General features: G+C 41.3%; 1 long non-coding RNA gene across 2 annotated transcripts; it reads right to left on the bottom strand.

Annotated features, from left to right (window-relative positions):
• Nucleotides 1-48,028: 48,028 nt before the first annotated feature.
• Nucleotides 48,029-62,221, bottom strand: LOC106022702. 2 transcript variants are annotated; one of them, XR_002381665.2, is made up of 4 exons: nt 61,711-62,221; nt 60,300-60,390; nt 50,405-50,575; nt 48,029-49,261 (listed from the first exon to the last, which is right to left on the bottom strand). It is a non-coding gene; the product is annotated as an uncharacterized LOC106022702 (long non-coding RNA). The 2 variants fall into 2 exon arrangements; XR_002381664.2 differs by lacking the exons at nt 48,029-49,261; nt 50,405-50,575 and adding an exon at nt 59,959-60,186 and having other exon boundaries at nt 61,711-62,219.
• Between the last annotated feature and the right edge of the window lie 9,868 nt (nt 62,222-72,089).

The following is a 72,089-nucleotide window of genomic DNA, read 5'->3' as shown; positions in this document are numbered from 1 at the left end:
GACAATAGTATACTTCTGACTTAGAAAGTCAATGGGTCCCAATCTAGAGGGCAGAAGTAATTCTGAGAAAATAGATATAGTACCTACGTACTGATTCAAAGCAATCTCCACAAAAATTCCAAAGATATTTCTCTCTCTCTCTCTCTCTCTCTCTCTCTCTCTCTCTCTCTCCACACACACACACACACACACACACACACACACGAATAAAAATACAAGTATGAAAGATGCTAGATATCAGTAGTAATTAATGGGATGAAAACTAAATAATGTATAAGAAAGAAATACACGGGTAACTACAAACTATTTAACTGGCTAAAAATTTAAAGCTGATCATGTCCGGGGTTGGTAAGGATGGGTCATAACTGAAACTGGATGTTGGGAATGTAATGTAGTACAGATTTTTTGAAATGTAGTTTGAGAGGCATATTATATATGTTATATATGAGCATATTATATATGTTCAGTGTGCAGCTAATACACAATGCAATGATTTCATGCTTACCTATTGACCAGGAGAATTGAAGACCTTTGTCTTTGTAAAGGTTTATACAACCTAGGATCCTCTGGTGAAATAGTCTCAATGAGGTTGTTTACAACAAGTTATCCCGTGGGCATCTATGAGGGAGGGTTTTGATGTGGTTAGTTAACTGAGGAAGAAGTCCTGCCCACTGGGGTGGGACCATTCTCTAGGTAGGTAATTCAGGACTCTATAAGAGTAGATAAAGATACTACCCATACTTCTACTCCAGAAAAACATGGAGTCTGACCTAAAACCTCAAGTGTGGACTCCCAGATGCAACCCATCCACCTGCCTGTTAGGCACTCCACCTACTGTGCTGCTCGGAGACCACATGGAATCTGACAACCCAGCACCCCAAGATAAAGTGGGAGGCTATGACCAACAACCTCCACACAGAGACACTCAGAACCAGTTAACTCCCCCATACCTACCACACCACTGACAATTCAGGCCAGGGACTACTTGGTGGCTTTCTGTGACCATGATCACAGTTAGAAATCCCCATTGTCAGCTCACCCTGACACATATCAAGATGCCCTAGGACTGTAGGGCATCAGATTCACATGATCCCAGATAATGACCCCCAGGCTGGTCTCCACCCCACACACTCTACCTAAAAATAGTGTGATGTTCCGTACCCTGCACCCACGAAGCACCACTGATTTACGCTGTGACACAACCCCCTGCTATCCAAGGTCACATGTAGAATTCAGAGAGAAACCTCCACAGATTTCTGAAGATTGGTAACAATAATTTTCTAAATCAACAGACAGTTTGCTCCATGGCTTATGTCTTAGGGTTTCTATTGCTACAAGGGAACACTACGACCAAAACCAAATTGAGAAGGAAAGGGTTTATTTGGCGTATACTTCCCCACTATAATCCAACACTGAAGAAAGTCAGGACAGGAAGTGAACAGGGCAGGAACCTGGAGGCAGGAGCTGATGCAGAAGCCATGGAGGAGTGTTGCTTATTAACTTGCTCTTCATGGCTTGCTCAGCCTTATTTCTAATACAACCCAGAACCACTAGGCCAGAGGTGAAACTACCCACAATGGACTGGGCCCTCCTTCATCAATTATTAAGAAAATGCCTTACAGCTAGGTCTTATGGAGATATTTTCTCAACTGAGGTTTCCTCTTTTCAGATAACTCAAGCTTGTGTCTAGTTGACATAAAACTATCCAGCACCACTCAGAAGTTGCATCTATCCTTTCCTAACGCCTCATTTGCAGCAGCAATCAGTTTGTAGCAATGTCTCATTGTTTATTTCCTTATTGCACACTATTTAATTTTCATTCCATTAATTATTAGTTCAATTTCTTAGAATTTTGTTTAAGTGAAATCATGCAGATTGCACTATTTAAAAACGCATTTGGCTTCTTTCACTCAAGTATAAGATTCAAAAATATTGTAGCATATATCAATTATTCATTAGTTTTAATTATGGAGCAATAGTTTGGCTGTGGATTGGTCATAGTTACTTATTATCCATTCTCCTCTTGCTTACTGGGATTGTTAGTTCTAATTGTCAGTGTGATACAGCTAATATATAGTAATGGAGGGAGAAAGAAGGAGGCAACAAAGGGGATGAAAATTTTGGGAGCAATGGATTTGTTATTTTAATTACAGTGTTGATTTCATGGGCATATACATATGTCAAAATTTATCAATCTATATGTTTACATATGTGCAATTTATCGTGTGTCCATTATGCTTCAGTAAAGGTCTTGCATAAAAACTAAATGCAAGATAATTAATGTCAAACAAAACAAGCAAAGAGTCCTGAGAGCTACAGTTGCATGCTTAAAGTTGCCTGGCAATTCTTGAGTGGTATGTGGAGTCAATTTCTGACTCTGCCACTTTTTGCTTCTCTGAGTTTAAAGTTTATCCTTCTTATAATGGGAGTAGTAATCTTTTTCATTCAGCTACTAACTCAGGGGGGTTGTTGTGCAGATCTGAAAGGCCAGTGCTTTACAGACTCCACAAACCACACCAGTGTGAACTACTGTGTGTGTGATTACACACCATATGACCTATGCACACATGTCACGCCAGCTCAAGCCCTAATAGACCGCATATAAAATGTAATTAAGTGTACAAGTTACTGGAATAGCACTAAAGCCCGGTATTCAGGGCATGACACACCCTAAATACATAACAGATTTTGGAATAAATCAGTTTCAGCCCAAACCAGAATGCAGGGAACTGACAGATGCCTTCACACTTGTGCCAACTAAGTGAGACCCACCCAAATACGGAAGGAGTCCAGGGCTTGGGAATGAAGCCAGGATTCAGCTCTCTTGTATTTACTGCTAGTGGCTGTTAGAGGGGATGTGAGCCCTCAAGATGGCCAGTCCTTGGGTGCAGAGAGGCTTTCTTCATTTAGAGTCCAGCTTACTTGGAAATCAAGTGCTTTCCTATCTGCCTCATGCAGTGGTAAGGCAGGATAAATCATTTAACTACAGTTACAGGCGACAAATGGAGAAATAGGTGAATATGTTTCATATTGCTCTATTTCCTCCTCACCTTTGACAGTTTGATCGTAACCATGAGGTGTTATTAATATCATCATTTGGATTCATTTTAAATGATTGAATCTTGCCCCTACCCCCAAATTTTCCAGGGTCCCTGAACACGGGGTGCCCATTGTTTGAGTCTAACCAAGAAGGACCCCAGTGGGATTGGGATATGACTAGGCAAGGCTGTAATTCATGTTGCAGAGAGACAGCCAACATTCCCTGGATGGGCCAGGCTTGAGAGGAACATTTGCAAAACAAAGCTGTGGCTTTGAGAAACAGCTGAGATCTGGGAAAGGAAGGGATGAGGAGGTATTTGTATTAGATGAGGAGAGAAGCAGAGTAGAACTTGATAAAAATGTGGGATAAAATCAGAATGGGGGATCCTATGCTGTTGATAGTCCATAATATGTTAGAGAACTCAACAAGACACACAGATGTCACATGGGGATAGACCTTCTTTTTAAATCCAGTGGCGAGGCTCAGAAGCATATGTGTCACAGTGTGTATGGAGGTATGAGGGTCAGAGAACAATCGCCAGTGTTGTTCCTCACTTCCTACTGTATTTGTCATTGCGAATTCCAGGCTGTCTGGCCTTTGAACTTCCAGGGATTCTCCTGTCTCTGCCTCCTGTCTCAATGTACAAGCACTAGGATTGCTAATGCATGCTCCTGTACCTGACCGTGTGTGTGTGTGTGTGTGTGTGTGTGTGTGTGTGTGAACAAACCAGTAATCAGCATTCCTCCATGGCCTCTTCCTCAACTCCTGAATCTGTGTTCCTGCCCCACTTGAGTTACTACCTTGACTTCCTCGGTAAGGTAAAAGATCTGATCCCACTTAAGGGTTTGAAAACCTATTAAAACCCACCAATCCCTCAGCATGAAAAACCACCAACCCTTGAGCACAAAATCTCACCAACCCTTGAGCTCAAAATCCCAGCAATCGATGGGCTTGGCTTGAAATCTAACCAATCCCTACCTTGGAAATTCCCACCTTGGACACCTCCTCTCCTAAGAAATCCTATACAACCCTGTCTCTTGCTCAGTTCCCTGCTGCTTCTTGAAGCCTGAGAGGAGGCAGCCACCTTCTTGTGTCTTTAGCAATAAATTTCTTGTGTGAAGTTTGTTGTACAGTGTGACTTTGTGGTATTCCTTGGCTCCTGACTGCCAGGATGCCTTCTTCTCAGAGCTGTAACACCTCCACTGGGGAAGCCTTTCCCCTCAGAGCTGTAGCACTCCAACTCCCTCTCATGATGAACTATCTATCAGCTGTAAGCTGAAACAAACCCTTTTCTTCTCAAGTTGCTTTGGGGCATCATATTTTATCACAGCAGTAGGAAACAAACTAGAACAGAGGTGAAACAACAGGAAATTTTAAGGGGAGGTGAAATACATCATCCCGCAGGGAAGTTTGTTAAAGTCGTAAAACAAACAACTCAATAGCTTCAGGAAAACCCTAAAACTGACCAGATTCACCAGACTCTTTCCTCCCCAAATGGTTATAGGCAGTAACCACTGTTGTGAGATACTCCCTGATAAGCTGAGCTACCTCAAAAATGTCTCAGACCAGCTGAGTTGTCTGCAAGAGGATCAGACTAACTGGGGGCCAGAAAAGGCACGTTCCAACCTGTTGGGCTACCTGAAGGCTGTGCAGGGCACTTTAGGGTTCCGTCTTTCACTAACTGGCACCCACACTGCGGCTTTCTTGTTGCAGCTGTGTTTGAGTCGTTTCTGCTCCAATGGGAAACAATTCGCCCGTACTTCTGTAAGTAGCACCAATAAAACTTATGGTTCACCAAACTGGGTTTTGGTGATGTGCTTACTTTAGTCTGTTATCACTTCCCTAACTGGACAGAGCAGACACGTGTTCATGTCTCCCGAGGGAGAGTGTCACACAACAACTCTGTGGGACACATGGAAGATATAAAATGTCATGGGAGACGCTGCTTGATCGCCTTGCTCTTTCCTACACAGTCAAGTTCACTTAGTAAGAAAAAAAGATGAAAATATTTCCTGTGTGGAATGGAAACGGCACATGATATTTCAAAGTTATTTTGAACCTTTAGTAATGGCGTTGGATGAAACCTCTCCAGGTCTTAACAGAAGTCACACCTGTTTCAACAGCCTGCCATAGCTTTATGTGGTCCACTAGACACTTCCTCACTAGTTCTGAAAAAAATATCTACTAGAATACAATTCTTTAGTGTTAATGCGTTGTATCCCAACAATATGAAAATACAGAAATGCCAAGATACATTTGAGGAGACTAACTACTTAGCTGTAAATGGGACATCTTCAGCAGCATCCCTTGCCCCAACCAAACATCATGGAAAAAGACTGTAAAAGCCAGAGGGTGGGGAGGAGTGCTATGGAATGTTGCCCTCTAGACATAGCTATCACACTCATGAACTTATAGCAGGTGTGGTCACCTATATAAGACCCGCACAAGATCAAACCATCCAGAATTCCTGGAAGGGAAAGTTCTACCCAGGTCCCAGCCCTACTGAGGAGTTAATGGCACTTGATAGCTATGGAAGGAAGACTCACTCTCCTTTTAGCCTGTGGCCTACATCCACTCATGTACATGTAGGCAGCACTAACTGGGCTTAATGGGTTATTAAAATTTTTTGAAAGGACATGAAATTAGATGGGAAACATGTTGTGAGATTTGGAGGGTAAATTGGGAGGTGAATATGATTATTTCATTGTATACGCACATGAAATTCTCAAGAATAAACAAAAACAAAAATAAATCTTATCTCTCACATACTTCCAACTGGTAAACTATTGTTAATTAATTTCCACTAAATTGCATGAACACTTGAAGTTTCTTTTTTCATAAATAAACATTAAAGACAATTCAGTAAGTAGATCATGACAACATCAATTTTGTGTTTTACTCTGTTACCAGTAGGGAAAACTAGGTGAAACTCATGGCATATGTTTGTAGTTTCTTATACTTCTACAAAAATGCAAATAAACTTAAGATAAATTGAAAAATTAAGTGAATTTCATGTATACATATCTTTGGCAATGTTGTCCTCTATGTATGTTTTGGCATAACTAGAATCCACTTGGTTCAATGGAAAATGGAACAGTGTGGTGGTGTTAGAACTTATTTCCTGGAGTCCACAATTTTACTAAGGGACAGTTTTAGAGTCACATGATTCAGTGTGACTGTACTTGAACTTAGTGTCCATATCCTTACATCATGACTTAAGAAGACTTGAGCCTAAGTTTCTATGTTCAGGCTAAAGGGATTCTTCCAACAGTCTCAAAGTGCTGGAAATCAAGGGTGTGTTTAACAGAGAAGCCCAAGGACAGTTACTGATTGCCATTTCAGTCTGCTTAGAGGGCACATGAAGTTTACACAATGTGTGTGGGTGAGGTGGGGGAACCTTCTTTGACAAAAAGAATTTAAAACATTGCTTACCTACACACATTTATAAAATCATATAAAGATGCTCTCCCATGGGCTTTGGAGGTGCTGGCATTGAAGCTGCCTTTGCTTGGCAGTGATCTGTCTAAGTGTCTATACTTCCTTGTATTTATATATCTGGTAGTGCGGGTGGCATGAAGGGGTTGGTAGTGACACATTGTTTTCTTTGCCAGATGTGTAATCCAAGCTGCATCTTATTTAAAGCGTCCTGCCCAAATTTTCCACTCTTTGGGCCAGTATCTACTTCTTTCTGGTTGGATTTTAGAACAGCTCCCTGGGAGATATCCTGGGGCATTCAAACAATGGGCTTGACTCAGGACATGGGATTTTCTGAGACAACAGGCGTCTTTGGTAGGATGTTGGGGTGGATTGACCAACAGTCCCCCACACTGGAGATGAGCTGTACTAGTCTGTGCCAAAAATTTCTCATAAACAGCTCATGTGGAAACCATCAGTTCTGGTCTCACTCATTAGCTTACTTGAAGGCAGCCAAATCTGGGGAGCCAAGCTTTGGAGCTTCTAGAGCCAAGAACAGAGGCACCACATGCTCCAAGCCAACCAGGAGTAGAGATGCGGAACCCCACTCACTTAAAGATTTTTCATGGTGTCTTAGTTAGGGTTTCTATTGCTGCAATGAAACACCATGACCAAAAGGTAACCGGGGAGGGAAGGGTTTACTTGGCTTACACTTCAGCATTGCTGTTCATCAATGAAGGAAGTCAGGACAGGAACTCAAACAGGGCAGGAGCCATGATTTCAGTGCAATTATATCATTTGGTGCCTGTAATGGTGTCCTTAGGATTCAGCATGGAATCCCACACTAGTGCTGGGGCTCTTTGAAGGGATCTAGTTCCTGATGCCTTGAACTTGACTTCTGTATTAGTCAGGGGTCTCTAGAGGAACATAACTGAAAGAATGTATGACTCTCTCTCTCTCTCTCTCTCTCTGTGTGTGTGTGTGTGTGTGTGTGTGTGTGTGTGTGTGATTTATCAGAATGGTTTACAAGCTGTGGTCTGAGTAGTCCAACAATGGCTGTTTGTTGACGGAAAGGACAAGAATCCAGTAGCTGTATGAGACTGGATGTCTTAGCAGTCCCAGTGTGGTCCTAGAGTTCCAGGGGATCTCAGAGAGCTGCTGCTCTTCAGCCTACTCTGGAATCTGAATTGGGTTCTAGCACCAGCGAGGGGATGCCTCAGCAACAGAATAGATGAACTTGACAACAAGAGTGAGGGCAAGCAAAAACTTTTTTCTTCTATGTCGTCTTATGAGAGCTGCTACCAGAAGATGTGGTCCAGATTTGGGGTGTGTCTTCCTGTCTCAAATGATCCAATCAAGAAAATCTCTCACAGATGTGGCCAGCTGCTTTGGTTTTAGTCTACTCCAGATGTAGTGAAGATGACAACCAAGATTAGCCAGAGAAGCTTCTCTTACCTATTCCCAGCATCCTTGCCTGTTCTGATAAAGGCTATACTCTTCTCTCTTGGTCCCTATGATCACTTCCTACCAGACCACACCAGCTGCTCTACTCAGGAGTCTCCATAGAAGCCAGTCCTGCAGCAATAATCTTTACTCAGGAGAAATAATTGTAATGCCAAGAGCATTTGGCAGTGCACATGCGGGGCACTGTACTTCCTCAGTGTGTTGTATAAGTGCTGAAAAATGCAAGTAAATGTTGGGTGAAATCCCTTCTATACAGAATATATTTTATAATAGTTTTATTGATGTGTAATTGACCAACAAAAAGCTATATGTACTCTGTGTAGACAATTTGGTGTGTCATCTTCCCTCCCCAACATACATACACAGACACATACATACACCAACACACACTAACATACATCAACACAATCACAAGGAAAGTTTTCGAGGTAGTAGATGCCAATTGAAGGTGTTTGCACAAGTGAATGCATAGATCTAACTAACACTTTTTTCTTTTTTGTGTCATGATCCCCAGTAGCCCACACTTACCTTGAACCTGATACAGAGTAGAGGATGACCTTGAATATCAACTTTCAGGTACTGGGATTGCAGGTGTGTACCTAGGCTCAGTTCCGAGAAGTTCTAAATATCAAGTCCAGGCAAGGCTTTGCACATGCTAACAGGCATTCTACCAGCTGAGTGACATCTCAAGCTCCACCTCCTGTTTTTATAAACACAACAGAGCACTAAGAATGACAAAGCTCTAGAACTCTCCTTACTGGGTTAATGTTATGGTGACACCCAGTTCCCATTAAAGCACATTTCATTTCCTCACATGTCTTCATCTGACAAGCTCATAGTTAGACATTCTTTACTCTTGATACTCTCAAGAGAGCTCTTTTAGCGGCAGACATGGGATGGGTGATGAGGAGGCTGTTGCTGCATTTGCCTCTTGTCTCTCACACTCCTGCCACTGCACAGTTTGTGACCCAGAGCAAGACATTCAAAACCTTCTCCTAAGATCTCAGGCATGTAAGGTAAATCCAAAACTGCTTCAATTCCCTGACTCCTACATTATGAGGCCAAAAGTCATCACCACCATGATTTGGACTCAACCCTCGCCATCTTATACTGGCTAATTCTGCTCCACTTCCAAAGATTCACATTCACCAAACTTAGCCATCATTAAATCTATAGCCACAGCATCACTTACCGAGATCCACCTCCTACTATAAAAACTATACACTAGGATTCCTTTAATGGCATCTAACTGTTCATGGAATAAAGAATAGATTGTTTAACTTGGCCTTCAGTGTCTCCTCATCTTACCCTCACCACCGTCATTTCTCATCACTCATACCTTCGTCTCAGAGTACAATAACATTATTTCAGTTTCCCTACTTCGTGATTTTTGCATATGTTGTTCCCCAGTCTGGAATTTGCTCCCCTCACATCTTTTTGCCTAGTCATTTGCTCACCGACTTCTACCTTTTATCCACTGACATGGTTCTTCCTGTAGGGAAACTGTCTCTAAATGCTGTTTGCCACTCTTCCCATTACATGCCCTCATGGACATCTATACTTTTATTTCCCTGAAGTGTTTGATGCCACTTTTTTTTTTAATCATTTTTTATTTTAATTTTAAATAGCTTGTTTCGCATGTCAATCCCAGTTCCCTCTCCCTCCCCTCCTCCCGCACTCCCCTTCCACCCTCCCTCCCACCCTATTGCCAAATCCCTCCACATAGGGGATGTCTAGAGTCTATCATTTCACTCTTGGTAGGGTCAAGGCACTCCCCTAAGAGTCCAGGCTGAGAGAGCATCTCTCTTTGTGCCATAGGCACATGAAGACAGATTGTATACCAGGGATAGACACTGATCCACAGCTCAGAGCCCCATAGGTTGCCCAGGCCTTCTCACTGACACTCACATTTGGGGGGACCAGATCAGTCCCATTCTGGCCTCCCCACTGTCGGTCTGGGGTCCAAGAGCACTCCCTGTTCAGATCAGCCGTCTCTGCTGGTTTTGCCAGCCCATTCCTTGCCAATTTGCTCATCACTCCTCTCTCTCTGTCACTGGGTTCCTTGGGTTCAGTTCAGTGCTTAGTTGTGTGTTTGCCTCTGCTTCCATCAGTCCCAGGATGAAGGCTCCCGGATAGTTATAGACATCAAGTTCATTATCAGGAATGGGCATTCGAGGTGGTCCTTCCACTATTGCTTAGCTTGCCAATTGATGTTATACCTTTAGATCACTCGAGGTCACTCTGGTGCCTGATCTGTCTTCGATCCTATGATTCCCTCTTCCCCCTATTTTACCCCCACCCCCTCAACTTCCTGTTCCCCCATGACCCACTCCCTTCCTCTTTACCCCCTCTACTCTTCCCAGGTCCCACTACCCCCCTCGCCCTGTTCCCCATCCATTCAGAGGATCTTGTCTCCATCCTCTTCTCTTGGGTACTATGCATATATGCATATCTTTTAGGTTCTTTCCTGTTTCCCAGACTCTCTATCTGTGGAAGTGCAGACTGGCACTATCCTGATCCATATTTAAAATCCATATATGAGTGAGTACATACCATGTTTGTCTTTTTGCGACTGGGTTACCTCACTCAGGATGGTTTCTTCCAGTGCTATCCATTTCCCTGCGAATTTCAAGATTCCATTGTTTTTTTCTGCTGAGTAATACTCCATTGTGTAAATGTACCACATTTTCTCTATCCACTCTTCAGTTGAGGGGCATCTAGGTTGCTTCCAGGTTCTGGCTATTACAAACAATGCTGCTATGAACATAGTGGAGCAGATGCCCTTGTTGTATGAACCTGCCTCATTTGGATAAATGCCTAAGAGTGGAATTGCTGGGTCTAGTGGTAGATTAATTCCCATTTTCCTGAGGAATCTCCATACTGATTTCCAAAGAGGCTGTATGAGTCGGCATTCCCACCAGCAATGGAGGAGTGATCCTCTCTCTCCACATCCTCTCCAGCATAAATTGTCTTCGGTGTTTTTGATTCTAGCCATTCTGACAGGAGTAAGATGGTATCTCAGAGTTGTTTTGATTTGCATTTCCCTGATGGCTAAGGATGTTGAGCACTTTCTTAAGTGTCTCTTGGCCATTTTAGCCTCCTCTACTGAGAATTCTCTATTTAGCTCTGTACCCCACCTTTCAAGTGGATCCTTTGGTGTTTTGGAGACTTGTTTCTTGAGTTCTTTGTAAATTTTGGAGATTAGCCCTCTGTCAGATGTAGGGTTAGTGAATATCTTTTCCCATTCTGTGGCCTGCCTTTTTGTCTTTTTGATTGTGTCCTTTGCCTTACAAAAGCTTTTTAGTTTCAGAAGGTCCCATTTGTTAATTGTTGATCTCAGTGCCTGTGCCACTGGTGTTATGTTTAGGAAGTGGTCTCCTGTACCAACTCGTTGAAGAGTATCTCCCACTTTCTCTTCTAAAAGTTTCAGTGTGGCTGGATGTATGTTGAGATCTTTGATCCATTTGGACTTAAGTTTTGTACAAGGCGATAAACATGGATCTATCTGCAGTCTTCTGCATACCATTACCCAGTTATGCCAGCACCATTTGTTGAAGATGCTTTCTTTTTTCCACTGTACAGTTTTAGCTTCTTTGTCAAAAATCAGGTGTTCATAGGTGTGTGGGTTAAAATTAGGGCTTTCGATTCGGTTCCATTGGTCTACCTGCCTATTTTTGTGCCAATACCAAGCTGTTTTCAGGACTATAGCTCTATAATAGAGCTTGAAATCAGGTATGGTGATGCCTCCTGAAGTTCCTTTATTGTATAGGGATGTTTTGGCTATCCTGGGCCTTTTGTTTTTCCATATAAAGTTGATTAATGATCTTTCCAGGTCCTTGAAGAATTGTGATGGAATTTTGATAGGGATTGCATTGAATCTATAGACTGCTTTTGGCAAGATTGCCATTTTTATTATGTTGATCCTACCAATCCAAGAGCATGGGAGAGCTTTCCATTTTCTGGTATCTTCTTTGATTTCTTTCTTCAAAGACACAAAGTTTTTGATATACAGGTCTTTCACTTCCTTGGTTAACATTATCCCCAGATATTTGATGCTGTTTTTGGCTATTGTAAAAGGTGATGTTTCTCTGATTTCTTTCTCAGTCACTTCATCATCTGTATATAATAGGGCCACTGATTTTTTGAGTTTACCTTGTATCCTGCCACTTTGCTGAAGCTGTTTATCAGCTCTAGGAGTAACCTTGCGGAGTTTTTGGGTCACATATGTAAACTATCATATCATCTGCAAATAATGAAAGCTTGACTTCTTCTTTTCCTATTTGTATCCCCTTTATCTCCTTTTGTTGTCTTATTGCTGTAGCTAGAACTTCAAGTACAATATTGAAGAGATATGGAGAGAGTGGACAGCCTTGTCTTGTTCCTGATTTTAGAGGAATTGCTTTGAGTTTCTCTCCATTTAGTTTGATGTTAGCTGTTGGTTTACTGTATATTGCTTTTATTATGTTCAGGTACGTTCCTGTTATCCCTGATCTCTCTAGGACCTTTATCATGAAGGGGTGCTGGATTTTGTCAAAGGCTTTTTCAGCATCTAGTGAGATGATCATGTGGTTTTTCTTTCGCAGATTGTTAATATGGTGGATTACATTGATAGATTTTCTAATGTTGAACCATCCCTGCATTCCTGGAATGAAGCCTACTTGATCATGGTGGATGATTTTTCTGATGTGTTCTTGAATCCGGTTTGCAAGTATTTTATTGAGTATTTTTGCATCAATGTTCATGAGGGAAATTGGTCTATAGTTCTCTTTCTTAGTTGTGTCTTTGTGTGGCTTGGGTATCAAGGTAATTGTAGCCTCGTAGAAAGAGTTTGGCAGTGAGCCTCCTGCTTCTATAGTGTGGAATACTTTGACGAGTATTGGAATGAGCTCTTCTTTGAATTTCTGGTAGAATTCTGCACTGAAGCCATCTGGGCCTGGGCTTTTTTTGTTTGGGAGACTTTTGATGACTGCTTCTATTTCATTAGGGGTTATAGGTCTGTTTAGATTATTTATCTGTTCTTGATTTAGTTTTGGCAAGTGATATCTATCCAGGAAATTGTCCATTTCCTTTAAATTTTCAAATTTTGTGGAGTACAGATTTTCAAAGTATGCCCTGATGATTCTCTTGATTTCCTCAGAGTCCGTTGTTATGTCCCCTTTCTCATCCCTGATTTTGTTAATTAGCATGTTCTCTCTCTGTCTTTTGGTTAGTTTGGACAGAGGTTTGTCTATTTTGTTGATTTTCTCAAAGAACCAACTCTTTGTTTCATTGATTCTTCTCAATGTTTTCCTGGTTTCTACTTGATTGATTTCAGCCCTCAATTTGATTATTTCCTGGCGTCTGCTCCTCCTGGGGGAGTTTGCTTCTTTTTGTTCTAGAACATTCAGCTGTGCTATTAATTCTCTAGTATGACTGTTCTCCAGTTTTTTCATGTGGGCACTTAGTGCTATAAACTTTCCTCTCAGCACTGCTTTCAAAGTGTCCCATAAGTTTGTGTATGTTGTGTCTTCATTCTCATTGAAATCGAGGAAGTCTTTAATTTCTTTTTTTATTTGTTCCTTTACCCAGGGATGGTGCAATTGTGCATTGTTCAATCTCCATGAGTTTGTAGGGTTTCTGCGATTTGTGTTATTGTTGAATTCTAATGTTAATGCATGGTGGTCTGATAAGATGCAGGGGTTATTCCAATTTTTTTGTATCTGTGGAGATTTGCTATGTTTCCTATTATGTGGTCAATTTTAGAGAAGGTTCCATGTGGTGCCGAGAAGAAGGTATATCCCTTTGTATTTGGGTGGAATGTTCTATAGATGTCTGTTAAACCCAGTTGGGTCATAACTTCTATTAATTCTTTTGTTTCTTTGTTAAGTTTCTGTCTGGAGGTCCTATCTAGCGGTGAGAGCGGAGTGTTGAAGTCTCCTACTATTAGTGTGTGAGATTTTATGTGCATTTTGAGCTTTAGTAATGTTTCTTTCACGAATGTAGGTGCCTTTGTATTTGGGGCGTAGATATTTAAAATCGAGACTTCGTCTTGATGTATTTTTCCTTTGATGAATATGAAGTGCCCTTCTTCATCTCTTTTGATTGATTTTAATTTGAAGTCTAATTTGTTAGATATTAGGATTGCTACGCCCGCTTGTTTCTTGGGGCCGTTTGATTGGAAGATCTTTTCCCAGCCCTTTACTCTGAGATAACGTCTGTCTTTGGTGTTGAGATGTGTTTCTTGTATGCAGCAGAAGGAAGGGTTCTGTCTTCGTATCCATTCTGCTAGTCTGTGTCTTTTTATAGGTGAGTTGAGGCCATTGACATTGAGGGATATTAATGACCATTGATTGGTGATCCTTGTTTGCGCTTGATTTATTGTTAGTGAAGTTATTTTGTGTAGTTTCTCCTCCCTTTTTCTTTTAGTGTTTTGTAAAGTATGATTCTATATTGCCTGTGTCTTTGTGAATGTAGTTATCTTCCTTGGCTCTAGGTTTTCCTTCTAGCATTTTCTGTAGAGCTGGATTCATGGATACGTATTGTTTAAATCTGGCTTTGTCATGGAATATTTTGTTTTCTCCATCTATGGTAATTGAGAGCTTTGCTGGATATAGTAGTCTGGGCTGGCATCCTTGTTCCCTTAGCGTTTGTAGGACATCTGACCAGGATCTTCTGGCTTTCATCGTTTCCATTGAGAAGTCAGGTGTAATTCGGATAGGTCTGCCTTTGTATGTTACTTGGCCTTTTTCTTTAGCTGCTCTTAATATTTTCTCTTTGCTCTGTAGGTTTGATGTTTTGATTATTATATGGCGAGGTGACTTCTTCTTCTGGTCAAGCCTATTTGGTGTTCTGTAAGATTCTTGTACTTTCATAGGCATATCTTTCTTTAGGTTAGGGAAGTTTTCTTCTATGATTTTGTTGAATATGTTTTCTGTACCTTTAAGTTGAAGTTCTTCACCTTCTTCTATACCTATTATTCTCAGGTTTGGCTTCTTCACGGTGTCCCATATTTCCTGGATATTTTGTGTTAAGGATTTGTTGGTTTTGAGATTTTCTTTGGTTGACGATGCTATGTCCTCTAATGAGTCTTCAACACCTGAGATTCTCTCTTCTATCTCTTGTATTCTATTGGTGATGCTTGCATCTGTGATTCCAGACCGTTTACCGAGCTTTTCTATTTCCAGCATCCCTTCATTCTGTGTTTTCTTTATCGTTTCTATTTCAGCTTTCAATCCTTCAACTGTTTGAGCTGTTTCCTTAATTTTCTTGGTTGTTTTTTCTTGGTGCTCTTTAGATTCTTTGAGAGATTTGTTTATTTCTTGAATTTTTCCCCCATTTCATGGATTTTTTTGTTTGTTTTTCTTCTATTTCTTTAAGGGATTTCCTCGTTTCTTCCTTGAGGCTCTCCATCATCTTCATGAAATAATTTTTAAGGTCTGTCTCCTCTTCTTCATCTATGTAGTGCTTTTCAGGTCTTGCTGGTGTTGGATCCCTGGATTCTGGTGGGGTCGTGTTGGTGTTTCTATTGCTGAGTGATCTCTTATTCTGTCTTCTTCCCATCTCTTCTTCCAGTGGGTGCTGGTGGGGGCTTTCTGTCTCCACTGGTCTCCTTCTTTACTGCAGCTGAAGCTGAAGCTGGCCTCGCTGGGGTTGGGGTCTTGGAGGGGCTGATCTCTTTCCTGTGTGGGTGGCTCTTCTGAAGCTGGGCTCGCTGGGTTGGGGTCTTGGAGGAGCTGATCTCTTTCCTGTGTGGGCGGCTCTTCTGGAAGCCGGGAGCGGCCCCGAAGATGGAGGGGGATGGGTGATGGGCAGGTGGTCCCAGCCAGAGACCCAATCTCACCTGAAGCTGGGCTCGCTGGGTTGGGGTCTTGGAGGAGCTGATCTCTTTCCTGTGTGGGCGGCTCTTCTGGAAGCCGGGAGCGGCCCCGAAGATGGAGGGGGATGGGTGATGGGCGGGTGGTCCCAGCCAGAGACCCAATCTCACCTGAAGCTGGGCTCGCTGGGTTGGGGTCTTGGAGGAGCTGATCTCTTTCCTGTGTGGGCGGCTCTTCTGGAAGCCGGGAGCGGCCCCGAAGATGGAGGGGGATGGGTGGTGGGCGGGTGGTCCCAGCCAGAGACCCAATCTCACCTGAAGCTGGACTCGCTGGGTTGGGGTCTTGGGGAGCTGATCTCTTTCCTGTGTGGGCGGCTCTTCTGGAAGCCGGGAGCGGCCCCGAAGATGGAGGGGGATGGGTGGTGGGCGGGTGGTCCCAGCCAGAGACCCAATCTCACCTGAAGCTGGACTCGCTGGGTTGGGGTCTTGGGGAGCTGATCTCTTTCCTGTGTGGGCGGCTCTTCTGGAAGCCGGGAGCGGCCCCGAAGATGGAGGGGATGGGTGATGGGCGGGTGGTCCCAGCCGGGGACCCAATCTCACCTGAAGCTGGGCTCGCTGGGTTGGGGTCTTGGAGGAGCTGATCTCTTTCCTGTGTGGGCGGCTCTTCTGGAAGCCAGGAGCGGCCCCGAAGATGGAGGGGGATGGGTGATGGGCGGGTGGTCCCAGCCAGAGACCCAATCTCACCTGAAGCTGGGCTCGCTGGGTTGGGGTCTTGGAGGAGCTGATCTCTTTCCTGTGTGGGCGGCTCTTCTGGAAGCCGGGAGCGGCCCCGAAGATGGAGGGGATGGGTGGTGGGCGGGTGGTCCCAGCCAGAGACCCAATCTCACCTGAAGCTGGACTCGCTGGGTTGGGGTCTTGGGGAGCTGATCTCTTTCCTGTGTGGGCGGCTCTTCTGGAAGCCGGGAGCGGCCCCGAAGATGGAGGGGGATGGGTGGTGGGCGGGTGGTCCCAGCCAGAGACCCAATCTCACCTGAAGCTGGACTCGCTGGGTTGGGGTCTTGGGGAGCTGATCTCTTTCCTGTGTGGGCGGCTCTTCTGGAAGCCGGGAGCGGCCCCGAAGATGGAGGGGGATGGGTGATGGGCGGGTGGTCCCAGCCGGGGACCCAATCTCACCTGAAGCTGGGCTCGCTGGGTTGGGGTCTTGGAGGAGCTGATCTCTTTCCTGTGTGGGCGGCTCTTCTGGAAGCCGGGAGCGGCCCCGAAGATGGAGGGGGATGGGTGGTGGGCGGGTGGTCCCAGCCAGAGACCCAATCTCACCTGAAGCTGGACTCGCTGGGTTGGGGTCTTGGGGAGCTGATCTCTTTCCTGTGTGGGCGGCTCTTCTGGAAGCCGGGAGCGGCCCCGAAGATGGAGGGGGATGGGTGGTGGGCGGGTGGTCCCAGCCAGAGACCCAATCTCACCTGAAGCTGGACTCGCTGGGTTGGGGTCTTGGGGAGCTGATCTCTTTCCTGTGTGGGCGGCTCTTCTGGAAGCCGGGAGTGGCCCCGAAGATGGAGGGGGATGGGTGATGGGCGGGTGGTCCCAGCCGGGGACCCAATCTCACCTGAAGCTGGGCTCGCTGGGTTGGGGTCTTGGAGGAGCTGATCTCTTTCCTGTGTGGGCGGCTCTTCTGGAAGCCAGGAGCGGCCCCGAAGATGGAGGGGATGGGTGATGGGCGGGTGGTCCCAGCCAGAGACCCAATCTCACCTGAAGCTGGGCTCGCTGGGTTGGGGTCTTGGAGGAGCTGATCTCTTTCCTGTGTGGGCGGCTCTTCTGGAAGCCGGGAGCGGCCCCGAAGATGGAGGGGGATGGGTGGTGGGCGGGTGGTCCCAGCCAGAGACCCAATCTCACCTGAAGCTGGACTCGCTGGGTTGGGGTCTTGGGGAGCTGATCTCTTTCCTGTGTGGGCGGCTCTTCTGGAAGCCGGGAGCGGCCCCGAAGATGGAGGGGGATGGGTGGTGGGCGGGTGGTCCCAGCCAGAGACCCAATCTCACCTGAAGCTGGACTCGCTGGGTTGGGGTCTTGGGGAGCTGATCTCTTTCCTGTGTGGGCGGCTCTTCTGGAAGCCGGGAGCGGCCCCGAAGATGGAGGGGGATGGGTGATGGGCGGGTGGTCCCAGCCGGGGACCCAATCTCACCTGAAGCTGGGCTCGCTGGGTTGGGGTCTTGGAGGAGCTGATCTCTTTCCTGTGTGGGCGGCTCTTCTGGAAGCCGGGAGCGGCCCCGAAGATGGAGGGGATGGGTGGTGGGCGGGTGGTCCCAGCCAGAGACCCAATCTCACCTGAAGCTGGACTCGCTGGGTTGGGGTCTTGGGGAGCTGATCTCTTTCCTGTGTGGGCGGCTCTTCTGGAAGCCCGGAGCGGCCTGATGCCACTTTTATATGCCTTGATTGATTAGTAATTTTTTCTTCTCTAGAATATATGCTGCTTAAAGCCAATGGCAGTATGTATTTTGTTTGTTATTTCTTTGTTGGGTTGAGTAATTTGCCCATTTCCACAGCAAATACATATTGATGGAATCAAAGGAAAGATGGATGGATAATGAGTGAATAATAGGGGACTTTGTGAGCTTTCTAGTGTTTTCCGGTTCATTTTCTGATGTCTAGTTTTCATTTTCTTGCCTTCCCGTCCTCCCTTTCCTCCCCTCCATGCCCCTGGCATTCTGATCACATAAAGCAACACAGGATTTAGTACTTCTGCTGCTGCCTCGATGAAAAAGTTTTGTTAAGTTCTTCAGTTGGTGAAGATGATCCCAGTGCCACAATGAAAAAATTATAGTGTGTTTCAGATGATTAGCAATAAATGAAGAGGTTTGGGTTTAGAAAATTGGGCATCCAGGGAATGCATTAGCTCTTTGCAAATAATTTCATACCATCATGAGGAGGGTTGGCCTCATTCTTTACAACAGCAGACCAGAGCTAGAAAAAAAAAGAGTAGATGAGATGGTGATTCAAGCTTTGGCTAGGGGTAATGGAAGAATTCTGTGATTGACATATGAGGCAGAAAAGGAAACTGGTTTGGCAAGTGTTCATAAGGTCTTTATCATTGATGACTTTGAGATGTTAGTATTTAGTGATGTAAAATTTAAAATTACTTGTCCCCTCCTACATTCATCCTCATTCCTCCTGTGAAGCAACATCCCTATAAACTAGTATCTGATACCCCAAAAACTGAGGATGTGAATATCAAGACAAATCAGTCACACTTAACTGTTGAAGTAAATGGGGGGGGGGGGCTTTCTCCTCCTATATTTCCTGATGTGCTTAGGTGGACTCAAGAGGTGGTTTCTGAGGAGTCAGAAGCCAGCAGATAGTCAACATCTTCCAATGCTCTCCTTCTCATTCTTTTGCCAATTAAATAAGATGTTTATTGTTGTATATTCATTTTGCGTAGTGGTGGGTCTCAGGAAGACATTTCATTCGAGCATATTGTGGGCTTTGACCATGTTTGCTGCTAGCCCTCCACTTCCCCTCCCTTCTTTCCTTATTCCAGATAGCCTTGCTTCTCTTTTCATTTCATATATGTGGATACACTATGTGTATATAAATATATTTGTCTGTTATATATAAAATCTAGGATTCACCCTTGAGAAAACATGCAGTATTTGTCTTAGAGTGAGACTACAGAATGGGAGGCAATCTTTGCTAGCTATACATATGACAGAGGATTGACTTCTAGAATACATAAAGAACTCAAAAAAATTTCTTCAAATTCCAAACAATTCAATCCCGTTTCCTTTTAATCTATGAAGGAACTGCATTCTCCAAGAGAGCCTGTGTCTCCTAAGACCTTTGACTCTGTTTGTTAAGATCTTGGTGCCACCTAGTGGTCTTTTGCAACGTTTTGCTTCTAATGAATGATTTGGACCGAAGTTGGGGTGTGGGAACCTCCTGTTAGAACAGCTTTCTATGTTCCTTGGCTTATCTTGCCCTAAAGACTGAGATCTAGCTGGCTTGTCCTGGTTAATACCATTCCATTTTGAACCTTCAAGAAGTCTGACCTCCTGGTGCCTTTATTAACCCACAAGATGTTGGCAAAGAAGGTACTTTAGAGATGGTTCCTTCTACCTTCTGAAACTATGAACCCTGAAACTCAAGAGGTTCCCCAGAGACATTTTGTGGCTGACTACAGAGGTGGAGATTTCAGGGATCTGTTCTCCTTCACTGCCCTCCTAAAAAATCCTTAACACTTATCTCTTGTATGTACTGGGTATCCACCTTAAATTGTTGTGTAGAGAAAAGTTATGCTGAAAAAAATAATGTGAGAGTCTAATCGTTTCTCATCTCCTCTCATTTTTAAAGTGAAGACTAATAGCTCACTGACTGTCTTAGAGAACCATAACATGTATCTTCTGGTGGTTCCAATGGGACTCCATCCATCTTTCCAAAAGAGGCTAGCCTTCACCCACAGGCATCCAAGCATTCACTCCAAAAGTTTCCAGCCTCATTTCCACTTTACACGTAGAGAAAATGACTCTAGAAGTGGCATTCATATTTCTGTGTCATTCTTTTAAGACTTTTCAGTAAATAAGACAGTGAAATTTTGGTAAAAGCAAGTGTCTTAGTGAGGAAGCTATAACAAGTACCATAGACTTTTTTACTTAAGCCACAAACATTGATTTCCCACAGTTTTGTAGGCTGGGAAGTCCAAGATCAGGTTGCGTTGATTCTCATAACTCTCTGGGGTGGTTAACTTTAATTGTTAACTTGACTTGGTTTAGAATCACCATGGAGACACACACACCTCCAGGTGTATTTGTGAAGACATTTCTAGAAAGGTTTTTTGAGAAGGGAAGATGAAGATCCATCCTGAATGTAGGCAGTGCCACCTCTTGGCCTGGGCTCCCAGATTGAATGAAGGGAAAGAGTAAGCAAAGCCCGCACATTTACCTCTTTGTTTCCTGACTGCAGACAAAATGTGGACCCACTGTTGAGTGGGCTTGCATTTCCCAGTGCTGCGGACTGAACCCTTAAACTGTTGCCTTTGTCAAGGATTTCAGTGCAGAGATGAGAAAACTAACTAAAAGCATGCAGCAATACCACCCTCATGACCTAACCACCTCCTAAGCCTTCTTCCACACCTTCTCAAGTACCCTGGGGTTTGTCAAGCTATGTATCTTTTTAATGAACCAACTTTGTGTTTGATCCTTAGTCTGTTTCATTAACTTCTGCCCTGATCTTCATGACTTTTCACAGCATAATGCTTTGGTGTGTAACTTGTTATTTTCTAAGACTAGGGGTGGATTGTTAAGCTGTGTGGGTTATATCTCTCTGATTATCCATCAAGGAAATGCAAATCAAAACTACTCTGAGGTACATCTTACACCAATGACAGTTTATGCTGGAGAAAATGTGGAGAAAGGGGAACACTCTTCCATTGCTGGTGGGAACGCAAACTTGTACAGTCACTTTAGAAATCAGTACGGCAGTTTCTCAGGAAAATGGGAATCAGTCTACCTCAAGATCCAGTAATTCCACTTTTAGGCATATACTCAAAGAGTACACATTCATACCACAAGGACAGTGTTCAACTATGTTCATAGAATCATTATTTGTAATAGCCAGAACTTGGAAGCAACCTAGATGCCCCTAAACCAAAGAATGGATAAAGATTTATTACTCTTTAATTATTTTTAATTTTGTGTATGTGTGAGGCTTTGGGAGCCCATTTCTTAGGCCTTGTCCCAGATGATTCGACAGACTTTGATGATTCCCCTATGGGAGGCCTCACTCTCCCTGAGAAGTGGATAGGGGGGTGGGATGAGGAGATATTGGGGGAATGGGAGGACAGGATGGGAGGGAGAGGGAACTGGGATTGGTATATAAAATAAGATTGGTTTTTAATTTAAATAAAATTAATTTTAAAAGAGTAATAAATCTAAATAATTTTAAGTCTTGCTGTATAGCCTAAAATGTGATCTATTTTAGAGAAAGTTTCTTGGTCACCAAGAGGAATGAGCATTCCACAGCTGTTGTATGGAAAGAACTGTAATGTGTGCTAAGTCTCTTTGACTTACCATGCAGATTAACTCTAAAATTTCTGTGTTGAACTGTAGTCTGTATGATTACTATCTTGATTACAGTAATATATTCAGGTAATCCACAGTTATATCAGTGTTTCCTCTTGTTTCAATTAGTATTTGTTTCTTGAAGTTGAGAGTGCCAATGTTCAGTCTACATATGTTTACTTAAGTGGCATAGTGAAGGCTGGAGACATGACCCAGAAGGTAAAAGCACTTGTTGCACAAGCCTGATGACCTGAGTTCAGTTCCTGGAACCAACAAATGTAGAAGCCCACAGAGTTGTCATCTGATCTCTACCTGTAGTCTTAGGTCTCCTTTGAATAGTTCTAGCTTAAAATCTACTTGGTATATGTAAGAATAGCCATAGATAGAAAAACCATCTTGTTTTCAGCTTCTATCTGCTTTTATTCTCCTTTTTTTTTTTTTTTTTGGTCTGTGAGTGTGAGTATCTTTTCCTGGAGGTGTATTACTTGGAAACAACTAATAGTTGAGTCTTATTTTTAATTCACTCATCTAATCTTTGCCTTTTAATTGGAGAATTACTATTATTTACACTTGGAGTTATGACTCAAGGAGGTTTACTGATTCCTGTAATCTTGATGGCTGGTTTTTTTTTTTTTTTGGCTGCCTGGGTTGTTGTTTGTTCTTTTCTTTCTTCTCTATTTATGTTAGGGATTTGCTTGTTTACTGTGTTGAAGGTGATAGATTTGTTCTTTATCTATTCCTTAATCTTAATCTATCCCTTTTGTGACATCTATTCTTTTCCTGTGCTCTTGTGATTGAGACTGCCTTTCTTCCTCTTCCATGTTTAAGATTCCATGAGGCATACATTTTGCAACCATCTTGGTGGCCATGAATTGCTTCAGTGTGAGCCTGTCTTAGAATTTCTTCATTTCTCTGCTGATTTTAAATGATGACTATGCTGGGTAAAGCATCCTTTTAGTGATGGAAGTATAACATTCCGTGCTTTCCTGGCATTTCATTTCTATGAGATGTTTAATGTTATTCTGAATCATTTGTCTTTGTCAGTTGGTCTTTTTCACTTAGAGATTTATTTATTTTTTTCAGATAGCACCTCACTTTTTTTCAGGCTGGTCTGAAACTAGCAGCAACCCTCCTATCTTAGCTCCCTAAGTGCTGCTATTATAGGAATGCACCAGCACCATGTGCCTGCTTCCTTTTGTAGCTTTCGGTTCTCTTCCTCTTCCTCCTCCTCCTTCTCCTCCTCCTCTTCCTTCTCCTTCTTCTCCCTTTTTTTTCTTTTTTCTACTTTTGGCATTTAACCATGATGTGTTTGGTGTTCTAAATGCATCCAGATTTGGTACTGTTTCTGCTATGCTTCATTGATCAGATTTTCTGTGTTTAATTTGATTCTCAGTTTCCTTCTTCTACCAAATGGATTCTGAATTTTAGTCTTCTGGTCACCCCCCCCAAAACTTCTTAAAAGCTATACTTTATAATCACCTCTTTTCTTTATTAATGTCTTCAGGAAATGTTTCTTTAACCTTGTTGTTTTGATTCACTGAGTTTTTTTCTACCATATTATCAGCATGCTTGTTGACTGTCCCATTCATGCCGATGACTTTTTAACTATAATTGCTGTCTTTCTTTTCCAGATTCTCCAGATCCTGAGTGGATTTTCAAATTTCAATCCCCTGCTTCAAAGTCACTGATTATTTTAACAAGTAATCTTTTGAATTCTTCATCTAGAATTTTGAGAAATTCAGTGTCTTTGGATTAGTCATTAAAGTTTCTCTTACATTGGAAGAGTTGTGCTGTCTTGTTTTTGTGGGTTTTCTTTTTCTTTCTTCTATGCTGCAATTTTCTCTCCTGATGGGTTTTGCTTGGATGTCTCATATGGAGTCCTCAACTAAGGGCCCAAATTCTAGACTGAGGGAAGCATTAGCCACCGTCACGGCAGCAGCAGAACTGTTAACACAGAAATTCAGGGACAAAAATTCATTGTAATGAATTAGGGCCAGTCACATACCACTAGTGACAACAGAAAAGTGGAAAGCGGCCAGTCTTCAGTACAAGTTGTAAAATTCAACAGAATTTGGGGTAAAAGTGGGGTGAATGTTGAAATTAAAATGTTAAGAAGTTCCACAAAAAGACCAAGCTACACAACTGTCACATATATGGAGAGCCTAGGTTGATCCCATGCAGGCTTCCTAGGTGTTGGTTCAGAGTCTGGGAACTCCTATAATCCCAGGTTAGTTGTTTCTGTGAGTTGCCTTGTGATAACCTTGGCCCTGCTATCTTGTACAATCCTGCTTTTCCCTCTTCAACAGGATTCCCTGAGCTCAGCCCAGTGCTTAGGTATAGATCCCTACATCTGCTTCCATTAGTCACTGGATGAATTGGGGTAGCTGTCTATCTGCTAACAGGTGATGACCAGTTCAGGCTACCTATCCACTTGTGAGACTCCTAGTGGTAGGAGCAAGGCCTGTTCCTTAATGCTTTGGATGGCTTCCAGGAACCTATTCCTCATACTGGGTTGCCTAGCCCAGCCTTAATACAAGGGGAAGAGCTTAGTCCTACCTCAGCTAGACAGATATGTCATGCTTTGTTGACACCCATGGGAGGCCTGTCCCTTTCTGGACAGAAGCAGAGGAGGAGTGTAGGAGGAAGCAAGGGGATGTCGAGGAAGAGAGTGGGAGGGGAGGAGAGAGGGGCAACTGTGGTTAGGATGTAAAACAAATAAATAAATTTAATTAGTAAAAAAAGGTAAGAATTCAAGAATGTGAGAAGACAAGAGGAACAGAAAGAAAAATCTGGATTGAGTGAAAATGGAAAGCAAAAAGAGACAGGAGGGGTGTTAGGAAGAGGGAAAAGGAATGAGCGATAAAAATAGTCATCATAACTTAAATAAGAGGAGAAACACAAAATTACAAACTTCTAAAAAATAATTGTAAGACTCTACAAAAATGATAATGGATAAAAGAATACCACCATTAGCAAAGACCGAGAAGGATGGAGCATCCCTTTCCTGGTAAGCCAGGAGTCACTTCAGACAACCTTCCCTTTCATTGCTTATGAGTCAGGCAGGTACTCCCTCCCTCCAGAAACTCTCCAGTTTGCACACCTTGAGGTGAATGTGGTTTAAGCCTCATTGAGTAAGCTGGAGTATAGAGGAGGCAGGTAGATCCCTGAAATCTGTTGCAGTGGTTCTCAACCTTCCTAATGCTGTGACCATATAATATAGTTCCACATGTTGTGGTGACCCACAACCATAAGATTATTTTCATTGCTACTTCATAACTGTAATTTTACTACTGTTATGAATCATAATGTAATTATCTGTTTTCTGATGGTCTTAGGCCATCCCTTTGAAAGGTGGTTCAACCATCAAAGGGATTTTGACACTGTTACTGGATGATTGAACTCAGTGCTTTCTCATCCTGCTTAGCACTAAGCATTCTGGAAGTAGGAGGCTTCATGGAGGGTCCATTCAACTTAAGCTTTATAGGATGCATGGCAGGGATGAAGTTGTGGCGTTCAAGCAGCCCACTGACTTCGGATTTGTAGCTCTCCATCTCTGGAGTTACCCTATGCCCCACCAGTTACTCCAAGCCCATCTCTTTCTGAGCCTCCTTGCAGCTGAGCTTCTTAGAATGTCCACACTCGATGCAACCCCAGTTCATGACTAACTTGTCTCTTACCCAAGCGAGTACTCTTTATTGACCATGCTAATTGCTCTAAAAGTATTTCCATTGCTACGCTGAATAAGAGTAATGAGAGTGGATTTCGGATCACGAAGAGAATTTGCACTTCCATGTTTTCAGTAGTACTAGAATCCAGACATGGGATCAGTTGTCAACCAGAAGAGCAACAGATGAGCATATGTGGGGGAGCAGGTGAAGTCCTGAATGAATGTATATTGTTGACACATTCGTTCCCTTTTCCAAGTACAGATGTTAAGATGCTACCAATGACTGACCCTTAGCTAAAACGAGGGTGTACAGAAACTATCAGCTGTGTACAGCTTCCTCTTCCCCATGATGATGACAGCCTGAGATATCTCCCCGCAGAGATGTCCGGCAGAGGTTAGCGGCCCTGCCTCCACCTCCAACTGAGTACAATAAACCTGCTCTCTCAAAGATATATTAATAAACAAGTAAGAGTTTCTGGGCTGTGAGTGTCTCCATCAGAGTACATGGCCAACCCGATCCCAGCTTTTCTGAACATCTGTCTGTCCTCCCCTCGTTGTCCCAGTCTGGGTAACTCCAAAGCCATACAGATTGTGCCAACAATATTGTACATAAGGGTTTCATTATGTCCTTAAGATGACCTTGAGCTTGTGATCCTTCTGTCTGTGCCTTCTAAGTCTTGGAGTCTAAGTCCTGGGGTTGCAGGTATGAACTACCCTGCCAAACCATAGTGGCATATGCTGCAGCTGTAAGAAAGGCTAAAACCACTTGTAACAGCGTAGATAAGCCTGGAGGATGTTATGTCAAATGAGATGAGTCAAGCACAAAATGAAAAACATCATGGGCTTTCGCATATGGAAACTTAGGAAGTAGACCTCATAGAACCAGATACTAGAGTAATTGCTCCCAGAGTCTGGGAAGGGTAGGGGTGGGGAAAAGATGGTTTATGGCTACAGGGATGTGTTTACAAGAAATAATTTACAGTGCTTTATAGTGTGATAGTGCAGCAGTGGCTAGTGGCAATTATATTTTTCAAAATAATTAGTTCAACCGATTTTGAATGTTACCAAGATAAAGAAATCATAGCTATTTGATATAAAGAATATGTGACTAAACCAGATCTTTCCACATTATATACATGTATAGAAATGTCATACTGCATCTAGAAAATATGTACAATATTAATATATCAAAAATAGTTGGTTTGTGGCCTAGCTTGACCCATATAAAAACTAGTTTACTATCCAACTTAAGAACTGAGTAAAACTCACAGTATTCTGAGTGTTTTGTTTGGTCTGGTAGCTGAATGTCACTGAAATTTCAGTAAGCCTGCATTGATATGCTATGAAGGTACTCCATCTCAAATATTAATATAAAAATATCGATAGTCTCTTAGGGGTCAATTCCTTTTCTAGATTAATTGCACTGGAGAAAGAGAGGAAGAGAGAAGCAAAGAGAAGAGAATTTTTAAATGCTTATATAAATTCTTATGTTTCAAAGTAACAGGCATGGCAGTATTGTCCCCTCCTTACCAACCTACCTTGGATACTCTCATGCATACTATAGTCTATGGAATAGAGAGGGTTTTTTTTTTACCATTTTATCTTATTCCTTAGTGCACATAGAATAGCTAATGTTCATCCAAACTCAACAAATTCCTGCTACCATTGGAGGTGAAGCTTCTGGATAATCTCAAGCTGGTCAACATACCTGATGAGTCTTTGAATCCCACAAGAGAAATGTGTTCCGATGTTCACACTGCACTCAGACTTCCTAAATAAAGATGCATCTCTCTGCAGAGAATACTTTGCTAGCTTGGGCAGCTTGAGTCAGGGTGAGGTCTGTTGCTGGTGACCTGGGCTGAGCAAGGTGTTTCTTCTGCACGGGGGGGTTGGAAGGTCTTGGGCTGGACTCTGTAGAGCTATACAGCTTGTGTAATGTAGAGAAAGGTGGACAGGTCCTGGCATAAAAGAATGAACAGACAATAGGGACAGAGGGAAAAGAGGAAAGGGAGGAATAGAAGTTTGGGGAGGGAGGGGAAGAGAGAAAGATTTTAAAAGAAGCAGTACAGGAACTAGATAAATCTAAGGAAGGGAAGTCTACTGTTCAATTCCCAAAATAACCTAGCAGTCTGGAGTTCTCGCTGTCTGAGGTCTAAATTGACTCAAAGACAAGAGAATCAGCTAGCAGTGAAATGTTCATCTTTCCATGATTCTTCATAGTAACTAAGTCTCAGTGTTTAAAAAAAGTTATAGTAGCTCCTCTTATGGTTTTAAAACAGCTATAATACTTCTCTCTTAGGGACATTGTATGTATTAAGGTACATGATGTAACAAGGCAGTAGTGGCCCACGCCTTTAATTCCAGCACTCAGGAGGCAGAGGCAGGAGGATCTCTGTGAGTTCAAGACCAGCCTGGTCTACAAGAGCTAATTCCAGGACAGCCTCCAAAGCCACATAGAAACCCTGTCTTCAAAAAAAAAAACCAAAACAAAAAACAAAAAAAAAACAAAAACAGGTACATGATGTACATGAAATGTGGAATATTCTACAACTATGTTGTGAACACTGTGTGATCTAAAACTATATCTTCAAAAACATTCTACTATAGTGATGGAGATATGGCTTAGCTTCGAAAGGCCAGGCTCACAACCAAAATGTCAAAAATATTCAAAACTGTGGCTGGGAAAAAATGGTTTAGCAAGTCCAAGGACTAGATGTTAAAACTCCAGCATTCACCCAGGTCCCAGAAGAGCAAGGTGACCTGCCTATAAGACCAACTCTTGGGGTGATGGGGTGATAAGGGATCCCTAGAGAAAGCTGGCTAACTTGAACTTCGGAATCAGTGAGCTCTAGGTTCAACAGAGAGATCCTGACTTGATATATAAAGGTGGAGAGTGATATAAGGTAGTTGATGTCAACCTCTGGGCCACACACACACACACACATGCACGCACGCATGCACGCACGCATGCACGCACGCATGCATACATGCACACACGCACTCACGCACGTACACGAAAATATGCATATGCACAAGCATGCATACACAATCAAAAACAAATAATATATTCTAGTTTGTGACTATGTAGATGATGGGTACAAATAACTAAAGTTCAGTGCTGACTTCAGTTTGTTGGGAGTTGCTACCTGAGCATAGTACTGAGAAGCCTATTGGTAAATCTTAGGACCATGGTGCAAGCTTGTGATTATAATGCACAGTTCATGAAGCATTCAGTAAGGCTTGGTAAGTGACTACTAGAGATGCCTGTACTGAGCATAGAAGAGGTTAGGTGTATTTCTCACTTAGAATTTAGATACATCAATTAAATGGGTAATGTGAAAGTTCTAACCCTTCTGGAACTGACATTTTCATTTATAGTAAGCATGACTCTGTTATCATGGCAAGCACATAGTATAGGAATTGTGTTTTTCAATAAACCAAAGGTATTAGTGATCACTACAATTTGCAAATGTATTACTATGGGAATCTTGAAATTAGTATTCTTTAAGACTTCATTCTCAGACTTTGGGTGCACATTCCCCATGGAGAGATAGTCTCTCAGACAAGATACATGGCCTAGGCCCTCCCCCAAATGATGAGACAGACTTTGATGATCCCCCATGGAAGGCCTCACCCTCCCTGGGGAGTGGATGGGGGGCAAAGGGGGGCAAGGGAGGAAGAGGGAACTGGGATTGGTATGTAAAATAAGATTATTTCTAATTTATATAAAAAATTACTCCATTCTCCCTTTTTTAAAAGTTGTGTGTATTCATTGTGCCGAGTTTCATGAGGACGTTTTCATACAAGTGTGAAGTGTACTTTGGGCATATTGCCCACATGCCTGTTTCTCTTCCTTCCTTGCCACTCAGCTCCTGGTATTCTCTTCCATTCTTCATGTGGTTTTGTTTCCACTCCCATATCATACGTGATTATATGAGTTGGAATCCAAATAGGAAAAAAAACATAAATATTTGTCTTCTGGATAGTGACATAGCCCAGTTAATCTGATAATCTCCAATTACACCCATTTTCCTTCAAAGACATAAACTCGTTCTTCTATTGTGCATGTTTGCTGCATTTTCTTTGTTGATCACTGCCTATAGGTTGGAGCCATAACTCGGCTGTTATGGATAATGCTGCAGCTACTATGGGTAAAGTAAGCACTAACATACAAGTATCTGTGACTTCTAGAATCATTTAGGTAAATGCCCAAGAATGATATAGCTAATAAATATGGTAGACTTATTTTTAGTTTAAAAGATAATTGAACTACAACAACGATAAGACAAAACCTTTGTGCTGATTTCTACAGTGGTTAGACTAATCTCCGTTTCGTCAAGGAGTGTGTAAGGGTTCCCATTTCTTCTCATCCTCATCAATATTTTTGTTTTATTTTTAAAGATTTATTTTATGTATGTGTATGTTCCCTGTATATATATCTATGCCCCGTGTGCATGCTTAGTGCCTGTGGCCCAAAAAGGCATCAGATCCCCTGAACTGGAGTTATAAATGGTTGTGACCCGTCATGTGGGTGATGCAAGCCAAACCCAGGTCTGAAAAGGCAGCCAGTGCTCTTAGCTACTGAGTCATCTCTCCTGCTCCTTTCATTTGCTTTCCTAATGACTGCTGTTCTAATCTAAGTGAGATGGAATCTCCGTGTGATTTTAATTTGCACTTTTCTGTTGTTCTCCATGTTTGCTTCCATGTTGGATAGCTGTTTTTCACTTTACCATTCCCACCAGATATTTATTAAGTTATTCTATTTCTTGGTGTTTAATATTTGAGTTCTTTGTATATTCTAGATGTTAATACTTTGTCATATGTGAAGTTAGCAACTATTTTCTTCCTCTCTGTAGGCTGTCTCTTTACTGCTGTTCACTTTGCTGTAGAAACCATTTGTGAAATTCCATTTGTCAATTGTTGGCATTATGTCCTGAGTGACTGAAGTCCTACTTAGAAAATGCTTGTTATGGCTGTAATCTTCAAGTGTTTTCTTTATTTATACCTCTAAAAGCTTTGGACTTTCAGGTTTTGTGTTAAGACCTTGGAGTTTATTCCTGTACAGGGCCTGAGACAGGCATATAGCTTCAACCTTTTACATGTGGAGAAGCAGCAGTTTCCACTGCACCATTGTGGAAGAAGGTGTCTTTTGTCTAATGTGTATTTTCAGCATTTTATCAACACTCAGATGGCTGTTGCTGTGTGTGTTTATACCTGAGTCCGGTTCTATTTCAGTGATCTGCTTGTCTGTTTTTCTGCCAGCACTATGATATCTTTATTACTATTGTTTTGTGGTAGAACTTGAAATAAGGTATGATGTTAACTCCAACACTGGTCTGTAGTCAGAGCCCCATCCCAGAAGCCTCTTCCAAATTACCACACAGAGGCTGATATTAATTGTAAGTGCTCAGCTAATAACTCATGTTTATGACTAAGTAGTTCTTAAATTTTGAGTTAGCTCATATTCCTTATTTATGTTCTGTCACGCCTTTATTAGCATGGCACATTCATCTCCTACCCCTTTGCACCTACTGGTGACTCCTCTGACTTGCCCCTTCCTCAACCCATCATTCTTGGCTTTTCCACCTAACTGTACCCTGTTTGGCTATTGTCCAGTCAGCTTGTTATTGCAGCAATCATAGTGACATACATTCACAAAGTGTACAGAAGGCTTATTCCACAGCACTGCTCTTTCTGTTTATTTTTGTGTGTGTGTGATCTAGGGTCTTTTGTGCTTTCACATAAATCCTAAAGATTTTTCTATGAAATTAGTAATTTAAAAAAAAACAAGCTCTCCCTCTGAAAGTCAGACTGGCCTCATGATTCTGTTGCCTGTGTGTGAGTGCTAGGTTTGCAAGTATGTACTGTTATACTTGACTTACTAAAGTTATCTTTTTGACACAAATCATGCATAATAATGTCTACAGACCCACTTAAGACTGAATTTCATTATATCTTCCTTTTAGTGGGGTCTTTTGGATGATACCCACCATAACTAGATCATATTTTATGGCAATTTGACACATATTACAACATGGGTGACAAGAGGCCTAGAAGAATACTCCATCACTAGGTGGGTATGGATATTCCTTTACTACATCTGATGAAGACAAAATGATTTCCTGCTTTGAATATTACTTTTGTGCATTCACAGTTTCAGGCCCACTTAAGTAGATTCTTCAGTGGCAGCATCAAGACTTTTGGTAATTCTTCCACTATCACAAGTATTTACATGCATCTGAGACTTTCCATAGTATCTGACCCCCAATGGGTTAGGGTTAATAGCCCTAACCATTAAATAATTGTCAGAAATAAACACAGTGTGATCATTGGAAGATTTGGATGGACATAATTTGGAATCAATAAGGTCAGTTATATAATGCAAATATAAGACAAAGGATATAGTATTTTTTAAAAATAGGTGACTCCCACATCCCAGTTATAATCATCTTGGAAGCATCATTCAAATTCTTCCTTTCCCAAGAAGTCACCCTTGAACTCCTTTCATCAAACACATCAAACATTATTTTATGTCTTTAATCCCCTATTTTGGTTCTTTTATCATTTCCTGTTTTTCTTTATATATGACAACGAACATGACACATTAGCATTCAGTAGGATTTGGTGAGTGAGAAGGCAAGCCAACATCTATCAACAAAAAAAGTGTTGAAGACATCTACATTGTACAGAACCTTTAGAATATGATAATGAACTGGGCATCTGAGGTTCATGCCTTCAACAAGTTCACAGTCAAAGAAAGGAGGGAGCCCAAGAACTCGACAAACAATGCTCTAATGTGATGTATACCGCGAAATGGTCATATAACTATGAAAAGGGGAAAAAAAACAGTCTGTTGAAAGCCCTGTCTAAGTCTCTTAGCATTTAGTATTAAAACTCAGTTTACTCAGAAGAATGACAAATCCAAACTGTTGTGTGTGTCAGATAGGCACCGGGAGGACTGGGGACTGTGATAACCTATAGAATCTTTGCTCTACCTCCAGTGGGAGGGACAAATTACCATTAGCCAATTATCAGACAGGCCTGAACCCTAACCCTGCAGTAATAATAGTTTCCTGGGAAGCAAACTATTTTGGAAAGTTTATGTGTAAAATATTCTGTTTTTAAATGTTGGCAAGCAATTTTCTATTTGGTGGTTCAGGTACGACACACCCAAAGAGTTACAAGTTTGCTGCCTCTGACTGAGGACGTCCTTTAAAGGGGTATCCCTTATAAAGGACCTCTCTGAATCTCGATTCCAGCCTACTATCCCTCAATTTTAATCAGAACTAGCTGAGGAGGAGTTGATGCCTAAGGCACATGGGAAAATGGGCGAACCTTTGAGAAAAGTCAGAGGTACAGAGCTCCTGGGAAGAGAGGTGAGTGAGGTGAAGAGCCTGATGGGAACTCTTTCAGAGTTTAGCATAATGGGCAATGCTGTCCTTTAGAAAGCATTAACCAGGGTCAGATTAACAAGTCAACACTGAAACCGAATCCAAACAAGTCTACCTAATAGTGGGAGAAAGCAGAGAAGAGGCCAGAGGAGAGAGTCCAGAGGTCCGTCCAAAGCTCCCGGCTCCACACATTGGCAGGCTCCTGGCTCATTTGATAAGGTGAAGGGGAACTGCAAAATTAGAACAGGCAAGGAGTTCTAAGAGGCCCCATACAAGACGGAGGCCTGAGGCAGGCCCAGCGCTGAAGCTCTGTGGGGGAAAGAGGGTTTGGCAGCCTGACTTCCTGCGGCTGTATCCAAGGCTAATTAGTTTGCAGTGTTCTGTGTGTGCCTGAATGGAAATGATCCTAGGACCGAGAGGCACGGGTGGAGGGAGGGGGTAGGGAAATCAAAAACACATGCACAAAGAAAGCTGGGGAAGGGGTTGGTGGGAGAGGAAGGCGAGGGGGAAACCTGTCCTTTGGCTACATTTTCTTTCTTTTTTCTTTTTTCTTTTTTTTTAGGAGAGGGCTCTCATCATTCTGTTTCATGACCAGTAAATCACCACCACAGCCTGTCCGTCACATCTCACATCTGCTGCAGAACTCATTAAACATCAAAAGACCAGCCTATCAGTTCTGCTTAGTTAGAAGGCTGACTTACTAGAGGTCTAACCAGGGAGGAGTTTGCATGTTTTTAATAATAGCTTAAGGAACTTCTTAGCACCCCATAAATTACTTAATGCTACAAACTCTTCCTGAAGGTCCAGCCGGCATTTGAGAGTTGTTGAACCAACCCAGACCTGCCCCTGTGGCAATGGCTTTTTGACGGTCACATTCCAGGAGACCACAGGGTGTTAGTTAATGCTTTAATTCATAATTTCTGAGCCTGTTATTATTACCTTGCTGAGTATGTCTTCCTGGGAATGCGTAGCCTGAAATGCCTGTCTTTGTCTGTGTAATTTCTGACTCACTCTGTAGAGGGGTAACCTGCCTGGCTACTGCATGTGTGGGTTGTGGAGTCACTTTGAGGGCACTGAGAAATGGCTTAGCTGAGAGATAGGTTAACAACCTGGGGCAATAAAAGCAGAACCCTTTCTCAGTCTTAGGTTCACGCTGGGCAGATGTATAAATCAATGAATATTTGTCGAGTGCCTACTCTGCTAAGCAGACATACTGAAAGGAGTTTTGCTATTCACTCCCTGTAAAGAGGCTCTGATAGTTCAGGCACATATAAACATTTTGAGCTTTGAAAACAAAAAAGTCCAGGCTGAAATTTTCCCTATCTGCAGCCATTAGAAGATTTTTGGAAATTAAATGCCTTTTCTTCTGTCATTATTGATACAACGTCCAACCCTGTGGCCAACACAGCCTAAGGGAGTGCCTTGCTCTGGAAGCTGAGAAGTGGCATAACTATGGAAATCATGTCATTTCTAAGAAAATCAGGGTCAAAACCTCAACCCATACCTCCTAACTCCACACTACTATCCGTTTAATAAGTCACAGAAGAAATATCTCAGCACCTTATAGTCTATTTGTCATGTGGCTAAGAGGACAATAATTTTAAGAGAGACAGGCACTGTGTTATTAATATATTACTTGTGGAATGCTTTAGTTATGCTGGAAATTGATTACTGGAGCACAATCCTTCATGTCAAGAGACAAAGTCTATGAGAATAAGAGAAATGATCATGTATGAAGGGGTTTCTGTAATAACAGAAAGAGAAGCTCAAATAGCAGGATGAGCCCAGGAGGCTTTCTTAGCTAAATGATGCATCTACTGAGTCCAAAAGACAGTTAAGCAGAAGCAGGGCGTGGGGAACTTCAGGGTACGCTAGCCCTCCTGGTGTTGTTTTTAATTGTTCACCTCCCCAAGCCTCAGATGATCTCATTGTTATTGTGCCCACTGGGCAACTAGTTGGCACTTACTACATGCAGAAAACTAGATTCGTACATGGCTTCCATTTTTCAGCAACAAACTTTAGATGTGCATAGATGAATATGGGTTGATGAATGGACAGATGGAAAGAAAGACAAAGACAGACAAATTATAGCAGCATCCAACCTATACTTTCACGTGACAATACCAGTTTTAAGAACTTCCCACAGTGCTGCACCCTGCCCTCACTGTACTGCAAGGGAAGTTGGGAAGCTGTTACTTAATCTATGTTGAAAAGGAAGAAGAAATTTGTATGCTAATAAAGAGTGCACATGACCAGTGCAACCTGATTGATGCCTTGGAAGGAAGTCAAGGATAAATATAAGTAGGGGGAATGGAAAAAATATCCAGAGAGGGATTTATATCTCTAAGGAGAGCAGACAGGCCAAACTGAGACTGGAAGAGAAAACCATGCTCTAAACATCCTCACCTCTGCCTAATATATCGTCTTTTTGTTTTGCTTGTTTTTAAGAAGTGAGCTTTTTAGTTATATTAATTTTATTTATTTCTGAAGATTTCATGGACATACACAGTCAAGTATGATTATATACACTCCTATTTCTCTCCTGCAATTCCTGTTTCTCCCCCAAAAATCCCTCTCAACTTTATGTGTCTTCTTTTGATAACCACTAAGTCCAAGTAGTTCTGCCCATATGGAAATAGGTGTGGAGCCAACCAGTGACCAAGCCTCAAAATCTAACAATTCTTCTTCCTAGAAGTAGCTAGCAACTGCAAAGCTCCTCAGTAAGGGGTGGTCATCTTACCAGAACTTTGCCTGGCTTGATCTTTCCCGAGTTGTGTTCAGGCAACTGCAGCTGTTGAGTCATATCATGCCCAGAAGACAGTGACCTTACCTTAGCCCTTCCCTCAAACTACAGGTCATATCGCACAAACTCGACACCTAGACTCTGCTTAAGTTCTTCCAGAAAACCCATGTTCATTTCACAAAGTAGGGTTAGAGGCCCCATCTGAACTGTCATTGCACACTTACCATAGTGTGCTGAAACTTACTCTCAGTCTCTCCCACCAATCTGTGACCCTCTTGAGGTCACAGGTAATTTTTTCCGGCATGTACTACAGAGACTGTCAAATATTAGGTTTTTATTGAAATTTGTTGAAGGACCAAGTCATTGGTTTATAGTTATAAAAATAATATCATTTGACACACCCCTCCAGTTAATGACATCTGTACTTTGTACAGTGTCCAGTTCTGGGAGGGACATGCAGGATCCCTTTCTGTGTTATGTTTTAACCCAAAAGTGTTTTTTTCCCTTTTAAATTGAGAAGAGTCTTATTTAAAAAATACTTGTGTGGGTTTTACATGCCTACTATGCTAAGTTATAGTCCCATTATCCAACTGAACATGAAGCTAGTTGCTGTTATGAAGGCATTTAATTAATATAATTCACATTTATAATCAACAGACTTTTCGATAAGAAAACCTATTCATTGATTTTTTGTTTGTAAGATTGTAAGGATATATCTGACAGGAAGCAACTTGAAGAAGTTTATTTTTGCCATGTTTTAGGAAGGTACAGTTCACTGTGGCTCTGAAGGCATGGCATGACTCAGGGTGCTGAGAGAATAGAGCTGTCCTCTCACTTCTCAGTGAACCCCAAAGTAAGGAAAAAGAGGAATGGAAACTTTAGTGGTTTTTTTTATTTCCCCCCTTTTTAATCACTCTGGGTCCTCAGTCCACAAAACAGTGCCAACCACATTCACGGTGGCCTTCCCTATAAGTTATAACTCTCTGGAAACAACCTCACAGATACAGTCAAAGGTATGCCTAAGTGTTCTTCAATCCAATCAACCTGACATCTGATTAATCATCGTAGATGAATACTCTAAAAAACAAAACAAACCAACAAACAGATAAGCCTGACTTAATTAGTTTAATGCATTTAGAGACCTTAAAAACAGGTCTCAGACTATTCTTTAAACAGAAATTCCATCTTTGAATGGCAGCATCCACTCAAGAATGCCAGCGAGTCCTCACAATCACATAAGCCAATCAGTTCTCCAAGTACATATTTTCTATGTGTCTATGTCTTTGATTTGATTTTAAAAGATGTGGGACAGATATAAAACCTTAGAGGGGAATTAGGTTTTATTCAATAGAAGAAAGTGTCAGTCAGACTTCTACAGTTTTGAATTCAGCATATTCCTCTTGTTCTGACTGATGTATTCTTTCAAATATCTTTCACTAGCCTGGACCAGTTTTAACCTTTGTTAAACCTATTGATTCAATTCATCCCTGATGTGGGATGTCCTTCTGTATGTTGTGAATATGTGTTGCTTTTATTGGTTGATGAATGAAACTGAGTTGGCCAATGGCCAAGCAGAATAGAGCCAGGCAGGAAATCATAATAAAGATATGGAGAAAAGAAGATGGAGTCAGGGAGATGCCATGTAGCTGCCAAAGGAGTAACATGCTGGAGCATTCCAAGTAAGCCACAGTCTAGTGGCAATACATAAATTAATTGAAATGGGTTAATTTATAAGAGAGAGAGCTAGCTAGTAATATGTCTGAGCCATTGACCAAACAATTGTAATTGATATCAAGTCTCAAAGTGTTATTTCATAACCAGCTGTGGGACCTGACTGGCAGGACAGAAAACTTCAAACATATCCCTATCATTTTATGGTTGTAACAGAAATGAATAGACCTTCTTGTCAGTTATGACTAGTTTTAGATAAGTTGCATTGTTCTCTTGAAATGGCATAGATTTTAGAGTATAGACTTGGCTTTGAGATTATAGAACTGTCCATGTTGCTGCTCTTGACAATTCAGAACCATACTTGGCTCCAGATTCTAGGTTGCCCCCAGCCTTCTCTGGAATTAAATAATTCTAGTTGGTACGGTTTAGTTTTGGTTGACCAGATGATGATGAAGGAAAAGCAAATACTCTCTGATTGGGTTAAAGGTGAAGCATACACTGGGCACTGTGGTTCTCTGGCCAGGCACTGCACACCTTTCTGTTCTTACACCTTGGAATCTTGACTGTTACCATGTTGCCATTTGTCCCCATGTACAGACTTTTTTCAGGTCTCACGATTAACTCTGCCTTTTGTAATTCCTCCTGTTGCTTAAAAATTAGCTCCCCATGCATATACAAAGATGCATTCCCTCAGCCCTTTGGACTTTTTAAATAATATGGTTTAAGTTTTGACATAAATGTGCTCCTTTCTGAACACTTTTGTATTTGTTAAATGTGCAGAGTCAGAGGTATGTGTACGACACTTCAAAGTCATGCACAAATGCAACAAATTTATCAAACACTAAAGATAAAGTGGCCGACAGAGACTTAAAAGGCCAGGCTTTGGCCAATACCACCATCTGTTAGTTTTAAGCAGAGTTGGCTTCTTCCTTCCTTCTTTCCTTCCTTCCTTCCTTCCTTTTTTTCTCTTTCTTCCTTTTAATTTTTATCCTTATTTTGTGTCTAAGTGTTTTGCCTGCATGTACAGATGTATACCACATTCATACCAATGCTCATGAAGGGTGATATATCTCTTAGAATTATAGTTGTGAATGCCATGTGGCTGCTGGGAACTGAACCCAGGTCCTCTATAAGAGCAGCAAGTAGTCAATAGTTAGATAGGAGTTGGTTTATTTATTATCTAAGAATTATTTCTATTATAATTTCTAGGGGATAGAACTTCTCTGTCTTCTCCCTTGAAGTTCCTTCCTTTTGTAGATATTAAAGTCTATAATAGCAAAGGCCACTTTGGTCTCTGAGTGATCAGAGTTGGGTCTTTTGGAAGACTGGGAGGGGAGAAGAGCTGTGTGGCTCTCTTGTAGACCTCACACCAGTGCTGCTGTTGTTTTACAGTGAACACAGAGTAAGAGCCACAATCTGAATCAGAGGTTCTCTACTCTACTCTACTGACTGCCTGTCAGAGCCATGGTAACAGGGCACAGGCATCAAAAGGTTTTCACAGTAGCAAATGTATAGCCAAGGCCGAGAAATAGTCTCTCACAGCAATAAGGGAGGGAGGACATGGAAGAGTTAGCATTCACACATTCAAGATCCTTTCTTTCTTTCTTTCTTTCTTTCTTTCTTTCTTTCTTTCTGTCTGTCTGTCTGTCTGTCTGTCTGTCTTTCTTTCTTTTTGAGTCAGGGTTTCTCTGTGTAGCTTTGTAGACCATCACAGGGGAGAGGAACTGACTCCACCCTTGTGACAGCACTACCCTAGGGCCTGGCAAGGTATTGAGCTGGCCTCTGCTTCCAGAGACTATCATAGGTTATTGGCCTCTCAACATCTCAGAAATGCTGATGGTCTGGGTTTAGGAGCCCCAAGTATCCCCAGTTCTCATATTCTCCTAGAGTTAGAAGAGAAATCTCACAAATGGCAGCTCAAGAAGGATGAATAGCTTCATCAGTAACTCGAAGCCAGAATATTTGAGCATGGGCTCTGCTGTTATCTCACACCAAAGTCCCTTAAAAGGAAAGAATACAGCAATATAGGGATATAGCGATGAAGGCCAAGAATGCTGAAAATGCACATAGTGTCATGTGCTGAGCCATTACATCTTGAAAGGACAGCTGGTGAAGCATCACACTCCCAGATGTAGTGACAGGTCATGTCTCATTAACAGCAAGCTTTCCAAGGTCTGACTGCTGCTCCACAGTCCACACTGTCTCATCTCCATCATTCCCCTTGTTTTCCTTTGCTTGTCTCCCTCTGAGCTACATGTCTAAGTGCTGAACAACTGGTAAGTGTCAGAAATGTACTTCACACTCCTGCATTTCCCAGTACCATTTCCTTTTAGTAATTGTCCTTGAAAACACATTGCAAGTTAGTGATAGAAGGTAAGTCTGTACAGTATTGGTTATTTGAGAAAGGTAAACTAGAAAAAAAAGGCGATGTGTTGTATGCAAGTAAATCCAGGGGCATATCTATGTTATAATGGAACTTCATTTAGGAAGTAGGCCGAGAACCGCTTTGAGACCATACCCCGCGGTTCACATGTGAAGGTTAGGCAGTTAATTTTACCCCAGGAGTGACAGGTAAAGTCAGCCCTAGGGTACTGCACTGATCCTTCAATGGAAACAGACACCACTGAAGGGGGAATGTGACCAAGCAATAGCAGATAACCAGTAATCACAGGTCTGGTGGAGGATGTAGCTGTCAGTGTTTCCCAAATTGTCTTTTGAACTTGTCAAGGTTTTTTTTCTTATCTAATTTTTAAGTTAGCTTGCTATGTAGCAGGTTTCCTTATGGTATCTTTGTCAACCTAGTTTTGGTTGATGCTCTTACAATCTGTTTCTCTCCCCCGTGTTTTTGCTTCCCATTCTGCTTATACTCTTATTACCCACCTTCCTCTTCACATCATACATGCCCTTTTACCCTGTCTCCTTTAAAGTTTCTTTCTTCCTCCTATCATGGGCCCCTTTATGGTTTCTTCATATACTCCCACATTAATGCATGTACATAAATTAGAAGCTAGGATATGCATGTAAGAGCTAGCAAGCTGTATGTGTGTCTTTCAATGTCTCGGGTACTTCTCTTAATACATTTTCGGCTCTATACATATTCTTGCAAATTTCATACTATATTTTTAGAGCTGAATAACATTCCACTGTGTTATGTACCACGTTTTCATTAAGAATTCATCAGTTAATGGACATCTAGGCTGATTCCACTTCCTAGCCATTGTGAGCAGTGCAGCAGTAAACATGGATGAACAACTATCTCTGTTACAGAATATACAGTCCTTTGGGAATATGCCCAGGAGTGGTACAGCTGGGCATATGGTGGTTCTGTGTTCAGATTTGTGAGAAATCCTCACACTTGTTTCCATAGTGACTGCACCAGTTCCATAGCTGTCAATAAGGGACTTCCTTCCCTGAAACTTCACCAGCATTTGTTGTCAAGTGTTTTATTGAGAGATAACATTATAATACTGTGTTTAATTATGTGTGTGCACATACATCTATATACCTATAAACAGAAAAACTTGCCATGCCCCATCTGAAGCATATAATTCAGTGACACTGAGTATGCTTACAGTGTGCTGTGAATGCTACCATATTCCACTTTAGAACTCTTTTTCATCTCAAACAGAAGCTCCACATCCATTTGTTAGTGATTCCTCATTCCAAAAATCCATCACACCCTGAGTCTCTAGTAAGTTCTTTGGCTTTATTTCTGAATTAGCCTATTCTAAGTTCCTCAGGAAAAATTGAATAATAATTGTTCTTTCTGATAAGGTTTATTTCACTTATCACACTGTTACTTTTAGTTTATGTAACAGCATATATTAGAATTACATTTTTACCCACATTTTGATTGTGCATTCATCTATTGATAGACACTTGGTTGTTTTAAGATAATGCTGCACATATATCATGATATATAGGAAATGACAGGGAGTGTGATAGTTGGTTTTATTTGTTAGAGAACAAATCCATTTTTGTGGATGTCACCTTTTTGTCCAAATCCTGTAAATATTCAGCACCGAAATCAATTTCACAAAAACATGCTATGGTCAGTGTAGTTGTCAGTGGTTTCACTTTCTAACATTTACAAACCATAGCACAAAATGTATAAACTGACATTTCTCTTGTCTATTTGTTTATGTCTAGTCACCTTTTCTTCATAATCTATTTTTAAACATAATTTTAACGCAAGTAGCTAATATTAGTTAGTTTTTGTGTTGCTGTGAGGAAATACTCTGACAAAAGCAACCTAGGAGAGAAAGGGTTGGTTTTAGCTGAAAGCTCCAGAGAGGCACACTCTATCATGGGGGTGAAAGCATGGCAGTAGGAGCACGAGGCTGTGTACTGGCCGTCTAGCGACAAAGAAAGATCAGGAAGTGGGGCGGGGCCATAAATCCTCAAAGCCCACCCCAAGCCATACACTTCCGCCAGCAAGGCTCCACCTCCTAAAGGTTAGTAACCTCCCCAAATATCACTACCAGCTGGAGACGAGATGCTCAATACACGAGCCTACGGGGGATATTTCACATTTAAACCATAGCATAAATTATACACATTTAGTCAGCTTTCTTCTTGTTGTATCAGAATACCCCCAAAATAACTTAAGGATGGAATAGTTTATTTAGACTCACAGGTTGAGAGTACAGTCCATCACAGAGGGGAAGTCATGGCAACAGGGACTTTAGGTAATAGTCATATTGCAATCACACTTAGAGATGGATGCTGGTGCCAGCTTGCTTTTTCCTTTTCATTTAGCCCAGGACCCCAACTGATGGAATAAATGATGCTACCCAAACTTTGGGGAGTCTTCAGCCTGTATCATTCCTATGCTGCAGGGGCCATCTATTCTGGACTGATGTCTTTAGGACTGTGATCGGAGCCAGCCAAACAGCCCTGAGTCCAACCCTGAGCTGGGGAGTGTGGATGAGGAAAGTCCTAGCTACTCAACTGTGTCAAGGATGAGACAGAGCCATCAGGTCATCTCAGGAGGACTCTCAGTCCATACTGGAGGCCACAGTTTATTCAAGCATCCTCTTAAATAGCTTTCCAAAAGTGGGAGTATTGGCAGAAGTCATCTATTATCATGTATATAGCTGATACCAAATATGTCCTTTAATCCTAGAGACACTCCTGAAACTGCACATATTCACTAGCCTTCAGGATGGGCATTAAGTTTACCCAGGCCTAGGTCTTTTGTTATATAAACTAGGAGCCATTCCCCATCATGGCCAGGCCATCTGGAGGTAACCAGCGGACATCTAAAAGACAATAGGAGAACTGAGCTCTTAGAATTCTGTGGCTAAGCTGAGGCATTTCTGAAGTATTACATTTGGGCCCGACATCTTCCCATCTCAGTTAACCTACTATAGAAACTTCCAACATAAATAATACTTAGAAGTTTGTTTCTAAGTTGCTTCTTAATCCAGTAAAATTGAAAAGTATGATTAACCATCACAAGTCCATCCCTTCTGAGCTTGTCACTCAAGTACATCACTTTGAATAATAGCATTATAACCCTGATCCTAAAGTCACAGGCAAAATGTTTCCAGCCCAACCCAACTTCACATTTTTTATAGTCTTTTACAAGTTTTAACACTCTTCAAAAGTTTAAGTGTAGAGTAACTTCTGAGAGTTGGTTTCTTTGCTATAAAAATGTACATGACCAAAAAAAAAATGTCCATCCCTCCAACACGTGATGATGCAGAATAAACAAATGCTTCCATCCCAAAGGGTAAATACATAGACAGAAGAAAAGACATCACCAAAGGAAGATCAGAGCCTAAAAAGGAAAACACAGAGTCCATATTTGGCATCTGGGTCTCATGATAGAATCATCTGTTTTCCAATGGATTTGAATAGTTCTAACTTTCCGTCTTTGCCACATGTATCACAGCTGCACTTGATACCTGTGGCTTACTTTGTGCTCCTTGGTTCTAGCATCTCAAACACTCTGGAGTCTCCATTGCAGCTTAGGATTAACCTTCAAAGCTTCATATGATAGCCTAGTAGGGCCTTCTTTCAGAGACTCTAGCATCAGGGGGACTATGTAGAGTCCCCTGGAACTGTGGCCCAAGACTCCATGAATCCTTCAATCTTGTATTTTTTCTTGTCTACAAAACTATGTGGATGGTACTTGCAAGTTCTGCTGCTGCCTCAGGATTGAGCCAACCACCCTGGGCTACAGTCACATTATCATTTTCAGTTTGGGGATCTCCTCTCTCAAATGAATTTTTATTTCCACTAAGCGGGGACTTTGATGGCAAGGCCTTCCCCTTGGATCACCTTTCCTGTTGTCCCAGTGCAGAGATCCATGTTTCTCTTTAAGAGTGTTAATCACTAGCAAATACAGCTGTTTTTAAACCTGCTTTGACTGTAACTTTAAACTTACCTATATTCTTTCTTTCACCTAATTCTACAAAATTTTCATATTTTTCTGGTTTGCTTTTAGTCCCCCTCCCCCCATAGACCTGAATGAAAATGGTCAGAAGAAACAGTAGCATAATACGAACATTGTTGTCCTAGTTGGGTTTACCATTGTTGTGATAAAACACCATGCTGACAGGAAACTTGGGAAGGAAAGGTTTTGGGGGGGCTTACACTTCTGAAGTCATCACTGAAGGAAGTCAGGACAGGAACTCAAATAGATCAGAAGTCTGGATGCAGGATCTGATGCAGAAGTCATGGAGGGATGCTACATAATGGCTTGCTTTCCATGGCTTTATCAGTCTATTTTCTTACAGAACCTAGAACCACCAACCCAAGGAGGCACCACCTACAATGCCATCAATCACTAACTTTAAAAATGCCACACAGGCTTGTCTACTGCTGAATCTTATGGAGGTATTTTCTTTTGGGCTCCCTCCTTTCCCTAAACCCCTGAGTCCATTTGTTGTTACCAATATTTGTTTGAGTTTAGGGCCATCCTACTGGAGTGTTGAGCTTTGGGAAACCTACCTGGGCTACATCATTAAAGAAAATAGGCTCTTCTTTCCCTAGGAGATATCAATTACAAATAGCTTCTCAGCTATGGATGAAACTTCATGGTTCCTCTTCTACTTATACCAGAATTGTGTCTGGCTTGATATTGTAAAGATATTATCCATGAATCCACAGCCCCTTTGAGTTATTATGTACATTGCCTATTGGGTTCAGAAAATAATATTTTCCAGCAGTCCTCTGCAATCAATGGCTCTTATAATCTTCCCATTCTGTCTTCCACAATGACCCATGAGCCTCAGGAGGAGCAGTGTATATAGATAACCTGTTTACACGTGAATATCCAAATTATCTTATTCTTTTCACTCTGACTAATTGTGAGTATCTGCATTAATCACAAAATACTGAAAAAAGGAACTTCTCTTCTGAGAGCTGAGATACACTAATCAATGGGTGTAAAGATACATTTAGAGGGCAGTTAACAATGTCCATTTAGCAAGATGATAGTAGTAGATTCTTCCCTGGGGCCTATGACCTATCCAAAGGCATTCTTGAACAATTAGCAGTTCTAAACATGTATTTCATCTTGTGGGACAGGTCTAAATCCAAATATAGAGTAGCTGGTTACTCCTTTAGCATTCATGCCACTATTGCACCAATAATCTTATCTTTGCCAGACTGGTTGTTAATGTAGTCTGAATAGTTTACAAATGGTTAAGACTGTTGATTGCCTTGCTTAACCAACAGTCTGCATAGCATTTGCTGGCACTATGAAAGCTAACTAGTAAGGATGAAGCTTCCAAGTCAGTAACAGCTTGAGTTCTCTGTCCTGGGATTCAAGTATGTGGTACTTTCAGCAGTGGTGTCTTATCTTCAAGTTCTCGTGGATAGCCTAGAGCAATAGAAATAGTGTGTATTTTGGAGGACTCTATAGGACCCTCTGACTAACAACTGAAAGAGAGGAAATCTATGCCAGAGACAGGGCTTTTGTTGATAGTTTATGGCATCTGGGAGAGGCATTAGACTGACTTAAACTGACTTTCCTCCCCTCCCCTCTCCTCCTCTCCTTTCCTCTCCAAACCTCTCCTCTCCTCTCCCCCACTCTGTGTCATGTGTGCTTAAGAAGCTTGTAGAGGAAGTGTGCTTCAACCTTTCTGCATAGGCAAGGGTTTTTCTAAGACTCTGATATCACAAGAATTAAGACTAACAATTAACAAATGGGACTTCATAACTATAACATTCTGTATAGCAAAGGAACTATCTACCAAGTGATGATGCAGTCTGTGGGATGGGATTTTTTTTTACCAACTACACACATGACAAATGATTCATGTCTAAACTAAACAAAGCAATCAGAAAACTAAACACCAAGAAAAATTTAACATAGGCCCTGGTCCAAATGATATAACGGACTTTGAACCCCGATGAAAGGCCTCATCCTCCCTGGGGAGCAGAAAGGGGATGGGATAGGGGTTCGGTGGGGGCAGGGGAGGAGGGGAGGGAGAGGGAACTGGGATTGACATGTAAAACAAGCTTGTTTCTAATGTAAATTTTTAAAAAAGAAAAATTAACAACCCAATTTAAAAATGAGCTATGGAATTGTACAGAAAATTCTCAAAAGATGAAATACAAATGCCTAAGAAATGGTATACAACATCCTTAGCTACTGAGGTAGTATAAATTAAAATGACTTTGATATTTTATGTTTTCACAATCAGAATGGCAAAGACTAGGAAAACAAACAACTAATGCTGGCAAGGATGTGGGGCCACAAGGGGCACTGTTAGTGGTGGTGATGACTGTAGTAGCCCCTGTGGAAATCAGTATTGTGGTTCCTTAACAAACAAAAACTAAACAAAACTCAGCTAAGACTAGAACTATTTGACTCTGCATCTACTTTTGAATATATTTCTAAAGGATTCTATATCCTACTGCAGACATACTTGTTCACCCATGTTCATTGCTGCTCTGATTATAATAACTGGGAAATGGAGACATCCTAAATGATTGCCGACTGGTAAATAGATAATAAAAATGTGATATTATACACAATGGAATTTTATTCTGCTGCAGAGAAAATGCAATTATAAAATACACTGGTAAATCAATGGAACTGGAAATACTCGTTCTGAGATCTGTTCTCCCTCTTGTGTGGATCCTAGATGTGAATCTTAAGATATATGTCTTTAAATTAGAGTACCTACAGAAGTCAGAAAGGAACCATAGGAGGGTATTAAGAGATGGAGGATAGTAGAACACAGGCGGCAGGAAAAGGGATAGTGGGCTAATGTGTGTGTGCATGGGGGGGGTTAAGTGAGAGGGGGAGACGAGACAAATAAGGGAGCAAATGGAGGGATAACAAACACTAAACATCTTTGGGAATGCCATATGAAGTGCTCTTGACTAATTATAATTGTTCTTTCCTCTCTGTCTTTGAAAATATTTATACACAGTTAAAATCACAGGAGCTGGGCAATCCCATTGTAGATTTCTATTGATTACTATATCTTTTTTATTGATTACTAGTTTCTTTGATCATATCTTTCTATTTCGTTTTGTATCTGATCATTTACTTTATAATCAGAATCTTGGGTGGAACACTCTAAAAATGTTTCCTTTTACTATGCATCTACTCTAGGGTCCCTGAACTCCATTTAAGACTCCCTCAAGGTAACAGATTAATGTTCTCTTTTTAAAATCTTGTCACTCTGTGTTGTATGGACTGAAGAGTGTTCTCAAGCAGCAGGTAAGGCAAATCTCTCCCATAACAGTCACTATTTTGAAAGAATTGTTTCACCAGTAGTTTTTTGCCTACATTTGGTGATTACCTGGTACCTTCACGTAGGTTTCCCCTTTCTGGAATTTATTATTTTACAGAAATGTTTACCTAATACAACCTAGTCCAGAAAGAATTACAGTGGAGTATAATGGGACCTTCCAAATTGCAGGTCACCTTTCTTTATTAGGTGTAAGATGATTTAGACTTTCTATTCATTCTTGTCTCAGATCTAATGAATTGTGTTCTGTTGTGGGAATTGGTTCTGATCAGCTGAATAGACCAAACATATTAGCACAGAATTTTTCCCTGTAAAATCTCATATACTTTCTAAAGGTGAAATATTTGGGTTTGTTCAGAACTAAATAGAAAGCTAGAAAGGCTTTGAGGCCCTACATAAATTTGTATCCCTCCAAATTCTTTTTCCTTTTCTGTTATTTTCTGCTTTATTAAGAATCAAACCTAGTTCCTTTCACAGGTTAAATTCATATTCTACCATTAAGCTCTATCTCAAACACCTTAAAATTCTTTTAAAAATATTTTGTATTACTAATTTATAAATAAGCCATTTATTCATATATGTAAATATGTGTCATGTGTGCAGAAGGAAAACTAGGGCAAAGGAGATTAGTTGGAGGTGGGGAGGGTGACTAAAGGGAAAGAAGGGGGACAAGGTGACCACAGTCAAAGAATATCATTTGCTTGATGGGAACTGATATGTGATATTCAGCATTATGCACATTGAATAGATACTAATAAAATATGCTGAAAATTAAATATGGAGCATTTGTGAGATGTTTCATATGTAGATATTATATTATGGAATTTATGCTTTCTTATGTTGCCCTCTTAACATCACCTTTTTTGTTTGTTTGTTTTTGTTTTTTTGAGACAGGGTTTGTCTGTGTAGTTTTGGAGGCTGTCCTGAAACTCACTCTGTAACCAGAGTGGCCTCAAACTCACAGAGATCTGCCTGCCTCTACCTCCTGAGTGCTGGGATTAAAGGCATGTGCCACCAACCCCTGGCATTTTTGTTGTTGTTGTTATGTTTGTAGTGAGAAATCCATATACTTCTGTTTACGGGTAATAAGGATTTATTTAGATACTAAACAGGGAAAAATACAGGATATGGTAAATCCAGTTGCAAAGTCCTTGGAAAACTGGGGACTGATCACACCTGCTTTCTGCTGCCTGACCTAGTCTTCACCACCCAGGAGAGTGCAATCTCCTCCCTTCTTTCTTTTTAAGAGTTCACATCCTCAGATAGAAGCACGGACACTATCAGGCCAGATAGTGGAACAAATAACCAGTTTACCTCCCCCTTTGTGTCTAAATAAGAAGGTTATAAACCTAATACAAAACTATATACAATAAGAATGATTATCAAGTATTGTCCAGGAGAAAGAAAAGGTAATAACATAAGCAAAAGTGGAACTACAACAATAAGAACAACATCAAGTAAGAAACACATATTAAATGTCCAGACCATAGGTAAATGATAAATTATAGAGATTACTCCAATATCTGTCCTATCCTGAAGAATCTGAATCTAGTACCTGATATTTTCTTAGTTAAGATATGAGAGGATAATAAACATAACTACAGATTTTAATATTTAAAAGTAAAAAACTCTTAAAAATGTTTTATAGATTTTGGTTATAAACACTTAAATTTTCTGATTTTTTTCTCCCAAATATCATCAACTCTATGTTAACAGGCTGACTTTCTCTCTACCTAAATTATATATCCCGAAAGTTGCCTGTCTTTTGCCTTTTGCTTTTCTAATAAAAAAAAACTTCTGAAAGTCACCATGAGATTCAAGTATAAGTAAACTTGTATCTAATTCTTTAAAAGTGGTATTCATATGAAACATAGCTTTAGATATTTTCTTAACCAAGTGAATGTTTATTTAAAATCAAACAAAAAATTTAAAATATAGTTGAGTGCATTTTAATTCTTAAGTTACAATCCCTGGTAATCTCATCTGAGAAGTAGACTTTTACTTGATACTCAAAAGGAGTAAGCTTTCATACGCTTCTCAAGTATCCTTTTGTTCGTTTCACTTGTCATATCCCATAATTCAGTTATCACAATACACCCTTAATTCATTGTTTGAAACCTATACTTAATTTTATGCACTTAAAATAACCTCGTGTTTTCTTTTCCATTCAGAAAATATCAATTTCACCATTTCTGGTTTCTATCAAGGACTGAGGTCAGATAGGAGGAATGGGGTGAGAGCCCTGTCTTCTTCTAGTGAAAGAACTGCCTTCGTTTCTCTCGGTGAGCTTTCTCTTTCTTCAAGCTTTGTTCCCCAGCACTGAAACGGGAAACACAGAAACAGAATAAGAGAGATAAGGAAAGAGAGAGGGGAAGGAGAGGAATAACTGAGTGTCCTGGGACTGCTGGGCATGCTCAGGAAGCTTGCAGCAATAATGATGGGAGTGTGGCATGAGCGTGAGGTGTGATAAAGGGTGTGGAACCTTAACTGTGAGTCAATCATGAAGAACGGAAGGCCACATGCATATTTTAGGAACAGCCTTTTATGTTTATTCTTACGAGTTCTTGATGTCTGCCAGGGTCATTCCTGATGAAGTTGATATGACAGGGAGATGTGGGTTCAATATAGAAGGACAAGAATCATCTATTCTAAGTTAAATCACAGTCATGTGTGTGTGTGTGTGTGTGTGTGTGTGTGTGTGTGTGTGTGTGTGTGTGTGTTATACTGAGCATCTCATCATGCAAGACACAGTCTGGGTACCAGACCTCTTTTAGACATGCCTGGGTAAGAAATGGTTACCTTTTCCAAAGATGATTTGGAGTTTGAAAAAAAAAACACAGCAACAGAATTCCCAGCAAAGGGTCTTTGTAGGCCAGCCAGAGCAAAACTTAACATTTTCAAATTACTAGAATTAAATCTATGTGAGTCATGGACAGCTGGGAATTAAGCTAGGAAGTTAGTTTCATTACATGTTACTATGAGATATCAGAAGGAAGAGAATGAGGAACTCTAAAATGAACAAAACAATGGACTGTAGAAGTGGCTGGAATTGGCATGGGAGAAATGTGCTGTCCCATAAGCTGTGCTAGTTTTCAAAGCCTAAGCTGTCTAACCAGAGCTGAAGCCTCTGCTAAAAGCATGGGGGAGTCAGGATGATGTTTGCAAGCTGAAACTTGGGCCGATCTGGTGGTGGAATGACATCATCTAGAACATGGAAGTGTCTACCTAACCTGTTTGGCTAAAATTAGCTCTATTGTGATAATTAAAGCTAAAAGGCCCTAAAACTGAGAAGTAACCCCAGCTGTTCTGCATTCCCTTTGTGTTTCCATAGTAGCGATTGGTGTGGTGTGGGAGAAAACAGTGGACCCAGAACACTTGCTTCTAAATCCTAGCCCTCTTACCAGCTAGCTTGAAATTAACCCTGGGTGTCCTCAGCTACAGAGTGGAAACAAGAGCACTTACCAACATGGCCATTACAAATGACCTAATGACAATAAGGATTCCTTGTAAAGGCTGTTCAGATGTTAGCTGGTGGCACTGACCAGTGAAGGTAGGCATCTGTGGAGCTGTGCTGTTTGCTGTGTAGTAGCCACCACAAGTGACTGAACTGTGGCTTGTCCAGAGAGAGATGGGCTGCCAGAGATGATACAGAAGCATAATTAGCTCATTTACATGATCAAAGTTTGTATGAACTCACAGAGACTGAGGAAGCACGCATAGGCTGCACAGGTCTGCACCAGGTCCTCTACATATGTACTGTGACTTCTAGTTTAGTGCTTTTAATGAGATTCCTGAGTGTATGAATGAGTTGATCTCTGATTCCTGTGCCTTCTGTTGGGAAATTTTCTGTTTGACTGTCATGTCCAGCTCTGATATAATAGTTTTAGTTTTATCTTACTATATTTTTGTTATATTTTATTATTGTCTCTTAGAAAAATCTTCTGTTCTAATGAGAGGCAAGAAGGGAATGGATCTGGATGGGAGAGGATGTGGGGAGGGACTGGGAGGAATAGAGGTAGGGGAAATCATAATCAGGATATATTATGTGAGAAGGTAATCTATTTTCAATAAAAAGGAAAAACAGTTCATTCATAATATTTTTATAACTTACATGTGAAAGTATAGCACTTTAACTATATTGGGTAAAAGGAAATAAATGTTAAGCTCGCCTATTTTTGAACCTAATTTAATATAATTACTAGAAAATTTTACAGCATGTGTGTGGCTTCTATCTGGGGCTTGCGTTATGCTTCCTGCAGGCAGTAATATGCTAGTGTATTTCCCATTCATGAAAAAAGTAATAATTGATGCAAGGAATTTGAAGCTTACCTTTGAAAATAAAGGCAGAAATATGTGAAAATTGTATTCATGTCTTATATTCATCCATTTAAAAATTCACTTTGCTAGCACGGGATGAGTCACTTCAAGGCTTGACTCTGTAGACTAGACCCTACAGACACCCACACCGTAATCATGGATGAGACAGAGAGTTGGTACAGTACACAGCCTGTCAGGAATATCTTTGAGGGGACTGAAGAGATGACTCCACAGTTAAGAACACATAATACCCTTGCAGAGAACCCAAGGTCAGCTTGCACCACCTATATAGGGTGGTTCACAATCATCCATAACTGCAGTTCCACAGGACCCAACAACTTCTTCTAGTCTCCTAGGATACCAGGAATGCACATGGTGAACATGCATACTTGGAGGCAAGTGTTCGCATACACACACACACACACACACACACACACAGACACACACACACACACACACACACACACACAGAGAGAGAGAGAGAGAGAGAGAGAGAGAGAGAGAGAGAGAGAGAGAGTAAATACATCTTTTTAAGGAATGCTTTTTAAAAGAATGTCTTTGGAACCAGGTCTGGTGTCAGGCCTGTAACTGCAGTCGTTCTGGAGGCTGAAGCAGGAAGATCACAAGGTCAGGCTAGCCTGGGCTACAGAATGAATTCCAGGCCAGCCTGAGTAACTTAAGGAAAGCCTGTTTTGGTCTGGGAATAAAACTGGGTTCAATCTCCAGCACTGAAAATAACAACTGTGCTGGTTCTTAGTATCATTTGATGAGAGGTCCCCAAATATATGAAGGTAAGAGCAGACATAACCTCAGGAAACTGATCTGAAGGTTTCCTCTGCTGCAGACAGGCAAGGCTGCCCTTACATATTTCAATGTTGCATGTGTCAATGCTGCATGTGGACCTAGAGAAAGAGTCAGCTTTCAGGGAACCCTGTTATCTGAACCTGTAAATATATGATGCTCAGGAGGCCAAGGTCTTAGACTTGTTCCCTGTGTGGGTCACTTCACTCTGCTCTGGTCCATGTCTCAGACTTGCCCCCTGCAACCTCAGTTGGCTGCCTTGTAAATACACTTTGGCTCACTGGGCAGACAGAGCAGGGGCATATGATGGAACAGGGCACATCTATCACCGCTATGGCAGCAGCTGAAAACACATTCTCCACCATCAGCGAGGACTCTCAGAAGAGTGCTTAAAACTCAGCATAGCACTTTGTACAGGGACCCAATTCAAGGCATCTTGTGCTAGCACACGTAGACCTGAGCTCATTGACCTGGGTAAAGTTAGTATAGCAACAATTCTAGACACCATAGCTTCTGGACAGAGCAGAAGGACACAAGCAGCATTCATGGGACTTCAGTCTTTTCTAAAGATAGCGTTGCCAACTAGCACATTGGGCCTCCTGGTATGGCCTATAGAGATTGTTTAGACTTGGAAATATGGGCACCTATTTCTCGAGTGACCTGTCTGCTGGCAATATTTACATCCACGGGCATATATAAAGGTGGTGTGTTTTAGTTCTAGGTTGAAGCTCAATCCTATGCTCTTCGCTGACAGAAAGGCTGGTCTGGAATCTCCAGCTATACAAATAAATACTGTAGCAAAACCTAACAGGAAGACCCTCACTACCCAATTTCTTCCAGATGGCAGTGATGGATGGCTGTATGTTTATGTTTACTCTGTTTCCCAGGTGACTGATGTCCTGGTCATGGTTTGATGAGCATTTCTTGAAGATGTGAGCCGCCTACTCCAGCTGCCCAGCTCTTGGCCCACTGGTATATCCCACACTCAACATTGTCAAGAGGCCATTGGGCCTCTTGGATGTTTAGTTAACTCTTCACTTGCCAATGGTTCTCTAATCATTTCTTGTAAGTGTCTGAAGCAAAAATAAAGTATAGAGCACTGAAAAGAATTTCATGATAGGCAGAATAATGTCTCCCTCCCCTTAGATTTCTGCACCTTAATCTCAAGAATCTACAGCATGTTACCTTCCATAGTGAAGGAGAATTGGAATTGCAGATAGCACAAAAGCTACCGATCACCAGCCTCTACAAAAGGAGACTATCTTGGATTGCCAAGTGGACCCTATGTAACCAGGAAGATCCTCAAAGGTGAAAGAGGGAGAAATGATAGGTAAAAGGGCTTGTTGAGACTGAGTTCAATCCCCAGAATCCATGTAAGATGCTGGATGTAGTAGTGTATGAATGCAGCAGTGAAAACAAGATAGGCCTTGCCTCAAACGCAAGGTAAAGGTAAGGACCCATTCTCAACAGTTATCCTCTGACCTCCATGTCTGCACTGTGGCATGTACTGTCCCACACACCTACACAAATGCAACTTAAAAGAGAGAGGCAGACCAGGGCGACGTGATGTGAGTGGGACTCAGACTGTGATTGGTGGAGGAAGTCATAGCCTCCAGAACTTGGAATATTTAAGTCCCCAAGTACACAATAATTTTTATTGGTAGTGGTAAATGAGTTCGACCTACACAGACCTACAGAGGGTGGACATGAGTGTGGCCTCCAGACTGGTCTCTCCTGCAAAATGGGACCTGCCAGAATTGCCTTCCCATGGACTCTCAGAGGTGGGGCACTTACATTGGTTCTCAAAGAGTTTAGGAAAGTGTAAAAGTATTTAATATTTCATCAGTCCCTTCTGATTCTGAGTAGAGAGAAAAGGTATTATGGGTGTTGGCATCTAGAAGACATTGATTGGTTCAAATCTTAGCTCTGCTGTTGAGAATGTCTGTGTCCTTGAGTGAGTTGTTAGCCTTATAGTTGTTTTTAATGGGACTGTTCACTTACCTCATGGAGTTGCTATAAAGACCAAATAATGTGTGTACAGCACTTGTCACAAGGCCTAGGTTCATTAAAGCATGTCCCCCTTATCTTATTTATCCTTTCTTGTCGCATCTCTCCTATCCCCTCCACTCCTGTAGCCCTGGACTGAGTTAGTTTCTCAGTATCTCTTGCCATTACTGTTTCTGACAGTGGCTAGGGGCCAACTCAAGACTTGGATCCTGCTCCACGGCCTCAGAATTTCTTTTCCTAAGACAGGTGATCTGGTTAACATCTCTCCCGCTGCAAAACCTCCCATTGTCACTTCTTGCCTAAGGGTCAAGGCTCTTAAGCCTTTTGAAGGGTGTGCCTCCCTCACAGTTCCCTCTCCTACGGCAGCTAACCTGGGCTCCCTTCCCATCGGGCTTGCACTCATCCCTTTACCCCGTGGAGCTTACTTTTCCTTTTCTGTCTCTGTGAGCCCTCTCCCCTCCTTCACCTACAGCGCTCTCTTACTTTTAAGGTCCTTTTCACCTAATACCACTTTTGTGAAGATGTTTGTGACCCCTCTAAGGAGATAAGCAATGCCTGTACAGTTCTCACCATATGATGCACACTGCATAACTAAGGATGAAATCTGCAAGAGTTTTTGTTGACTGTGTCTGTATGCCTGTCTCTTCTATCTGTGAGGGCTTTCTTTTTTTCTTTTTTTGGCATTACAGAAAGAATGCATTTTGTTACTTCATTGCCCATATCTAGAATATACACTTGCTATAAAATACACTTGATATTTGTTTGCATTGGCATGAAGATATTGTTTAGTAAATGTTAAGTTTTAAAGTGGTTGCCAAGAAATTCCAACATACTTTTCAGCTTTCTGAGGTAGAGGACCCCAGGATAGTCCCTACATTGTGTTACATATGTAGGGGTTATTGAGAAACTTCATATTTATCTTGTAAGGATCCAAGGATCTTAATCTGGTTAAAATTCTTAAGGTTGGGCTTTCACAAAATAGGACTCAGGTCAAACCCACTCACCAGTCTAGATGGTGGTCTTTCAAAAGCTGAAATTTTCATTTCTTTTTTTTTCTTTTAGTAAAACATTTACCTTCTTTCTTAAAAGATAGGTAGATAGATGATAGACAGACAGACAGATAGACATACATATAATGAATTATTATCTCTATTATAGAGCAAACTGGTTCAGCACATTCTATTCAGGGAAGAAATATTCTGTTCACATTCACAGCGGGGAAAGCCAATTTTCAACCCTTTCAGGAGTTCAAAAACAATGAATGAACAGCTTATGGTTCTTGCCAAATGAACATACATTTTACAGTTCTCTTGGAAATTTACTAGACAAGTTATTTTTATTTTGTCCTACTTAAAAATCTTTGTCTTAAGCCACAGAAAACACTTTAGCATCCTTTTGTTTGCCCTTACTGCAACATGATGGTTTCTGGGCAACATATTTCAGAGTGCTTTTCCAGGAACATGTGTACATGCCATTCTCAAAGCACTGACAATGCAATATCAGTACTGGACTTTCATGTTTGAACAGCTTATGCAAATACTTTTGGTCAGATGACAAACAGAAGAGAAGTTCTGGTTGATTCCAAATTTAGAGGGTTTTTTTTCTGATATGAAACAATTAGGGTTTAAAAACTACATATTTTATTTATGTGGTGCCTTTCTCTTTTTGCCACAGCATTTGATTGACAAATCCAGGACTTGGATTCAAAGGCAAAAATGACCTTTCATGTGAGAAAAGAATTCTTTAAGGGCCACGGAGAAGTGGCAGGCTAAAAGAAATCTTACTGGAAAATGCTTCTTATATTTGCAGTGCCTAAGGAGATCCTGCCTTGACTCCTAAGAGCTGGTAAGGCCAAGAAGGCCAGACAGTCTTAATTGAAGGTCTCTTAACTTAATTGAGATTGGGTTTCAATCCCAGTCTTGGGAGAAGCATTATCTCTCTAACCATCTCCCTTGTCACTGCAGAAATCTCATTGAGGCCCGTTAGCTGAGAATAAAGGTCCCGTACCAAGTGGACCCACTCTTCCGATGCATCTTATACAGTTTTAAAGAGTACTGTTCACTCCTGGGATCCTTCCATGTGTTCCTGACGTGTCATGAAATGCAACTAAAACAGTGACCTTCATCTGAAGACTTGAGCCTCTGAGGAATCCAAGTGGGACAGATGAGGTCAAACTGTTACACTCCATGGTGAGCATACTATGTCTGCACTGCCTCGGTGTCAGAAACACATACTGACATGTCCATTTCCTCTGCTTTCCCAGTTTCACTGAGGACCACATTTGACAGTGACAACTTCTTCAGGGGTGGTAAGTGCCTGTCTTGGGTAATCTTGCGTCTTTGCCCATTATTGCCTTGGTTGGGCTACCTTACTGATGAGACAGCATCACACATTTAAAAATATCCTTGAAGGAAAATTCAGTTCAGGGAGAAAGTATAAAGAAAGTGCCTACTACTTTGCTAGTAAGGAAAATCTGAGTTGTGGAATTGTCAACAATTAGGCAGTGGGTTGACTGTAGAGAAAACACTAGAATATAGCACAAGAAAGTCAAAGTAGTGTGGAATTAATGAGGAAACAGCACAGAAACCAGGGGTTTAGAATAGTCCCCGAAAATAACTTCTCACAGAGACAGCAAGGCTGCAATTCTCCAGGCTCTGTTCCCATTTCACTCTTTGGACTTGCTCCTACCTTTGGTATTTAGTTATTGTGGCTGCTGAGATGTCTCACTGAGTAGAAAGAAGCTCTTGCTGTGCAAGACTGATGATTTGCAGAGTACACATAAAGGTGGAAAGTGAAACATATCTTGAAGGTAATCCAGCATGGGACTGATCAAGACCCCCTGAATGTGAGTGTCAGTGATAGGCCTAGGTAATCTATTGAGCCTTGGGCAGCAGATCAGTACCCATCCCGAGTATACACAAGGACTTTGGACTCCCATCCAACAATGTGAGGTGCACTCTTACCCTGAACTCTTGGGGAAGGGTCTAGGCCCTGCCCTATATGAAATGACAGACTATGGACACCCCCATGGAAGGCCTCACCCTCCCTGGGGAAATGAGGGGATAATGGGGGTGGGGGTGGGGGGAGGGCACAGGAGGAGGGGAGGGAAAGGGAGAGGGACCTGGAACTGACTTGTGAAGCAACCTTGTTTCTTATCTAAATTTAAACTGAAAAATAAATAAATAAATAAATAAATAAAAGAAAGTTGTCCCCAATCACATGTGGTACGACACCATCATGCCCTCAGTCACACACACACAAATAATAACATTGAACATTATTGAATTATTGTTATAAATTAAATGTGAATAAATAAGGGGCTGGAGAGATAGCTCAGTGGTTAAGAGCACTAACAGCCCTTCCAGAGGACCCGGGTTTGATTCCCAGCACTCACATTGTGGCTTACAACCACCTGTAACTCCAGTTCAGGGGATTCAATGCCCTCTCCATGGGCACTAGGCATGCATGTGATGCACAGACATACATACATGCAGACAAAACTCCTGTACACATACATTTTTAAGTGTAATATTTAGTTGAAGAAATATTGGGTTAACTTGTCTTTAGTTTCTAATTATATGGTATAATCAATACATATTAAAATATGCACATAATTATACATACTTGGTGTAGGTCACAGGATGATAACTTGATATTGTTTACAATGTATATTGATCAAATCTGGGTAGATAGTATTTTCATCAACCTAATCCTAAACATTTATAATTTCTTTGGTTTAGAGATTTAATTGCACTTTTGAAATCATGAATGAACCAATTGAGCATTGTAAATTATTCAAGTAACTTCAAAGCACATATAGTAACACCTAAAAGTACCTTCCATCTTCCAGTAGAGACAGATGTTAAGAATTAGGCCTGTATAACTTTAGAATTTTTCTAGGTACATATGGACAGCAAGGTTAGCTTTAATATGATCTCACATTAACATTAACACCTACACATTCACACACACACACACACACAACTTGCAATCACACCATATTCCATTCTATTTCTTGTATATGGCATATTAGTGCTATCTCTTGTTAATAGCCACATGGTAGTATATAAAGAACATGAAAAAGATGTTAATTAATATTGTTATTAATATTGTACACAATATTGCTGTGGGTATTCTTGATTAGGATTCTAGCTCACATATGTAATTATTTTTATAATATATATCCCCAGAAGAAAATTGCTGAATCAATTGGTACAGAGTCTTTCCAGATTATCTTCTTGTTTTAGTGTGTGCTCTTACCTGACAGCACTTGTGAGACTCTTTCCTTTCACCTTCATCATCGTTGGATGTTATTATTTATTTTACAAACTGCCTTCTGATTTGATCACAGAAGACTTTAATAATCACGGGTTTTCTAAGCCTATCACTCATCTCTTGATTGGGAATGCTATCCTGCCAGGTTAGAAACCTGGGTGTGAGTTTACTAGATCCTTGTCTTACCACTTCTATTTTTATTTATAAAGGAGATTACAAGGGAGATGGTTCAGTGGTTCAGAGCATTTCATACTGTTATAGAGGACCCAGATTCAGTTCCTAGAACCTATATCAGAAATCTCAAATCACCTGTAACTCCAACTCTAGAGAATCTGACACTGTCTTCTGGCCTCCACGGGCACACAGTACACATACAGATAAACACACACACACACACACACACACACACACACAAATGACTGTGATTTAACTTAGATTAGATGATTCATGTCCTTCCATATTGAACCCACATCTCCCTGTCATATCAACTTGAGGAAAGATATGTGGGTCTTAGGGACTCTTACAATAGAAGTGGGTGTAGCTGAGTAAAAATCTTATATATTCAGAATCCATGTTCTACCCACTATTTCTCATTCCTTTCCTTTGGAACAGATAACCATTAAATAATTTGTTTTTCCTTCTTCTGTATTGTCTACTGTCTCCAGAGAACCTCATTGGTTGCTCAGTGAGGTGAGTTTACAAACACAGTAACTCATGGGTTATAGAGGTCTCGATTTTGCATACAAGATATTTTTGCAATTTGAATATTTACTATGTAACAACACAAAGTAACCGAATGTATTAAATTGAGCCTGGCAGGCTGCTGCAAGGTCTAGTGATGATCTTATCTATCAAGTGTCAGTGTCAGAATTGGGATCAGACCTGTCAGCTCTCAAGCCTTGTCCGTGTACCCTGTGAACTCTGCCTCATAGACCAGAAATGCTTGTGGAAGATCAATGCATTCTTTCCTGATAGTCGAGTTTCTTTATAGACATGGTAAGCCAGATTCTCAGGAGGCTACACGCTGAGCATGGAATCAGAGTAGGGCAGGTTCAGGGGTTTTCTTAAGCTAATTTGAGCTCAAGTAGCTGAAGGCATGCTTACTATTGGGGAGGGTCACACACTAAAAGCCAAAAAAGCCCAGAGGAATGTAACAGCGATGACTAGAGGAGGTCAGAGAGCAGGGAACAATTGGGACGGTGGCAATAGGGACCGTACATGTCCTTCTGAAGAAGCAGCCATGTTTTTACTATGCCAGCCCCTTAGGGCAAGTCTGGCCGACCCAGGTCTTGCCACTTTTTCAAAAAAAGCTAGGAGGCTACATTTTCAATGCGAAATTGGGTGACAATTTCTTTAATTTAAAAGTTACAGTGAATCAGTACAGACTTAACTGACCAAATACTGGTCTGTCACTCTTCACTATAAGAAAAATCTTTCTGCCAGAAAACATCAACGCATTAAGTTGCCTAGAAATGGCTCCTTCGTGGCTAGACAAACTCAGGGTGACTTTCTTCTGTTTTTATCATCATCTTTGATAGACGAACTCATTAATATTTATTCTCCATATAGAAGATAGTCGTTTTAGATTTCTATGATATCTTTAGTGTGTGTGTGTGTGTGTGTGTGTGTGTGTGTGTGTGTATGTCTGTATGTGTGAGGGGGGGAGAGGGAGAGGGAGAGAGTATGTGAATGTGTGGGGGTTGAGAGTGCCATGGTATGTAGCTGGAGCTCAGAAAGAACCTGTGGTAGTCCATTTTCTTCTTCAACCATGTGGGTCCTGGAAATTGAACTCAGGTCTTCAGGCTAGCAGCAGCTGCCTCTACCTGGTGAAACATCTCCTCAACCTTAGAAAAGAATATTTATTTCAACTTTATTTCTTTTTGACAAACTGAATATATTTATATTTCATCTATATTTCCTTGGGAAGATTTCCAGCTCAACGTTTAAGTGGACTCACCAGATTTTCAGATGACATCTCAATTTCCAAGTCATTGAGGGTCTTTCACTGCTACAGTAGAGGGACGGCAAACCTGTCTCACTTTTCAGAACTAAAAAAAATGAAAATACATACAAATCATTTTATTGGCTCATGTACTTGTTTACCTTTTGTTGATGTGATAAAATAGCATCACCAAAGCAACTTTTGGGAAAAAAAAAGAGTTCAGTTTTGGTTCTAGCAGTGGGCACAGAAGCAAAGGACGGTTGCAGTGGCAGAGCAGAAAGCTGAAAGAACACAGCAAACATGGAGCAGAGGGAAACAGCTGGGAGTGGCGCAGAGCTAGAGCACACTCTTCACAGCAAACATGGAGCAGAGGGAAACAGCTGGGAGTGGTGCAGAGCTAGGGGCTCAAGCTCAAGACAGTGACACACACTCTGCTGCACGGCTGTGTCTCTTGAACCTCCTCCAATGCTACTACCAACCAGGAACAGTGTATAAGCCTATTATGGGGGTGGGGTGGGGTGGGGATGGGGGGTGTCTCATTCCAACTACCACAGGTCTATAATGTGGCTTTAGTTAGTGTGTTACAAGCCATCTCCTGCAGAATCCTCAGTCTGGAAATATATGCTTTCCAATGAAGCGTTAACAGGTTGCAGAGGCTTCTTAAAAACCGTGACACAGGGCAGCAACAGGATGTCCAGGAAAAGTCCCGGTGAGGTCCAGCACTGACTGCCCAACAGAGACCAGGCGTTTCCATAAACGCCTGCATGTAAAAATATATGGATAAACGGATTTGCTTAGTGACTCACTGTCACACTACAGCTTCCATGAGGAGATTTCCCCCTTCTTCCTTTTTCTTGTCCTCTTTTTCTCTTAAATTGTATTTTGTTTTATTTTGGGGTGGGGCAGGAGATGGGTGGGATCTGGAGGAATGATGTGAAAGACACACATACTCTATTTTAAAAACACACACTCACAAAAAAATTGTATTAATGCTGGGTGTGGTAATACACACCTTTAATTCTACCATCCAGGAGCCAGAGGAAGGGTGATCTCTGTGAATTGGAGGCCAACCTGGTCTGTGTACAGAGTTCCAGGCTAGTGGAGGCTATATAGGGAGACCATATCTCAAAAAAAATGTTATGTCAGCTTACCCCCCAAACCTTGTGGAGTTTCATTCCTTAAACTTGGATGTTGAATGTGGTAAACAGACATGAGCTTGAATCCTGTGCTCTTAGTCCTAAAATCTTTGGTGGATTGGTAATTTCCTGAGTCCAATTCTTAAACCACAAGTGAAGAATAGCAGCAGAATTCTCCCACTAGCGTTAGTGTGTGGTTTAGACGAGATAACATATGATATATATATAATAAAGACATGTGTTGTAATCTTTCAATAAATGGTAGCTGTTAATGCTCTTCACTTGGTTACCTGTTAGAGGGTAAATCTATGGCAATAGGAACGTACACTGAAGACACCGTCTCCTTTGCTAGACCGGAAGTGAAAATAGCTATAAACATCGACAGGAAAAGGCTGTGACAGCAGTCTCCGTGGGGACACAACCGGATCCGTGACCACCTGGTCTCCACGGTGAGGATAGGGAATAGATGGAGCAGACAGGAAGAGCAGCTTCCTCAGCTTCTTAACCAGCGCTTCACACCCTCTAAGCTGCAGGCATCACAGCCACAGGCTGGGGATGATGGATGCAATTATCTCCCAGCCCTTTGAAGCTCTGGCCCAGTGGATTTGTTGTCGCTATCACATGCGATTAGGATAGCAATGCCTTCCTGCAAAGGACGGAATCCTTTGTACCTCACCCTCCTCCTGCCACTGGCAAAGAGCTCGGAGTGGGAAGAAGGGGGCAGCTGGCCCCTCTCCTCTTGGTCCAATTTCACACATTGGTTTTTTTTTAACATTAATAAATTGGTTACATTTGCCCTGCATTTGGCGGGCAAGGTTTCTAATAACACTCCGGTCCCTTCAGAGAATGGGAATGACTGGCATGCAGTGGGCTCTGGCTACCTCCTCCCCCACTCTCTACCACTACAGGTCCTGAACACTAGCAGAGGTCAGACGCTTGCCTGCACCGGGGCAGTCTAGGACAAGGGCCATGGCTTCGAGGCACTGTCACAGAGCTCAGAAATGTTTCCCTCAGAGGGAGAACAGATAAGCTTTAAGCCCGGGCCATGTGCAGCTTTCTTCAGCTGTCAATCCTATCTGGTTTGCATATAGATTGAGAAAATGTGTGAGATTTTACCACAATAATCAGTCTGGAGAATTCAAGAAGTGTGTGTGGTGGGGGGGGGGTGGTGAGAGGGGGAAAATGTGTGATGCAGATGTGAGCGATCTGGGTCGGCTGAAACGGCTGCCTTTGTGAGGGTGGGGATAGGAAGCCTGAATGAAGACAGTGTGTAAAGGCATCCTTCTTTTTGCCTTGAGTTAGGTACCTGAAAGATCTCTGAGCAAGGAGAAGCCCTTGAACAGACAGCAGATTGAGAGTCAGAGCCAGCCATACCGTCATCCTCCAGCCAAGGAGACAGGGAAGCCAGGGAAGGAAACAAGCTCAGGAGAACATTAGCCGGCCTGGAACAGATAGGGGATTCAAGGGAGGGACATGAAGAGGGGAAATGGAAGAAGGACAAAGAACTTCACTTAAATTCAAAAGGGATTTTATGTTTGCCCCTATTTGAGAGAAACAAAGGGGTTTTAGATACCATAAATGTATTGAATCCAGTCCTTGCCATCCAGAAGTTTGCAGACCATTAAAAACTAGCCTTCAGAACTTGGTCCCAGGAGAGTATGTGACAGGATGCAATCCAGGAATCAGTGCCATGATGTGTGCTAAGGAAGGGGGCAGGTTATGCAGGAAAGACTCATGGAGGAGTTGGATCCATAGAGCACCCTAGGACAGAGTGGATAGGTGGAGATAGGCAAAAGTATGAAGAGGGGATTCCTTGATGGGATTTGTAGTACAGAAAAGCAAGAAGGGGAAGTCAAGTGGAGGGACAGGAAGACACAAAAGGAAAGGAGGAGAGACAGAAGGTGAAGGCCTAACTATGGCAGCTGCCACAGGCCAACTTACCCTTACCTCAGGCTATTCATCCAAAGGAAGCTGAAGCTTCTCATGAGTCCTGCGTCAACCCAGGCAATCCACCCAGCAACACTTCGACCCAGCTCCGGGGATTTAAAGGAAAAAACCCAAGCAGTGCCCTTGCCAACTCCAGGCTAGCCTCTCTGCAGAGAGCCCAGCCTGAACCCTGGAACCACTAACACAGCACGGTCACCTGGGGGATCTCAGGGTAACTCCTGCTCATGGTTTTGTATATCCTGTCATTCTATCTATGGCATGCATAATTCCCGGGGGCGGGGGGGGGGGACGACTTTTCCTTCTCTGTTTCCCTTACCATTTATTTATAGGATTTTCAACTTTTTACAAAATCTGAGAGAGTAAAATGCTGAACACAGTTCTATTCGGAATGTTCCACCAATTAGCATTTGGGTCCACTCAGAGTGCCAGGGTAACAGAGTGGGTCAAGTAGCCCTTGTTTGTGGCATTTGCCAGTTTCTGGGTGTAGAAACTCTCCCCATGAATACTAGCAAGAGTTTCATGAATGGCCTGGAAATTTCCTGAATATTTATCTGCTCACAGGAGCTGGTGGAAGTGAACTCTATCTAGCCCATCATGTTTTTTCTGAACTGTTTTAAATACCTTGCAGATATCATGGAACTAAACCAAGTCCTTCATTCAGTGTGCATGTACGAAGATTATGGACCTTCTTCAACCAATCACTTCGTTATGGGCTTAAGAAAAAACAATCTATATATTTCTTAATACTATCTAACATACATTTCCCACTAAAAATTTTTATCTGCATCACAAATGTATTTTAATGGTATTTTAGAGTTGTATTTGATATTTTAGTTTCTTTTTATAATTTTTATTAAAAACTGACAAATATTTGTGCATATATGTGGGCACATTGTCATATTTTGATATATGTACATATTGTGGAACAACTGTATCAACATATCTGTCTCCTCAAATATCATTTTATAATCTTTAAGTCAGGTAATTTATATTTGTACAGTGGTTTTTAAATACGCAATTATCATTATTAACTATGGTCAGAGCGTTACACAATAACTCAAAGACATGTGCCTCCTGGCTAGCTTCTGCCAATTTCTCCCAATTCTCTAGCAAACTACTCAACATCTGGAAAGTACAATTCTTCTGTCTTGCAGAGCCCAAGACAACTGTTAGTAAAAAAGAGTCATTTTAAAATTTACATGGCTTTTCCTCATAACTAAGTTCAACTTGAACATTTTCTGACAAAAATATTCTGTGAATTTCTCTCCTGTCAGACATGGGTCATCAAAAAATGATTTCAGATTGTTCCACTATTAGCTACACTCAGAGCTTAAAGCCCTAAGCACTAAATATCTTCTCTGAAAAGGTGCCTGCTTTCCTTTGCAATTCTTAAATCATTTGTAGATAACAGATTCACCAGGAAGCATGGATATTTTACTACCAAGAATCTTTCACTTGGAGGTTAGCATCTGCTAACAATCTTCTGAATCATTAGTTACATCAGGTGTCAAAATATAGTCACCAATTCTAACATTCTTTTCTATTAGGTGACATTCTTATTTAAGAAGTACTTCTTTTTACATTACTGTTGACTCATGAACCTTAAAAATTCAAATGTATGATAATCCATTACTATCCTTTTCTCCTTAATGTTTAAATTACCTCAAACATGGCCAGCGGGAACCCCTTCAAATGAGATCCCATGTCCTTTTGACAGAACTTCATTAATCTTTAAGCATTTCCTTTCTTGCTTACACACAAAGATTTCCCAGGCTTACATGTGTTTGCCCTATATTGTGGCGGGGGAGAAGCAATTATTTCTTCAAAGACTTTTGATTTCTTTAGTAGAAAACAGTACTTGGAGATGAAGATCTGGGTACTAAGAATGCTTATTGCTTGTTGCTTTGTGATCCATTGGTGAGTGGATATGATTGGAGGAAATATATACATGTACTACACACAGTACAATCATGCATCGTTTAATAATAAGGATATATTTGGAAAACCCCTCTATTGTGTGATGTTGTTACTATGCTAACATCATAGACTATGCTTATGAAATTACCTGCGGGTAGTTACAGTGTCAGAATGCAATATAAGCTATTATAGCACCAACATTATTTACACAATTAATGACCTGTTACTAACTGAAACATTGTCCTGCAGTAGTGCATAACTGTATGTGTAATTTTATAAATGACCTCAAATGCAGTATATGTTTTATAAATGAAATTAAGCAAAATAAAGATTATAGGTAAAGAAAACATATTTCTCTTCTCTAAAAATCTCAAAATATGGTCTTATTAGAAATAAGGTCTTTGCAGAAATAATTCAGGTAAGAAAAATGTGGCTACTGTCCAGTAGACTAGTATGCTTACAAAAAGAGAAATTGGACACAGACATGTAGGGAGACAAGATTTTCTGAGGACACAGGCAGAAGACAGTCACCTACACGCCAAGTGAAGATACCTGGAATGTATCCTTGCCTCATAGTTCTCTGGATGAACACATGCTGCTAAAGCTTTGGTTTTGGATAGAGGCCAAGAGAGTAGATGTCTGGTTAAATCACCAAGTTTGTGAACTTTTGTTCTGGAAGATAGAGCAAACTAATACATTAGGATAGAAAAGTATCACAGATTTAGTAGTGAAAAGCAACATGCATTTATCTTACATTTCTTGACATTATAGGTATGGTATGCATCCCAGTAGAATAAAATCAGTGTATCCTTGGGACTCCATTGCTTGTTGACGGTTCTAGGAGAGGCAGTTTCCCTGTTTATTGCAGTTTTTGCAATGATTTTGTCTTTTTTTTGGTGGAAAGATGAAAATCTCTGTCTCTTTTCTATTAGTTGAGGGAATTCCTAGCTTTTTGAGGCCACTTTTACGCTTTGAGATATATCAGTCTTCTTTCAGCTCCAGAATCAGATGTCCATTCGTGGATAAATTGATAATGAAAATGTGGTGCATTACACACTGAATTAGGAAGGTTTGAACAGGGTGGAGTATGAAAGGGCTGGACAAAAGAGGTAATGCAGGAAGGGATAGCTAACACTAAAGACCTTCTGAAAAACGACTGCAGAATGGTCTTGAAATACAAACAGATACATACATAAAAAGAATATAAGTGGAGTTGTTCTGACGGCAAAGAAAAAGGTCACATCAGGAATGGGTTTCCTTCATTGGGATTGACGGCTCTAAGTTCCTATAGATACCCCAGTACCAATAGCAGGCTATTGTCATTGCTCTTAGTTACCTTCAAGGACTTCACAGTTCTATATTGTTCTTGAGTACATAATATACCTGAGTCATAGAAGATGGAGAAATCAAGCTGGTATTGACCTGGAATTTTAACCCTACTGTTTAGTTTTCATAGTGCTGGAAGATGATGCTATTCATCCAACTAGTGGAGAAAAATAATCATCAAGGGATGACTATATATCTAAATTTATTAAGTGTGATTTAAAACAGTAACAGCAGCCAAGTCATGCCTGAGAATCCACTAGTTGCTCTGTCCTTGAGGATAAATTCCTCAACAGCCAGATTGGTCCCAGAATGACCATCTCTCACTCTGGGTGACAACCAGCAGTTACTCATTCCGCAAGACAGGGTGCTTTATTAGTCCCAATCTGATGTCAATAGTACAGAAGCATCCTGGAGGCCACTGGTCCCTATTCTACCATGATAGCCTGGATGTGCTGGTTCTACTATCATGAAGGGAATCAACAGCATCAGCGTTAGCAGCAGCAGCAGCAGCAGCAAAAAAGGGAAAATCAACTCAGAAGCAAGAGAAAAGGCCAAGGAAGCAAAAGGTGAGATAAACTTCCTTCTGCCACAACCTTTATTATCTGGGCTTATACCAACAGGTGCTGCCCACAACTGGGGTAGGCCTTCCTAAATTAACAAGCCAATTAGGACAACTTTTGAGAGGAGGCTCCCTACTCTGGTGACTCTAATTTGTGGCAAGTTGACATTAAAGCTAACTATAAGACAATAATGACCTGCTTGGCAAGGTATGCCTACTTGTTCAATAGTGGCACAAATGTCATGGGATTAACTAACCACTTTCTGAATACATTCCACTGACTGTAATGCCTCCTCCACAGGATGCAATTCATAGCTAGCACAATTATTGGAGTCAAGAACCAGTGACCTAAACAAACTATAGGTCCTAAGGGAGAACTTACTACTTTTACTCTGCTGATGGAGCATAATATTAATCAATTTCTAACAATTTTTGTTACACCCATAGATTAGTTCATCTCTCAAACCTTATAAAAGAGGCTCCTTTTGGTAGTAGATGGCCATTAACACAGAGATCCATAACTAATTGGTCAAGGTATAGAGAATAACTGACTTTAGTGTGCTTAGCTCTAAATGAGATATTTATATTATAGCCATAGTGTTTCAAGGCCCAGGGATCATTGTGGAAGAGCAGGCACAAAGAGCATAAGAGCCAGAGGTGCTGTATGACTATAGGGGGCCTTCTAGAATCAACAGGGCAGCTGCACATGTGAATTCATAGTAGTTGAGATAAATGCACAAAACTTGTGCAAGGTCAAGCCAGACAAAATTCCAAAATGGAAGGGGATGTGGCCACAAAGTCTTATACCCTAAACTATTGGTAATTGATAGATGCTGATAGAGCAAGCATTAGTTTTCTTTAATGGTATCACACCTGTAGAATCTAACATGTTCTGGTGGATAGCCACACACCTAAGAGTATAGAGGCAACACCAATGGTGGTTGATGGGTTAAAAGAATAAGGACACAAAGTTAGATGGGTATGGAATTGGGGGGTGGATCCAGCATACAATATGGGAGATGGATAAACATGTTTGAAATACACAATAAATGGGCTAAGAAAGAAGTCAGAGAAATATCACCCTTTAAAATTGCCACAAACAACATAAAATATCTTGGGGTAAAGCTAACCAAACAGGTGAAAGACCTGTATAACAAGAACTTTGAGTCTTTAAAGAAATAAATTAAAGAAGATTCCAGAAAATGGAAAGATCTCCCATGCTCTTGGATAGGTAAGATCAACATAGTAAAAATGACAATCTTGCCAAAAGCAATCTACAGATACAATGCAATCCCCATCAAAATCCTAGCCCAATTCTTCACAGACCTTGAAAGAACAATACTCAACTTTATATGAAAAACAAAAGACTCAGGATAGCCAAAACAAGCCTGTACAATAAAGGAACTTCTGGAGGCATCACCATCTCTGACTTCAAGCTCTATCACAGAGCTATAGTCCTGAAAACAGCTTGGTATTGGCACAAAAATAGACAGGTAAACCAATGGAATTGAATTGAAAACCCTGATATGTGGGGGGAGGGCACAGGAGGAGGGGAGGGAAAGGGAGAGGGACCTGGAACTGACTTGTGAAGCAACCTTGTTTCTTATCTAAATTTAAACTGAAAAATAAATTTAAAAAAGAAAACCCTGATATGTACTCACACACCTGTGAACACCTGATTTTTGACAAAGAAGCTAAAATTATACAATGGAAAAAAGAAAGCATCTTCAACAAACGGTGCTGGCATAACTGGATATTGGCATGTAGAAGACTACAGATAGGTCCATATCTATCACCACGCACAAAACTTTAAGTCCAAATGGATCAAAGATCTCAACGTAAATCCATCCACATTGAACCTCTTAGAAGAGAAAATAGGAAGTACTCCTGAAAGAATTTGTACGGGAGACCACTTCCTGAACATAACACCAGTAGCACAGACACTGAGATCGACAATTAATAAATGGGTCCTCCTGAAACTGAGAAGCTTCTGTAAGGCAAAGGACACAGTCAGCAAGACAAAAATGGCAGTCCACAGAATGAGAAAAGATCTTCACCAATCCCACATCTGACAGAAGGCTGATTTCCAAAATATACAAAGAAGTCATGAAGTTAGTCACCAAAACACCAAGTAATCCAATTAAAAAGTGGGGTGCAGAACTAAATAGAGAATTATCAATAGAGTAATCTAAAATGATTGCAAGACACTTAAGAAAGTGCTCAACATCCTTAGCCATAAGGTAAATGCAAATCAAAACAACTCTGAGGTACCAACTTGCTCATGTCAGAATGGCTAAAATCAAAAACACCAATGACAGTTTTATGCTGGAGAGGATGTGGAGAAAGGGGAACACTCCTCCACTGCTGGTGGGAGTGCCAACTCATACAGTCACTTTGGAAATCAGTATGGTAGTTCCTCAAGGAAAATGGGAATCAGTCTACCACAAGACCCAGCATTTCCACTCTTAGGCATATACACAAAAGATGCACATTCAAACAACAAGGACATCTGTTCAACATGTTCATAGCAGCACTATTTGTAATAGCCAGAACCTGGAAGCAACCTAGATGCCCCTCAACTGAAGACTTGATAAAGAAAATGTGGTATATTTACACATGGAGTACTACTCAATGGAAAAAAATAGGATCTTGAAATTCACAGGCAAATGGATGGAACTAAAAGAAACCATTCTGAGTGAGGTGATCAAGTTACAAAATGACAAATATGGAATGCACTTCCTCATATATAAATATTAGACATAGAGCAAAGGATTACCAGCCTACAATCCACACAGCCAGAGAAGCTAGGAAACAAGGAGGATCCTAAGAGAGATATACATGGTCCCCCAGAGTAGGGGAAAGGGGCAAGATTTCCTGAGCTAATTAGGAGCATGAAAGGAGGAGAGAGGGAGTTAGGAAAAAGAGAAGGGAAGAAGAGGAGAGGAGAGGCAGACATAAGGGAGCAGGAAGATTGAGTCAGGGGAAGAATAGAGGAAAGAAAGAAAAGAGATACCATAATAGAGGGAGCCATTGTAGGTTTAAAGAGAAACCTGGCACTAAGGAAATGTCCAGAGATCTACAAGGATGACCCCAACTAACAATCTAAGCAATAGTGGAGAAGCTACCTTAAATGCCCTTCCTCAGTAATGAGATTGATGACTACCTTATATGCCATCCTAGAGCCTTCATCCAGTAGCTGATGGAAGCAGAAGCAGACACCCACAGCTAAACACTGAGCTGAACTCCTGGAATCCATTTGTAGAGAGGGAGGAGTGATGAGCAAAGGGGTCAAGACCAGGCTGGATAAACCCATAGAAACAGCTGACCTGAGCAAGTGGCTGTTCATGGACCCCAGACTGACAGCTGTGAAACCAGCATAGGACTTATCCAGACCCCCTGAACGTGAGTATCAGTTAGGAGACCTGGACAATCTATGGGGCCTCTGGTAGTGATTCAATATTTATCCCTAGTATAGGAATGGACTCCCACATAGAAGGATACCTAGACACACCATGGGGGAGGGCCTAGGCCCTGCTCCAAATGATATGACAGACTTTGAAGATCCCCCAGGGAAGGCCCCTCACCCCAGCAATAAGGAGATAGGCTAGGGGGTCAATGGGGGGGTAGGGGAGGAGGGGAAGGAGAGGGGACTGGGATTGACATGTAAAACAAGCTTGTTTCTAATTTACATTAAGTTTTTTAAAATTTTGAAATACAATGTATGAAATTCTCAAATTTTGTTGATTTGCAAGGATTTTTAAAATAAAAGAGGTGTAAAATAAAAAACAATTCTCAAAGAATTAACAAAAATAATTTTTTGGCCATCAGAGGTAGAATCTCATGCTTTCATTCTCTCCTCCTTTGACCTTTCTTATTGTCTGTCTTCTGCTGACCTTCTGTGCCCATGTCACTCCAGTGGACCCATTCAATAATCTGGAATCTTCTCCCTATATTATGAAAATCTGAATTTGATCTACTGCATTCCTTTCATTGTGTAACACAACATAATCACAGGTTCCAGATGTGAATATCTTGGGGAAGAAGACATTATTCTGTCTATCCTATAGCAACATTAATACAAACATATGCTTTGCTCAACAATACTTAATTAGGTTTTTGTTGCAAAAGCAACTTAAGGATTTAAAGGTTTATCTCAATTCACAGGTTAGTTTAACTCACAGGGGAAATGCAGCCCATCACGGCAGAAAGGGCATTGCGGTAAATGCAGTTTTTGCCGTGGCAGCAATCAAGTGGCTACATTGCGGCCATGCTCAGGGGGCTTTGAGACGTATGTTGGCTCTCAGATTTCTTTCTCCTTCTTTTAAAATTCAGTTTGAGACATCAGCCCATGGGATGGTACATTCTACATTCAGGATTGGCCCTACTTCCTCAGTAAAATCTCTAGGAACACCACTGTAGATATGCCCAATGTTTGTCTCCTAGGAGACTCTAAGTCCATTCAAGTTGATCCTGAACCCATTCAAGATGACAATCATAAATAACCACCACAAATACACACAAAAGTTTAGCAAATCCAAAATCATGACTAAATAACTAAAATAAATTTTAAAATGTTAACAATGAGATTATTTTCCACTGAGGAAGTGTACATAATGCATATGTTCCATACTGGAATTGTTTTCTTCATGTTGGGTGATCCACCTGAAATAGGAGTCAGTTCATTTGTTTATATTCAAGTTTAGATTATTTTTACTTTCATTTTTTCACATTCAATAGTATCCCACGAATAAGAGAAACATTTCTATAATTTGGAAGTCAAGACTGAATTTCTGACTTCCACATATTCACCATGGCATGTGAACCTACACATACAAAACAATAATAATGTTTTTTTAAGTTTTTAAAGTAAATGTGAGTAGATGTGTCTATAAAAGTCTCATTCATATCTCCTACTGGCAG

The sequence above is a fragment of the Mesocricetus auratus genome, unplaced genomic scaffold (assembly GCF_017639785.1).
Source record: "Mesocricetus auratus isolate SY011 unplaced genomic scaffold, BCM_Maur_2.0 Super-Scaffold_100009, whole genome shotgun sequence".
Taxonomy (NCBI): Eukaryota; Metazoa; Chordata; class Mammalia; order Rodentia; family Cricetidae; genus Mesocricetus; species Mesocricetus auratus.
The sequence above is the reverse complement of the archived record's forward strand: the minus strand, read 5'-3'. Positions and strand labels throughout refer to the sequence as shown.